Below are 70,214 nucleotides of genomic sequence, written 5' to 3' on the forward strand. Positions count from 1 at the left end.
TCGATGGGTTCAGACATTGTATAAGATGATTCCACTCTTCCACAAAAGTCTGTCCCTGCAATGAGCTTCCCATTCTCACTCCTTGTCTCTTTACCTGAAACATAAAATATATATCACTAATTATTTTTTGGTGTTCAGGGAAAGAAATCTGCAAATAGGAGGAGATACTTAAATAAAACCATATATATAAAAATTGTTATGTGTGTTTTATTTGCATGCATGTATATATACAACATGCATGTAGTGCCAAGGAGACCATAAGAGGGTATCCAGTTCCCTGAAACTGGAGTTACAGAATGTTGTGAGTTACAATTTGGATGCTGGGAACAGAAACCAGGTCCTCTGTAAAAGTTTTCTTAAGAGATGAGATAAAACATCTCTTCAATCCCCACACAGTAAAAAAACAAAACAATTTTGCTTGTGATTATTAAAAATATATGTATGGAGTGATTTACGAGAAATTGTGGTTTTGTTTTCTGAGATACAGTTTCACTATGCAGAATAACCTGGCCTAACCTAAACCATGCAGCAATCCTCTTCTCTCAGCCTCTCAAGTCCCACAATTACAGTCATGTGCCAGCACATCCAGCTTGACATCCAAGAATTGTTAACCATATTGGCTTTGGGGAAGGGTAGGGGTTGAGGTGAGAGGTCATTTATTTTAAATGTTCTAAACTTTATTATGTGACCTACATCACACATACAGAAGCTACTAAGCATGACTGCATATTCTTGATCATGATTTGTCACCTAGGAAACAAAAAGCACCATAAACTAGGTCATCTAAGGACCATCAAGTTAAACAGGGAAGGTACTTTGAGAAATGAAGATGTGTTAGTATAGTGCCAATTTTATCACTGAGTAGTATGCAATCTTGAAAAAATTGTTTAAGTCCTTATCAATAAATCAACAGTACCAGGATCATAAGACCTTGAGAATAATCATTCACAGAAACCTCATGTTGAGATATGAAGTGTTCCCCTCAGAGGAGAACAGCAGGTTTTCTACCCTTTTCAATTGTTGCAAGGTTTTCTAATATTGAACCGGGAAGCAGAGGGCAGCTTTAGAAGTAAGAACACCCAGTTAGTAGTAGGTACTGTTAACTCAAGGTAAGGACCTGGAACAGATTCAGGGCACAAAACCTGACTCTTTAACTATGGAAAGAGAGAAAGAAGCCAGAAACTGGAAGGTGACTTCCCATGAGAGCACAGGTGAGGACACTGACCCAAACAGTGAGTGAGTGGGGGGGCCAGGAAGGAGGAATGTGAATGAGGCAGGAGGGACCCAGAAGAAAGAAACTGGAGGGGAATGTGCCTGAGAGTGGGAGGCACAGCATTATTCAGTATTCCCTGGGGGGAGGGGCTGCTGTATCTCTCTATTCCTCTTCCCAAATTGGCCATAGACCTTCATGTGAAAAAACAGAATAGCATTACCCAGTTCGCTGGGATCTAAGTGAGGGGAGATATCAATACATTTGTATTTAAGTGACAGAGAAGAATACAAGGTAACTTAGTGAAAGTATCAAAGACACTGGAGAGTTCAAGGCCAGCTGATCTACACAGCAGTAGTTGAGACCAGCCAGAGCTACACAGGAAGATCCTGTGTCAAGAAAAGAAAGAGAGACACTAAAAGTAAGAAACAGAACAGTAATAAAGCAGAGCCAAGCAAACTGACATGACCCCACCCCCAGCACTGCAGGTCACAGAGACTGGAAGGAGACAGGAAATGAATAAGGGAACTCTGCTGAGATTCTTTGCCTCAGGGAAGAGCAACAAGTAGGTCCAGCTCTACTCCTCCTGGGTGTGCTGTTCATTAAAATTGTTTAGAGTTGTAGATTGTTTAAATCTTGACTGTGCTACTAAGTTTATTATATCTACAAACAAACCAACCAACAACAAAAAACCAAAACCAAACCTTCACTGACTAGAGCAGCTACAGTGCAGATTGTGTATACAAATTAAGCCACAACAGACCTGATAAAAACAGACACCAAAATACTAAGGGTGCCAAGGCAGAGATACTGCTTGGCTTACCATAACTCAAATGCAAAAAAATACCATTTTGTTCTGACCTCTGTCCTCAGGCTTCTGAACTGCATACTCAGGCTGCTCCTGTGCTTCTCTGTGAAGGGCTGGCACTCCAACCAACACAGTCGGTCTGGTTTTTTGGGCTGAGTCCTAGAGATAAGTACAGATAATTAGGAAACTGGTTTTTAAAAACACTTCAGTGTCAGAAAAGAGAACCTTTAAAGAGGCTAAGAGGCACAACGGAGAGCCTCCGAACACTTCAGCCTCACAGGGGATGGCAAGGGCAAGGCAAGGCTGACACTGACCAGCAGTGAGCAGTGCCCCACCCACAGCTGTGCTCATGTCCACCTATGTGACCTGGGGGCTCACTTCTTACTTTCCTGCAAATGGGCACCTGTACCCCTTACCTTCTGCTCTTCTGCTTTTCCACGGTCCAGCTGCAAATCTTCCAGTATTCCCACCAGTTCCTCCCCAGTCTCTGGGTGGTGCTCGAGCACCTGGACCTGCAGATCTCTTGGCAGGATGGTCAGGAACTGCTCCAGTACCAGCAGCTCCAGGATCTGCTCCTTGCTGTGGGTCTCAGGCCGCAGCCACTGTCTGCAGAGCTCCCTGAGGCGGCGTAAAACCTCTCGAGGTCCAGTGCTTTCCTCATAGCGCAGCTGCCTGAACTGTTTGCACAATGGCTCCTGCCCAACGCCTTTTCTGTCCCCTTGAACTTTGAATCCCTGTTCCCAAGCACAGTAGTTTTAACAGTGGCTTAAAGCACACACTTGGATCTACAACTATATCTCCTTGGCTACCTTAAACTTTGAGTCAGATTTCTACTCAACTCTGATGTATACCCTCATCATTTAAGAAATGTCTCTCTGACAACTGGCGAACAAAGCTTGATAGTCCATAATTTCTCTAGCCTTGCTAGTAGCCCCACTCCTCTTTTCTTTTTTCTTTTGTGATGCACTCTTACTATGTGGCTCTGACTGGCCTGGAATTTGGTATATAAACCAGGCTGGCCTCACAGAGATCTGTTACTGAGTGCTGGGATTAAAGTCCTATACCACCACACACAGCTTCTAGTCCCCCTTTTAAGGCTAATGTCACCAAGATAAGAATAAATTATTTTCAAGACACAAAGAACTCTGCAGACAGATCACCCATGATGGGATTTACTGACCAGCACTGGCTGCCTCAGACATAATGACTTTGCTGGAGGTATCAGGACTTTACAGAACCAGCATTAAATAATGACTGATCAGTTTGTCCAAAAACAGATTGACAAGGACTGCTATTTGCTCTCCTTCACCCCTTCATCTCAGCTTTTGTCCTTTCCCCATTTAATTCTGAGTCAGGGCAATGAAGACAAGGAGGGCTAAGCACACTGTCTTCCTGTTTCTTACCAATATGGACTTGCTAAGTAACTGATTCTTATCTTGTTTCACTACCAGGAATCTCTCTCACTGGACTGAGTGACAAGTCACTAAATTTAGTCTGTTAGGACCCCCCCAAGGCCAGACCTCTGATACCATGAACAATAGTGATTCTCTCATTACCTGAAGCTCCTCCTTCAGATTCAGGGGAGCCAAAGAGTATGCACGCTTGTTAGGGTGGATCTGGGAAGAGGTATGTGTGGGAACAGAATATGATCAGAACATGTTGAAAATTCTCAAAGAAGTTAAAAAAAAAAAAAAAAGAAAAGAAAAGAAAAGAAGAAAAACACACATGAACACACACTTACCAAGGCCAGTGCCATCCCTTGCTTGAGGCACTTTTTTGGGAGACTTTTCTCTAGACTGTATCCTGAGAGACACTCCTAAAAACACAAGTCACAGAAACAGCCTTGCTAGTAGTAACAACAGCAACAAGTGATCTTTCCTGAGGGTTGTTTCCTTCTAGCCATTTGTGTTCTCCAAAGCAGCTACTCCTAAGAATATATAAGCAAAGTGAGAAAACTTTTATAGGGTTGCTTTTGGGAGCCGACTTTTAGCAGAAAGCGGCTAGAAAGCAGCTAGAAAGCAGCTATCATCTTTGCAGCCATCTCGAGCCACATACCCTGACAAGAGACTTGTTTTTCAATAGCCTACAACAGCTGAGCACACTCTGATAAACATCTTGTTTATCCCACATAGCTTGTTTTGCTGTTTAGTGACCCCAGCTGCATGGTGCACGTGGTAAAGTATCTTCAGCTGTGTTCTCCTGCTACTGCTTATAAATACCCAGGATTTCCTTGCAAAGGAGACAATAAGGAGGAGACAATAAGATAGAGAATATAAGACAGTAAACAAGACTTGACTACAGACCCTCTGGCTTGTCTCTCTATTCTTCAAGTCTCTTCCTCTTCTTCCCTCCACTCTCTCTCTTGCTAGACCCTGACCCTAGGACTGGAGCAACAGAGCAGTCTGGGACATTTTGACCCCCAACATGGGGCAGAGTGGTCCTCAACAGGTTGCCACCCAAACTAGAAATTGAAATAGATAAAACTCTCAAATGATTCAGTTGAGAGCCACAAATGAATGCTAAAACCACTGGGTGACGAGGGAAGAACAGAATGTTCTCGTGTTAACTACTCTGTTGTGTATCAATAAAGAGAAAAATAAAAGTATCTGGCAGTTGCAAGTGTAACCAAATGACCAAGTGTAGCAGCATCAATAGTAAGGCACCAATGCCAAGTACCCTATTACCTATGGAACACTTTTAATAAATATTATTTATCATGAATTTACTGAGGAAACTTTCTGAGAAATCCAGAACTCAGTCCATCTATATAACAGACATGAATCTAATTCCCCCAAAGCAAAAAAAGCAAAAAAAGGTCTATTTGGAGGTTACTGTTTTAGATTAAGGAGACATAGCTAGATGAAACACTTGAAATCTGATGCTTGCATTAAAAACAAAACACCAGACATTTACAGCAGAGATGATACTTCAGGTCTATATCCCAACACTCCAGAAGCTGGGCTAGGAAGCTTACAGCCTAATAATTAAATTTAAAAGCCATTACTAGTATTTGTGATGTGGTCTGAGCTGAAACAACCCTCTCATTCCTACCTCTCAAGTAGTAAGGATGTGAGAGGCTCCGAGCAGCATGACCTATTGATAGAGGCTTGAGAAAGTTCAAGGAAGTGATATTTATTGGTCAGAAAATATCAGGTTGGTACTGTGGTGATTAGTTTATAAGTCACCGTGAGACACAGGTGAAAATATTTCATCAAAATTATTTTGGATTTAATATTTAAGTTAATAGACTGTCTTAGACAGAGTTAAAACAGGCTAGCCTTCATAACGGAGTAGGCCTTGCCGCCAGATCAATAGAAGATCTGAGAACAAAAGGACTCATCCGCTCACAAAGAAGAGTAAGACTTCCTCTCTAGTAGCTTTCAAGTCAGATACTAGTGTTTTACTTTTTCCTTCAGCTCTGAAATGAGAACTCAGTTCTTCTGGATCCTAAGTCTCTTGCCTTCAGACTTGAACTAAATAACCAGCTTTTGTGGGCCACAGGTCTGTTTGGCTTGCACTAAAATGAAATTATTTGCAGTTCTGTTTTTAGCTTGCTAATTCTCTCTGAAGATCTTAGGACTTGATAATCATGAGGTACTCCTTGTAATAAATCCTTGGTTTTTTTCCTACTCTTTTTAAAATTAGCATTTATTAACTATGTACAACAATGGATTTCATCACGACGCGCCACACACAATAATCCTCTTCCCAATCTTTCAACTGTCATGTTTTCATTTTAATAAATCTGTTTTTAGACATCTGTTGACCAAAGTCAATATAAAAATTGGTCCTAGTTCTTTAAATGTATCTCATAAAGGGGCTGAGGAGATGGCTCTGTGGTTTCTTTCAGAGACTACAGTGAGGCTCCCTGAACCCCTTCTGGGTGGCTCACAACACTAGTGACTACAACACCAGGAGAGCTGAGTACCTTTCTGGCTTCCAAGAACAACTGTACTGGAGTGCCCATACCTGGGCATAAATAAATAATTTAAAAACAAATCTCTTTTTAAAGGCAGTAAGAGCTCTGATACAGGCATAGCACAAAAATTAGTGGTGACTCAGTTCTACAAAGTGATTAAATATATATACATACACACGGTAGTTTAACTTGACTTTGTCAAGGAGCTCCAGCTACCTTGACATTTAAGCCAGAAGACTGACCATTTCTCCCTGCCTTCTTTCATATTGTGTGTGTGTGTGTATATATATATGTATGTATGTGTGTGTGTATGTATATTTTTTTAAAAAATGTGGTGTATGGATGTTTTGCCTACATGTATGTCTGTGCATCATCACATGTGTGCCAGAAGAGGGTGTAGATCTCTTGAATTTGGAGTTAATAGTGGTTGAGCTGCCCTGTGGGTGCTGGGATTTGAATCTGAGTCTTCTCGAAGATCCAATAGTGCTCTTAACTGCTGAGCCATCTCTCCAGCAGCCCTGAGTTCTTTTGGTTTTATAGCTTCATATCCCTCATACATACTCTTCTTATATTTTCTTGATGACATGCTTGCTTTCCCACTCAGAATACTTGAATTCAGTGGTTCTCAATCTATGGGTTGTGACTCCTTTGGCAAAGCTGTCTCCAAACATATTTACATTACAATTCACAACAGCTTCACCATTACAGGTATAAAGTAGCAATGAAAATAATTTTGTGGTTGGAGATCACAACACGAGGAACTGTATTAATGGGGTGCAGCATTAGGAAGGTTGAGAACCACTGCTCTAAAGCTGGTCTTCCTGACACCAAGTATTTCCAACATCTCAGATCTTCCTAAGGGGGAAATGAAGCCTGCCGCATACAGTGAGTTGCCATCACCATCAAGTTTAACACATGTAATATGGTCTAAATCTTTCTTATGCTTTAACGACCAAACTTGTGTTACATTTGTTGTTGTTTGTTCTTGGTTCCTTATATATGCCGCTCTTACAGCGAAAACCCCTTAAACTTTGTCTTCTTATTGATTAGTCACAGCTCATGTCACAACCAACAAGCCAACAGAGCTGCTCCCCCCACCCCTGTGTTCCCCTTGCTCACTCAATCTCCACAACACCCAAGAGCCACCTCCAATCTTACACTACAGACGAAACTTGGTGAGTTGAGGAATTTATGATTTTACACAGGTTTCAAAGCTAATCTTCAGGTTTTGTTTTCTTTTTTTGCTCCCCCCCCCCTCCCGTTTTCTCTGTGTAGCTCTGCTAGTCCTGCAATTTGCTCTATAGATCAGGCTGGCTTTGAACTCACAGAGATCTTACTGCCTCTGCCTCCCAAATGCTGGGATCAAAGGCGAGCGCCACCAACACTGGACTGAACTTACCTTTGATCCCCCCACTCCTTTTTTTAATTATACAGACCCAAAATTGTGAATTTATTTTTTTCCTTCTCTCTTGTGTGAGTGCATCTGATCCAGAGGCAAAAGCTATGGATCCACCTAGCCACAGCTATCACAGCAGTCAGTCTCCATTTCCTGCCAGATTTCCTGCCAGTTTTCCTTTTTCCCAAGGATCTCACTCCCTAGTCAACAATGGGCAATTCTCCTCCCAAGTGCTAAGATTATAAAAGTCAGTCCCTATGCTCACATGCAGGTTTTTAATTGCACCCAACTTTGATTTGCAACCCATTCTTGATTTCATTTCTGCCCATCCTTCAATCTATCCACATCATGGATGTCCAGTTACAAAACCTGTTACAGTATGTCCTTCTTTCTTTCACCCCAAGACCAAATTACTCACACAAACCAAATGCCCACTTTGTCCGCGTACTTATCCTTTGTGGAAATCTTATTCACTGCGCTGGAAATACTCTGGTGCTCTCTTTATTCCGTAAATAAGACAGACAAGCTCCAGCTTTAGGCCCTCTATATTCTCTGTTCTCTCACGTATGCCTTTTAAAGCGGCCTACGTCTACCCATCTACTTTGGATTATCTACTCAAATATTCTATTTACTTACAGTGATAATTACTTAACTACTTAAACATGCAGAAGCCACGTGTGGCAGCGCCACCTTATGAGCTCAGAGCTCGGAGGTGGGAAGATAAACAGGCGTTCAAATCAAGAGTATCCTCCGCCACATGAGGCCAACATGGGCTTCACGAAACCCTCTCAAAAAACACACACAAAAAAAAAAAAAAAAAAAGAAAGAAAGAAAAGAAAAAAATAAAGAAAAAGGGAAAAAAAAACCCCTCACAACAAAATAAAAGCAACAGAACCCAGGAGTGCTGGCAATAACAGCATTAGAATGCTGAAGCAGGAGATATTCTGGAGTTTGCGGTCAGCTTGAGCTACACGGTGTGTTCCAGAATAAGCCTGCGCAACAGCAGGAACTGCCAAACAACTACGTCCTGAGCCTCCTCCCTCTCCCATGCCCCGTAGCTTCTGTCACGCACCAGCTTCTGGTTCTCCCAGCTCCAAGGTGTGGTGAGTTTCTGCGTATCAGTCAGACCTGCCGCTCGACAGCCCCAAGTTTGCGTTCTCTCTCCGCTGGAACCCGATCGCTGTACGTGCTCCCGCCCTGGCCGCAGGGTCAGTCACACGTCTCTCAAAGTCGGTGTTCCAGCCCAGTAGCTTCCGGCTCCGCTCTAGGAAAATGGGAGGACCAGGACTCAACTCGGTGGTGTCCTGACTGGGTCCAAGTTGAAACATTTCGTTTACATAAAACAGATCATTTCATTTGACTGTTTTCACACACAGACGTCATTTCTATGACTAGAATAACAAAGCTCGGGCTGTAATCACAGCCACTAACAAACAGACACAGAAATTGAATCTTTAGGTTAGGCTTTAGCCAAAAGCTGGCATGATCATGTAAATTGGATCTAAAATGACCACTCCAAAGAAGTCACCTTAATACCTCATCTCAAACCATCAGTTTTCTAGAGAACCAAAGTTGATAATTAATGCTCAAGTTTATTCTTCATTTCCCCCACCCTTTCTCCACCAAGTTCCAAATCTCCTATCGGTGCCTTCTTTATCTTGTTTGGCCTGAGTGTGGAGTTTAGAATTTAAAATTCCATGATCTTTGAAGAGAAGATGGGTCAAGATGTGACAATTTTCTTTCTAAAGTGTGTGTGTGTGTGTGTGTGTGTGTGTGTGTGTGTGTGTTGGTGCTGCTGCTGCTGCAGAAGTTAACTTTGTTATCTTATGCTTATCTTGTTTTGACTTCGAACCTAGGCAGCTAACAGAGCTTAGTCTGGCTAATGTCTGGTGGTGTCAGTTATGTGCTCTACAGTCCTTTAAGCCAATGGTGTGTAAAGTTAACTCATAATAAACCTGGCATTAAGATGGTTTGTGTGCAGATTAACTCAGAACAAACAAATCATTTAAGTCCTTCCTATAGTGTCGAACACAAAGTCCCCTATCATCCTCCTCACCCCTATTAGCCATGTACTTTGATAAATAGTCCATAGTTTGAGGTTTATCTCCAATCATTTGAGTGAGAACACACAATAGAACTCCACCCTTTTCATGTAACTGAAAAGACTTTTGCAAGCCTAAAATCCCCACAGTAGGAGCAGATGTCAAATCCCCTTTCAAAAGTTCAAAACTCATAAATATTTCTGGGTCTATTCAAAACTTCATAAAGGGGCTTAGCCGTGAGATCAAAAATTGGGATAAAATTCTACAGTAGCCCAGGAATATGTTCATTGCCTGAGAATTGCAGATTTTTGTTCCCCATTTGTCTAATTGTCAGTTACTTCTTTTCAAGCAGGCTCCTTTTTCCAGGTTAGAGGAAGAAACCCAATAATTTCTCAGCCTGCTGACAGATTTGGGCCTTGCAGGCTAATAGTCCTGGTAAATAGTTTAAAGTCTCCTAGTTTCCAGTTACCTGAAAGTCATTGGCATCCTGCTGCAGCATGTCTCCTTTCAATATTAGGGCTTTTAAATCTTAACCCAGAGAGATGGTCCAGATGTGAGGAGCCTTGCTGCTCTTCTAGAGGACCCAGTTCACCACAGTTAGGCTCTCAGCTTATTATAGCCTACAACTCCAGCTCTAGGGCATCCAGTGGTTCTTCTGACCTTCTGCAGCGGCAGCACACACACACTTAGGAAGAAAGTTGGCACATCTTGATCCTTCTTCTCTTCAAATGTCATTGAATTCTAAATTCTAAACCACACCCTTAGGCCATTTAATCCTCCAAAATTCTAACATCTGTACAGTTTAGAATTGTAAACTGTTAAGTCTGGTTCCAGCCATTCAAAGATGAAAAGAATCCTCTAATTCTAGTAATAAAAAATTGAGGAGTTCCAGGGACTGTGGTTCATCAGACTGTACTGGCTGAAAATAGCAGAGTATATAACTAGCAAAATATTAAGAATTTCCTGCATGTCTTATATAAATGTACTCATGAGACAGGGGATTCTATATGAGTAATATTATTGCAATACATGAGTATATTACCAACAAGTCCTATTTCAGAAATTAACCTAAAAAAATCTTTTTTTTTGTTTTTTTTTTTTAAATTGGGTATTATATTTACATTTCAGATTTTATTCCCTTACCCCACTTCCCCCACCACCCAGAAACCTCCTATCCCATCCCCCCTTCTCATGCTTCTATGAGGCTGTGCCCCCACCTACCCCCCCACTCCCACCTCCCCACCCTTACATTCCCCCCCCCCCACTCTGTGTTTGTCCTTCATGGGACCAAGAATCTCCTCTCCCACCAATGCCTGACAAGGTCACCCTCCCCTACATATATAGTTGGAGTCATGGGTCCCTCCCTATGTGCTCCCAGGCTGGTGGTTTAGACCCTGGGGTGCTCTTAACCTAAAAATTCTTATTTCGTATATGCCTATATTTCAGATAGAACAAGCTGCCTTGCCTCAAGTTTTTAGACCTTGTGGGACAGAGAATCAAAAAGAGAAGTTATAATGTTTGTTTTATTTTTCTTAAAGGTGACCAGCTATTAGGACTCAATCATGTACTGGTCTAGAAATCAATCCAATATTGGAAATAACTGTCTACACTTGAAAGGCTGGATCTGGACATTTTCAGAGACATATTTGAAAGTTAGCTGTAGTTCACTATGATGTTATGATAGCAAGAGATAAAGTTAGAACAGGATCTGGATTTCAAACAAGGGTTAGTTCATGTTTTAAGGCTCTTGTAATTGTCAATCTAAAATTGGTTTTGTTTCTTCTACAGTATTTATTGTAAGTTGCATTGACTGTATAATTTTCAATTGTGTTAGTGTGTTGAAACCTGGCATATCTGTTATGGGGGTTTATCAACCAGCTTTTGTCTTACTGCCCTGAGTATTAGAAAACCTTGATTCTTTAAAAAAAGCTTGAAAGTGCTGGAAGAAGTGAGTTAAGCTTTACGCAGAAGCAAAAGAGTAGCGGGCTTGATTATTGCTGGTATAACAGCGTTAATTTCATTAATTGCTAGCACCACTGCTTTTGCAATAGCATTGACACAAGGAGTTAAGACAACTATTTTTGTTAACCATCTAACAAAAAAAATGTTACTAATGTATTGAGTATACAAAAGGATTTATATAGGTATCTGGAACAACGGATGATGCTCTATAACCTATTCAAATTATCTGAAGAAGGTTCAGGATTCAAGAGTTAGGAGCCATCCCAAGTGTCATGACAAATAGTGTTTACACTATTACTATTACAGTGTGTAGTACTATTACAGAGTAGTGTTACATCTAAAATTTACAATGAGTGCCATTATAATTAGAAAAAAGTTTAAAGACACCTGTAGGGTATTTGGCATAATCCCAACACCTCTCTGGATGTGCCAACTTTGCATAGTGAGATTATGAATTTAAAAAAATGCTGCTCTGTTGAGCTTTGATGCTTCAGATAATGCTGATAAAGTTACCCATGGCCTGAGGTCAATATTTCCGTTTTAGCCAAATCTCAGGAATGGCATATATAGCTTGGTCATGCTAGCTCTTCTTGTCCTGGGAATACTTTTATTCCTGCCCATCATGTTAAAGCTTGTCTCTAACTATACCAACAGGCTAGCAGCCAAAGTACATGACTTGAAACTGATAATGGACCCCCCAGACAGAGTTATTAATTTAACAGGCTGGCAAGCCAAGGATGGTAAGATTCTGCACAGAGCCTTACCAACCTAACACAGAAGTGCATTGCTTATGATAATGCATATTCTACAACGGGTAAGGAAGGCTTTCTTGTCAGAAATGGCCTAGAACAGTCTCAGTCTGGTTTATGCAATAAAAAGGGGAGACGTGGAAAGCTTTGTGGGCTGCCTGGCAGGAATCTGTCATTGGCCAAGGACAAGGAAATGGGCTGTTTTGGAAGGAATCTGACATAGGCCAAGGACAAGGAAATGGACTGCAGGCAAGAATCGGACATTGGGCTGGAACAACAAAGTAATTTCAGGCAGAAATCTAAATCTTAAGCTAGAACAAAGAAGTAGGCTTTAGGCATGAAAATGACTTTGGGCTAGGACAGGGAAGTAGGCTCAGATATTTTGATCATCCTGATAATCCCTTAGAAATAGTGATCACAGGAGTGATCACAGGACTCTGTTTATTGTCGTGCATGTTCTTTGATTATCTTCCTTGTTCCTAGACTATTTGCATCTATTGTATTGCTAGTTCCTCAACCTAGAACTGACCTTAATACTTGCATGTAATTTAAACAGTATAAAGGCAAAAAGGAGAAGGAGGGATGGGATAGGGGATCAATGGGTGGGGGAAATGGGGAAGGGGAATGGCATCTGAAATGTAAATAAATAAAATATTGAATAAAAAAAAAAGAAAAAAAGAAAATTTGAATTACCAGTCAGATTTTTTTTTTTTTTGTCTCCATTGGATCTTAGTTAGCTCCTCAGATTCCTAGACTTCAGGATTTATTTCAGTTGGGATCTCATCAGGCCATACCTAACAGAGCCTTCTTTCAAAGTGAATCACCAGGAGTGGTGTAAAGGACTGATTCTCAACCTGTGGGTCATGACCCCTTTGACAAACTTCTGTGTCCAAAAATATTTACATTATGGTTCACACCATTAGCAAAATTACAGTTATGAAGTAGCAATGAAAATAACTTTATGGTTGGGGGTCACCACAAGTGAGGAACTGGATTAAAGGGTCACAGCACTAGGAAGGTTGAGAACCACTGTTCTTGAGGAACCTGCAGATGCTGCTGGTCTTCTGGGAAAAAATTAATTAGCAGTACTTTGTGGTATCTGGGAATTTGTATTATAGAGGAATTTGTGAGTCAACTAGCTTCCTGGGCAACTAGGGATTTTAGTTTTCTTCTTTTCTGGCCTTGTTTCACATCCACCCACCTCTTCATGATTGACTTTACAATAGGCTTGCTGAAGATCTTTAAGTTTTTAAAAATGATTATTTATTGTATGTGTGTAGGTATTTTATCTGCATGCCTGTCTGTGTATCAGTTGCTGCTAGGTGCTCAGGGAGGTCAGGAGAAGGTATCAGATTCCCTGAGATACAGGCAGTTGTGAGCCACCATGTAGGTGCTATGAATCCAACTTGGGAGGAACAGCCAGTGCTCTTAACCACTAAGCCATCTCTCTGGCCCTGCAATGAAGAACTTCTAAAGCCTTACTGCTGTTTCCTTAGATTCCCAAAGTCCTTTCTTCTTGGAAGACAATGGAGGTCTGACTCTTACTGAGCTCCTGGTTGTTACACACTGTCTACCAACAAAGAGGGCTCATGCCCACACTCTTCCCTACTTTGGAATTTCTTCCTAATGTCAGAGATGCTTTGTGAAACAGATCATTCTCACCATCATGACAGTTTCCAGGGCTTCAGGATCCATATTGGCAATTTCTGATACAACTCATAAAATTGTTTTAGGAATTTGCATGGGCTTCATTGGATTTTTATTGTACTGTCAGAAATATGTGTAGTCCTAGATTTGGGACCCCCATTCAAAAGCCATTGAGAATGCATCTCCAATATCTTTCCAGATGTTGCTGCCCAATTCGAATTGAATTTCAGTTGTCTTAGTGTCTGATGGCTGGAGAAACAGTGCTGGTACCCAGTTTCCTCCTCTGGCCTTACCCAGTACCAGCCTTGAGAAGAGGATAGGCAGGGCCTGAGTGCCTCCCCAGTTAGGTAAAACAGCAAAAATGGAGCTCAGAGATCAGTCTCTCTTGTGGGATCATCCAAGTCAGATGGCCCTGTGTCTTTCCACTTTATTTAATGTGTGTTTTATACAAGTGTTTGTTTATGTGTGTGTGCACATGTGAACCACAACATGCATATGGAGGTCAGAGGCCAACTGCTAGAGTCTTTTATCTCTCTACTCTGTGAAGATTCAACTTGGAGTCAGTGTGGAGATGTTGCACCTTGATACTAAGGTTGTAGTCTACCATGTCCAGACTGCTTTCCTGAGCTTGGTGAGGAATGGAGGACTCCGTTTTCTTGAAGTGGGGCAGGCTTCCTCTTCTCTGCCTGATCTGGGGAGCCCAACCCCCAATCTTCTACCTGAGGAATGCCGTATAGTCCTTGGCAAAATTACAGGTTCAACTTCTTCCTTTCTGATAAGAACCTGCTCAGCAAAGACCTGGGATTCTTGGAATGCCTCTCTGTGCAAATGAGGTATTCCCAGAACTTTTAAGCCTCACTCTAAGAACCTCTTATCACTATCCAAGGTTAATGAATATAGCCCTTGATTCACACCAAATAAGATGTATGTGCACAAGCTGTTTCACTGAATCATTGAATATCATAAAAGAGAGCTGTTTCATTGAATATAATCTTTAACACTAAAATCCTTGAGAAGGCCTCTGCCCGCCAGCGCTCTCAGCTGGTTCAGGCTCCTGCAGACCCCACCTTTTTTTTTTTTTTTTTTTTTTTTTTCTTTTTCCAGCTCTGCAGTCCAACATGGTCTGAACACCCTGAGGGAGGAAGTAGAACTCAGAACCACAGAAATAATTCTCAAACAGCTAAAAATCTCCCAGGTACTACCCCACACTGCCAATCACACCACCACACTATAGTAATGTTTTCTGTTCTGTTCTCTCTCTGTGTTTCTCTCTCTGTGTTTCTCCCCCCCCCTTCCCCTCCCTCTGTGTGGGTGTGTGTACATACTGAGAGAAGAGGTCAGCCTCAGATGTTGTTCTTCAGGAGCCATTCACTTTGTTCTTAGAAACACATTCTGTAATTGTTTCTAAAGTCCCAAGGCTTGCCAATTAAGCCGGGCAGCCTCAGGGATGTGCCTCCTTAGTGTTGGGATTCACAAGTTCACCACCATGGCTGGCTTTATGCCACTGTTAGGGTTGCATTTAGGTCCTCATGCTCAGGCAGCAATTCGCTCAACTGAACTGGTTTCCCTGGCCCCCGTTTCTCTGAATTTTGAAAAACGATTTTAGTAAACCAGTATGCATTTCTGACCGAAAGAGGAAGTAATAAAATAAGAACTGGGGGACACTTCCTGTATATAAAAAATGAATTGTCAACCCAAGCTTCCCGTTAATGGTAAAGTATGAAACACCCCATAAAAATCTAGCTGAGATTGTTAGACTACGCAGGGGTTTGTATTTTGTTCTTCAAAGACTAACATTTTGAAGCCTTATATCCAGCCTGCATTGTTGTTGGGTTGTGTTAAAACTTTCATGAAGAGCCTAATGGAAGAAACCCAGGTCACCAAGGGCTTGCACGCTCTTGAGGGAATATGAGGACCTCAGCTCGTTTTTCTTTCCTGACTGCTATGAAGTGAACATAATGACTGAAGTGTTTATAAAAAGATAAAGAGACAAATAGAGTATGTTTCTGTGGGTGTGTGGAGAGGTATGGGGAAGGGGATGTCTCAGTGGGCCCATGTAGAGGCATCTCTTCCCGTGAGGGATCAGTCACACACCGGTATAATATAGAATAGAGTTTATTGAGGGCATGGGGAGGGGAGCCAGGAGGGTAGTAGAGGCAGAGAGAGAGAGAGAGAGAGAGAGAGAGAGAGAGAGAGAGAGAGAGAGAGAGAGAAGTAGAGGCCGGCCATGACCACGCGAAGAGAGAGGAAGGGGGGAGGGGACAGAGAGGCAAGAGAGTAAGAGAGAGAGAGAGGGTAAGAGAGTAAGAGATTAAGAGAGTGAGGAGGGGGCAAGCAGCCCCTTTTATAGTGGGTCAGGCCTACCTGGCAGTTGCCAGGTAACTGTGGAGGTGGAGTTTAGACCGAATACTAACAATGACACCTGTCCCCGGCCATGATGCCCTGCCTGTCACAGCCTAAAGTCTCTGAAAGTGAGCCTGAATGCAGCTTCCCTACTTTAAGTTGTCACAAGCATTGTGTCACAGTCATGCAAATCTAACTAGGACAGAAAATGAGGTGTAGATTGCTGTGCCTGTTCCTGAAGGAGGGGTGCAGAGCCTTTGGAACTGGTTTGTGGAAGGAAAGCAGCAGGGATAAATTTGGAAAAGCAGGCTTTCTTATAATGTCTGCCCACCACAGGCCAAAGACAAGAATTTTGCCAAATCTGGGCCAGCAAGATGGCTCAGGAGGCAAAGGCACTTGTTGCCTAGCCCGACATACCTGAACTTAATACCTGAAATCCACTTTTGGATGGAAAAACAAAATACAAACAAAATAAAACAAAAACTTATATGCACGTAGAAAATAAATGAATGTAAAAAAAAATAAAAAAGGAATTTTGCCAAATCTATTTTTTGGAGAACTTTGTGACACTTTGCTTTCTGAATGCTAGTATTGCACGTGTGTATTACCAGGTTCAATTCTTACCAAGCTGTTAATAGTTAAGGATCAGAAATATCTTTGTGTTACATATACTTAAAAAATATATCTTGTGTGTTTTCTTGCATGTATGTGTGCACTATGTTTGTGTCTGGTGTCTGCAGAGGACAGAAGATGGCACTGGATCTCCTTAACTGGGGGTATCGACAACTGTGAGCATCCATGTGGGTGTTGGGAACTGACTCCAGGTCCTCTGAAAGAACAGATGGTATCCTTAATCACAGAGCCATTTCTACAACACAGTGCTAGAGATGTAGAAAGGAGAGAGAGAGAAGAGAGAGAGAGAGAGAGAGAGAGAGAGAGAGAGAGAGAGAGAGAGAGAAGAGAGAGAGAGAGAGAGAAGAGAGAGAGGAGAGAGAGAGAGAGAGAGAGAGAGAGAGAGAGAGAGAGAGTCAGGTGGTGGCAGCACATGCCTTTAGTGCCAGCACTCAGGAGGCAGAGAGAGATGGATCTCTGAGTTCAGGATCAGCCTGGTCTATAGATTGAGTTCCAGGACAGCCAGGGATATACAGAGAAAGAGAAACCCCTGCCTTGAAAAATGCCCAAACCCAACCAAACAACATACACAAACACACACACACACACACACACACACACACACACAGAGCTATCACAAAAATACTTATTTTAGGACCTCTTTATGTGAGATTTTCATATTTTATGAAGTACTGTAATTTTGTGAACTTATACATAATGGTTGATGAGAAAATTATGCTTAAAAATGTACAATTATAAGTTAATCAGCAGCTGTGGCACTAATTAACTTTTTCCATACCAACTAAACTCTGTTTAATACTGGAGAATTGATAAACTTCCGGAATCAGTGGAGTTTGCTAATAACCTGATTCTAAAGTCAAGCATGTGATCCATGCCTATAACCCCAGGTGACCTCTGAGTTGGAGGGTAGCCTGGGCTACAGAGTAAGTTCAAGATTCAAGGTAAGCCTGGGCTATATAACAAAACCCTGCCTCAAAAAGGGGTGTCGGGGGTGGGGGAGTGTGTGTGTGTTAAAATGTACAATTATAAGTTAATGTGTGTGTAGGTGGGAGGCGACTCTAATGATTTCTTCAAATGTTAGAATTTGTCCTACTTTTATTCTACAACCCACAGTTCCATTATTCCATGAAAAATCACTTCAAAGAAAAAGCTGCTGTCTCTTTATATCATAGCCTCCTGAGGGAAATGGGATATACAATCAAATTACACATCTTTTTAAAGGCAGATGTACCCATCAGGTCACTCTTTGATGGCAGGTGAGCAGGCTGCACAAGAGAACCACTGTGCACACTGAGAAGCCGGATTGCTCAGATGGCCCCTTTTCTCAAGTGAGAAAGACAAAGATCAGAAAACCAAGTAAAAAGAAGAGAAATGTCTGCAAAACAGTTGATAAGAAGTTAGCTTTTTGTTACTTGAAGAGTTTTTATAACAGCATCCTCCATATAAAACAGCCAAACACCAGAGAGAACACTTCATATTAAATAACTGCAAAATCGGAAATAACGGAAAAGATGCCTTCCTCTTGAAAAAGGGAAAAAAAACCACTTTCAACCAGTAAAACAAAGATATAAAGCATGTTGGGAAATTAGAATGTTGTTGGTCTGTGACCCGATGAATCATGATAGAAAAGACCACAGCAGTACCTACTCAAACCAAAGCATGGACCTTACGTGTGACCTTTAGCTTGTCACTAGTTGTCCCAGAAAAGCCGATTTCTTAGACTTTATAGCCTTTTCCCCCATAGTGTGCTGCAACTTGTAATTATTTAACCTTTTTCAAGTTTGACCACAGTAGATCATAAGTTCTATGGTGTCAGTGGCTAAGGGCAATTACAGATTTATCCACTTATTTACAACATGCGAAACACTGCTTTCCTCTTTATCCAATAAATATTTATACAGAGAAAATCTATTTCAAGGCTGGTACTCACAGCTGATGAAAGGGAGTGACCACAACTTGCTTCCGAAAGCCTTCACAGTCCTTGCCCTTGCCCTTGCCCTTGCCTGGGCCACTAACCCGCTGTCTCTCCATCAGGGCTGCTCTTTATCCCCATGTCACGAGTCAACACATCTCTTTGGCTTGAGTTCATTTCTAATGACATTAAGTCATTATATCCAGTAATACTTAAATACAATGGAAACTATAATAACATGTCAAAATTAGGTTTACACTATACAGACAGAAACATTTCCAAGATGTACTGTTAACTGAAAAAAAAAAAGTGTCTACCATTCTATATAGTGAGGTATAGTTTCTAAAAATTGGAATATGCAGATGTACAAGCTCAGCTTCCACCAGTCTCCTTCAACCACCCTTGGGGAGACCTAAAGCAAGTTACAACAATGAAGGTGTCCTTTCATCTCAGCTCTTCCGTGCACCTCACTCTGAGGTCTTCCTTGGAAATGAGATTTCCATGCTCTGCAACCATCTCATCCCCTGTATCTCCACACGTGTTTTTATTTCTAGGTGGCTCTAATCTACCCTTCAGAAGACTTAAGCACCCTGGATCTTCTGCTTTTCTCTCTTGATTTATGGATAAACCCTATGTCCATTTCAAACAGGATTCATCCAATAAAGTCAAGGTTTTCTTTACAAACGTGTCATGAACACACACATTTTAAAATTCAAAACTGCAGCAAGTGTTTGTTGGTTGTCTATCTTCTCTGCCCAAGATATTTTCAGAGAACACACATGCTTATGTAACCTCCATACTGCCTCTACCTGCAGTGCCCCTGAGCCTACAAATAAGCCACTGTGGTGAGGAGCATGGTGTGCCCACTGGGTGCTGGCAGCTGAGGGCGGGTGCTTTTGAGAAACTGTAACTAGGAACCACTTTTCTCACTGTGGTGAAACAAATGGAAAACAGAAAATGGCATTGAAATGGTGAGAATAAGTAATTTTTCAGAGTGATCTTTGGGAGATGTTTATTATAGTCTGCTTGAAGTTGAGACAAGATTGGAAAAGATGGGCTTGGTGCTTCAGAAAATGGAAGGCTGCCAGAGAGCTATTCTCTCCTCTGTCAGGGGAGGTCACTATGGTTAATGAAGAACTTTCAGAAAATCCAGTGATTCTCAGACAATCTTGTTTTAAAAATTCTTCATTGATAAAGTGACATTTAATACTTCAATAGGACTCAGTAAAGAACCATGAAGAAATGCATAAAAATCTGGAAATGAATGACACCCTAAGTAAACTACTGTAAACCAACTTCAGTATGATTGTATTAAGTTACTGGTGGGTAAAACTTTCAGTAGCTTTCAGTAAATATAGGTGGTGAAGAAACTATTTTCAAGTACTGCTTCTGGGAGGGGATACCTCAACTTCATAATGATTGCAGATAAACACAGTACACATATATCTATTTTCAGACTAAACTAGGCTCTGATGATCAAAATGAACTAACCTCTTCAAGAAAGTGGTTATAAAAGTTATATCAGTAATTTCAAGAATGGTACATATAACAGATTACCACGATACTGTTAGCATTGGATTTATATGATTGGTATTTGCATATATGCATCCCATTTAGGTCAAACCCATGACTGCCCCATTGGCGATAAGTAGGAACAGAGGACAGTGTGGCACAGGGTCAGATACAGAGCAATACTATCTCAATTTTACAATGTACAGCACCTGGTGCTACTTTCATCTTATGAAGAAACAGCATTGGGTCAAAGTGACAAATGCCCAATCCCTTCAAAAAGAAACAATTTTTTCAAGAGATTTGGCAGCTCTTTTGTTCAAGGGGCACTACTTTAGAGAAAATGAGCTGCAGAAAAGAATGATGGGGAAAAGGTCCAAGTTATATTAACTTGCTAGAAACAGTTTCCCAGACTTTTCAGTTATAAAATTCAATCTCTTTAACCAAGCTTGTTAACTACAGTCCAAACAACACTGCTCACTGAATCCAAATAGTTTCAACTTCTTATGTCCTTTTTGTCCTTCTGGGACAAAAGACTCCAAAAAGTAAAATCCCCCTGGAGGGTAGGTTGGGGGGGGGGGGTTTCCACCGTAGCAGATGGGGACTAAGCACTCTTCAGTTTAGTAGCACTGACTTTTATTTTGCAAAATACAAACTTGCATATGCACAAAAACCACGGAAGGATACAGAAGACACTTTTTTTTTTTTAAAGGGAGGTAAATCAGTAACTGAAGTGACAGTCACTTTTTTAGTTATTCTTCTGCAGTGTTTGTAAAAATTTCTAATGACATCTCAAGAAGTGCTTTCTACTAACACAGTAGGCACAATAGCACTGATAAATGGTCAAACCATTTACTGTTACTTTGGTCATATAAAGCTTTTGTTGTTAAACGTCCTGCAGTGAAAGAAACAGGTGGTCACTTGTCATCTTTCCCTTTTGTCTTTCTGTATACCATTTCTCGAAAGCTGGCTAGGATCTTATTCTCTCTCTTCCGCCTCTCTTCTTGGTTAAAGGATGCAAGAGCTCGTTTCTCATCAGCACTGTAAATCTGGTTCTCCTTACGCAGTCTTACAGCCTCCATTCGGCGATGTCTGCTACCACTCATGACATAACCTGAGCATTCAAAAGAGGCAATCTCTTCACTTGTCAACCCAATTTCGCCTCTTCGCGGGATACGCTTTCCAGCTTTTACATATTCAGCCATTGCTGCACCTTCACCTGGAAGCAGAGCGTGGCCATAATTCAAAGGTTTCTCATCTTGAGAGGTATGTATTACAGGTGCTTCCGGGCCTATTAAATCCATGCTATCTGCACTCATCGACTGTTCCATCCATGCATCTTCTGGCAATTCCTTTTCTGAAGCTTTGCAGCTTATGTCATTGTATTCTTTTTTAGTCCTCTTCTTCTTGAGTTGTTTTGCCCGATGTTTCTTTTTCTTCTCTTTCTTCTTGGTTTTAACTTTCTTTTTATCACTATCAGAGCTAGAATGAATGTCAGAGTCTGAATTGCTCTCATCATAATATTTTCTATGCTTCCTTTTAGAAGGCTTTTTCTTTCTTTTTTTCTTTGTTGAATGACTGGTCTTTGTCCTTTTTTCTTCATTGGTGAAATCTGAACTGCTGCTCTTCTGATTCTTCACCTCCTCTTCAGCTGGTGTATGTTCATCAGAATCTGGCTCCGGAATCTTGGGTGACAGTCCCCATACCTCTGGCGCTCCCAGCTCTCCAATCCTCTCTCTTTCCTTCAGCCTCCTTTGCCTATAGCTCTCCTCCTTTTCCTTCTCCTGGTCCTCAGCCCACGAACGGTCTCCCGCATAGTTGTGGTGGTAACGGTACCCACCACAGATGGGAGAGGACGAGGAGGCAAGCGTACGGATCCCCAGCGGTAGCGGTCGTTCTCCAGACCTGGGGCGGCTGATGGGATGCAGTGGCCGGACGCCCTCGGCACCCCGCGGAGCCTGGAGGCCCGCAGGCCCGCTGACCTGGGAGCCGAAACCGCCTCCCCGAGGGGATCGGCTAGTCTGCAACGCCGACGGTGGACTCTCCGAGGCACGTCGTCGTTTTTTCTGAGAACTCAGAGTGTCCTCATTAGGGCGAGATCGTGGCACAGGCGACATGGGCCGCATTCAATGAATCAACGACGGTTAGTCCAGAAATCACAACAGAGAACACGCAGCTCCCGCCTACCCCTACCCCCACACCGCGCAGGCGCACTAGGAACTGGCCCCCGCTGCTGTTCCGTCAATTCCGGCGTGGCCCCGTGCAGCCCTATTTCGTACCCAGGCTCTGAGCCTGTGACCGAAGCGGCCCGGAGGCTGCGTAAGAGCCCTCTTCAGCCTCTGGATTATGGATAATATGGATACTCACTTCATTTTTCACGACTTACATTCCTTTCATTGAACCCCAGGGGAAACAAAAGGAATTATCATTATAATGAGTCCCTCTGCTGGTTGTGTGTGTGTGTGTGTGTGTGCGCGCGCGCGCGCGCGCGCGCATGCATGTATGTATGTATGTATGTATGTATGTATGTATGTATGTATTGTTGAGACAGGGTTTCTCTGTGTAGCCCTGGCAAGTCTGTCCTGGAACTCCTTCTCTCTGTAGACCTGGGCTGGCCCGGCGGAGCTCAGAGATCCAGAGGCCTCTGCCTCGGGAGTACTGGGATTAAAGCGTTGGCCACCACCTCAAGGCTATCTGCTTATTTTTAAATGGAGCATATGCAGTCCCAGCTGGCTTGGAACTTGCTAAGCAAGCAAAAGATGATTCCGAATTCCTAATCCTTTTGTCTTCACCACTCAAGTGCCAAGATTAAAGGTTTTCATAAGCAGAGCTGTGATGGCTAAGAAAACTTAACTCTGGACCAGGCGCCGCTTTAAATAGCTGTTGATCTTTGCCCTAAAATTTCCATGAGTTCCTAGCAGCCTGCATCCTCCACAGAATGATGTTACTGCTATGAGATAAGAATGAAAGAATGGGGCCTCTGATATGAGATAATTTGCTTTTGTAAACCCTCTTATCTCTGTGGGAAAGCGGATGAGCAGTTTTCTCTATCCTTGTGTAAGGGAATAAGAGATAGTTAAGGGAGCAAAGCAATTTTCCCACACAGCTGTGGATTTCATAGAGGGGAAATAACTGTAATGTCCACCTTTATGCTTACCGTTATGTTCCTGGATTTGTTCATAAGACTGTGTCCATCTTGCTATTAGTTAAGAATAAATTCGTTGATTTTAATCTAAATTTGGGTTGGGTCTTTCAGTCTTCCTCAGTGGCCCCGAACTCTGGAACACACCCATCTCTTCTCTTAGAGTTTTGTTAGCTCTTTTCTTAGATTCTTGGGTTTACCACCATGTGGCTCACCACTCTTTTTCATTCCTGCCTCCATCTTTTCTGCTTAGTGAAGGATTCCTATTACCTGTACTCCTCTGACTACCTGCCTCAATGGGACTTGTCAGCTATTTGGTGCTGTGGCAGATCTACAATCCCATAACTAAGAAAACTCAAGCAACCTTATGACATTCTGCATCAAAAAGTAGAAGAGTGTTGGGGATACTGGTTAGTATTGGTAGATGTCGGGAGCCGACTTTTGGCAGAAAGCGGCTAGAAAGCAGCTATCATCTTTGCAGCCATCTCGAGCCATATATCCTGACATGAGACTTCGTTTTCAACAGCCTACAACAGCTGAAGCACAGTCTGATAAACATTTTGTTTATCCCACATATCTTGATTTGCTGTTTAGTGCCCACAGCTGCAAGGCGCACGTGCTATCCACGCTATCCACACCTGTAAGGCTTACGTCATATCCACACCTGCAAGGCACGTGGCAAAGTGTATAAATACCCCGGACTTCCCCACAATGAGAGAGACAATGAAAGAGAGACATGAAGTGCGACAATAAGGAGAGACAATAAGGGGTACAATAAGGAGACAATAAACGACACACCAGACCAGAGCAACAGAGCAGTCCGCGACATTTTGGCCCCAAAGCGTGGGGCAGAACGGTCTGCAACACAGTGGCCGCCAAGCTGGGCAGTATGGGCCGCGACAGGTAGAGTATTCGTACCCAAAGGCTCAGTTGCTGGCGACTTAGCAAACAATCCTGTTTCTCCCTATTGGAAGCAAAACCCAAATCACTTCTAGAACCAAAGTTTGAGTTTAAATTTCTGAGCTAAGTGAATTCCAGAGCCTTATTTTACTTAGGGTCACAGACTTCTGCTAACATAGACGCATTAGTTTACAAGGTTTCTCTTTCAGGACATTTCTTCAGAAATCAGTTGTAGTGGGAGGTATTAGAAAAGACGACTGCTTGTTCCCAGCTCTGGCGGCCTGTTCCCACACTAAGCTCTTCACATGTAGGCGGTCTCTGTGGCACTGGCCGTGGCTCCTGAGATGTTGGCATGGCTGCTGCCTCCACCACTCTTGGCCTCCATAGCTCTTGGCCTCGTCCCTATGCCGCCAACCCCGTCACCTACACGGCACTAGGCTAGCCCCATGCAATAACCGCCATCCTTGAGGTTAGATATCACAATAGCTAATAACCGGACAGATCAAAACTCTAAATGCTTGTAGTTAACCAATCAGATTTGTATATCAGCAATTTCTCAAATCTCAAGATGCCCACACAATAATTTCAAGGCCAATTGATAATGGTAAGATGCCAACACAGATTAGACAAATTAACCCAAATATCTTAACCTTTTCATATCATCTGTGTCAAAGGTTGGTTAAAGCCACACTCATTAACATCAGCTTCAATCTTCCCCTCTCCTCTCCTTCCCTGCGTTTCTCTCTCTTCCCAACTCCTAGCTCTGCTTCTCTTTTCCCTGTTCAATCACAGGCCTCCCACTGCAAATAGATTGGACAGGGAAATTTCTGCCACAGTCAGTCACTTGCAATTACCTTCTGAAGGCACTTTACATCCATAATTTAAAACAGCAAACTTGAGTTCAAGGCCAGCCTGGTCTACAGAGTGAGTTCCAGGACAGCCAGGGCTACACAGAGAAACCCTGTCTCGAAAAACCAATAAATAAATAAATAAATAAATAAATAAATAAATAAATAAAACAGCAAACTTTCATGTAAGATAATAGTTCCGCAATCTGAAAATGGAAGCAGGCTCTACAATGTAGCAGGCAGGGCTCATCTGAAAAACTCTAAAATAAGGTAAGTAAAACGTTAGAAATAATATTTTGCTGACACTGTGCCCGTGTCTTTAAAAGGGGGTTTATTTATTTATATGTATCTGTGTGAGTATATACCATTTGTATATACAGAAGAGGGTGTTGGAGACCCAATAACAGCAGTTACAGGGAGTTGTAACTGATATGGGTGCTGGGAGCCAAACCCAGGTTTTTCAGAAGATCAGCAAGTACTCTTAACTGCTGAGCCATTTCTTCAGCCGTCTAGTTTTGCTGTGTTGTTGTTGTTGTTGAGACAGAGTCTCAGGTAACCCAGATTGACTTCAGATTCACTAGGTAGCCAAGGCTGACCTTGAACTCCTTACCCTCCTACCTCTACCTTTCAAGTGTTTGGATTATAAGCGTGCCACCTCTGATACTAGGACTTCTAAACAATAAAATGAAATCTCAACAGGAATGGGACAGGGCATACTGTTCTAATAATGTCTTTTGTCTGAAAAAAATCTGAAATGTAAGTAAAATATTCAATAAAAAATAAAAGAAAAAAGTAAAGAGCTAACTTCAAAAAAAAAAAAAAAAAAGATGGGAGCAAATTGCTGGGCAAGGGTACAGATTGGACTTCTGCGTCCTAGGAAGAAAGAGAGACTTGAGAAAAGAGAAGGAGCTTTTTTTTGGCCAGGCTTTGAAAGGAGAAGCATGATATAACCATGTGCTGTGGAAGCTAGAACCAGAGGCCTCCACCACTAGCTGATATAAGCTAGCTGATAAGGTTAGGACAAGAGATTCTGTGTCCAACAACTGTATTATCTGGCAAGCTTTAAAAAATAAAGCTGTCTAAGTGTTTTCATCTGTAGAGCAAAAGTAGGTAGAGAAAGAGAGAAGCCAGGGTGGTAGTTGGTGGCTTGGCGAAGCTAGCCAGGAGCTACAAAAGAGAAGGCAAGAGGGAATCTATGGAGCTGAGACAGCAGCTCCTGGCTTTCCTGTGTGGGGGGGATAATTGTGATCCGTCCTGGGCTAAGCTGAACTTTGCAAAGAGAACCGAGAGATGTCAGAGCCTGGACTGAGCTTCCGGGAAAGGCGGTAGTGTGATTTTTAAAATTACACGCAACCAATAAATTCTCATTGTAATAGATGATTTCCTCTAAGGGGTGGGTAAGAACACAGAATCTTCTTTAGAAATATTTTGTTTTTAAATTAATTACGTGTCTTTGTGTGTGTGTTTGTGTAGTTATGTGTAAATACTTCCATGCAGATGCCTGTGGAAGTCAGGGGCATTGGATTCCTTAAAGCTGGATTTATAGGTGGTTATGGCTGCCTGATGTGGGTACTGGTAATCTAAGTCAGGTCTCCAGGAGGAAGAGTACATGCTCACTGAGCAGGCTCTACCCTAGCTCCAGAGACAGCACATTCAGAAGAGGATCTTTGATGAACAGACTCACAGACTCAAGCCTCAAGGATGCCTTTTTTCTTGGTTTCCTTGGTTTAGGAAGAGCAAGAGAGTAAAGAATAAGGAAGGACTGAGAAATATGGATCCTAATCATTCCTGGATATGTTGGCTTCTGAAAGTCTTGTCTTTGGAAGACTCCTATTTCAGTGTGCTGTGTGCATATGTATGTGTGTGTCTGTCTATCCGTGTTGTATGTTGTATGTATCTGGTATCTTAGTTTACTTCCTTGGCTGTGGTAAAAAAAAAAAAATCTTAAAAAATAGACACTTGGACCCAGAATCAGAAACTAAAGCAGAGACCATGGAGGGACACTGCTGACTGGCTTGTTCCTCATGGCTCACTTGGCTTGCATTTTTGTACAACCCAGGGCCACCACCTTAGGATGATACTAGCTGTAGTGGTACAGGCTTTCCCACATCGATCATTAATCAAGAATGTGCCTTCCCAAACTAGCATACAAGGAATCTGATGGAGGCACCTGCTCCACTTGCTTTCCTACTTTCATTGTTATCCTAAGCAGCATGTCTGGATGCCTATTTCTGTAGGGAACTATAGATACTGAGACCTTGGTTTACACTGATATCTCAACCCTCAATCTAGTACTACAGGATGCATTTTGAATATTTTCAATATTTACCACTGCTAATAGAGTAAAATGTTTTAATATCTTTAGTGTATTTACTTATTTGATTAATTAATCCTACTTAGAATTAATTTCCACACATCTTCACGGTATCCACAGTTGGGGTCAGTTCTTAAATGATATTACTGGTGTGGTAATTAATTTGTTTGATTAAGGTATAGGTGTGAGTCTGTGTGTGTGTGTGTGTGTGTGTGTGTGTGTGTGTGTGTAGTGTAGTGTCAGCACAGCTCACTCAGCAACATGCTTGCTGTGAAAGATGAGGACTTGAGTTTGATCTCCAGAACTGGTGTGAGCTGGGCTGTAGGAAAATCCCGGGACACCACTCAGGGGTGGAAAAATGCAGTCTGAGACATGGGTTAGCTGGAGCTGGCTTGAGGGGGGGAGGGTCCCTTGGCCTGCAAAGAGGCTGGGGCCATAGATTTCCCAGACTCTTGGACACCCAGGCACCACTGGAAGTTGCAGAAGAGTTGCGAATGGAATCTGGGCCTGCAGGCTGGATCTACCCCAGAGCCAGGGGGAAAAAGGGAGAAACTCCAGCTGGTCCCATGGTGACTGTCCTTGGTGTGATGGCAGCAGACTTGGGTTTGGTGTCAGTTGTGGCTAGGAGTGCAGAGAGGCCTTTTACAGGAGATTAGACAATAGTTCAGTAGGCAAAGGCCATCTTCATGGCTCCCCACAGCATATCCCGATGAGAGACAGTTTGTGGTTCCAAATCATTTATTGCCATGGTGGAAAGTGGATGGGTAAAACCATACCCCAGTTCTCAGGGTGGGCCTGAGATTAAATACCTTTTGCAGGGAGGAATGCCTGGGAAGGAAAGCTTATTGGCTAAGCCCTCCAGGACTCTAGGCACCTCATTAGAATGGCGATCTTTGTCTTGAGTCTATGTGACCACAAGTCACATCCTTTTCCTCATCTGCATGTGGAGGGGCTTGGGGTGTTGCCCTTAAGTGACTGATGACCACAAATCTATGGGGCCTTCAGCGAGTGACAGGGGCTCGGTGCCCAGGAGGGGGAAGCATCTCCTGTCCCTTCAGGGTCTCCAGAGCTGCCAGCCTTAGCTCATTCGAGGACCAGGGTATCTTTCATGGTATACTTCCCCACAGACTGGTGTAAAAATTCTTGTAGTCCCAATGTTGGAGAGGTGGAGATAGGCTAATCCTTGAGGCTCACTGGCCAGTCAGTCTAGCCTACTTTGGTGAGCTTCAGAGCAATGGGGTCTTGTGGAGAGCCACACCGATACCGTGCGCCCTAAAGATGGCGCCTGCCGATGCGTGCCAGAGCTGTACAACTCCTGGCTGGGCGGAGAGATGGGAGGACTTAGCAATCGCCTGACCTGACATTTCTGGGCCTGAGCCTATGGCTTGCAGTGGCGTGATGTGGCGTGCTGGGACGTCATTTCAGGGATATAAGGCTCACCCTAGGAGGAGGAGGGAGCCATCAGATCGCCCCGGGGCTCACCCATTTCTTTCAAGGCCTGAGTAAATTGCTGTTGGAAGGAACTGTTGTGCGTGTCTTTCTTCCCGCTGGTCGGGAGCTCGGCGCGTCACAATTGGTGGCCCGTACGGGGAACCTGTCTCGTTAAAGAGCGGGTTCGAGGATAGAGTTCCAGAACCTTCAAGCAATCAGGGCAAGCACTTGGTAAGTGACCGGTAAGTGTGGTCCAATTCCTTTTTCAAGCTCTCGGAAGGAGACGATTAAGGTTCGCAGTGAAGCGGCAGCAGTAAGAGAAAGGGAAAGTGAAAGTATAAGTTCCCGGTTTTGGGACGAGTATGGAAACTTTGGTGTATGTGTATTTCTGCTCGGCAGCTCTGTGTATGTGTGTCTGTGTATGTGTGTGTGTCTTGGTGAGAGAGAGAGAAAGAGAGAGAGAGGGAGAGAGAGAATCTTGACACAGGCAGCATACCAAATATAGTATGATTTAAAGTCTAATTCAGACCAGGGATTATTTTAAGTCCAATTTACATAACACTGGGTTTTAATTGTGTCACAGGAAAAAAGAAGTGCATTTACAATAATGTCAACTTTCCTCCTTTTAAGATGGCACATATTTAAACACTTAGAAGAATTTATATCAGGAAGTTTGGGTTGAAAAAAGGGGCAGGGATTTCAGAAGACCTATAAAACAAGTCAACGTGAAAACATGTTGATTTGATCTACCATGTCCTCTGAAAGCCTAGTTGCATTGTTAATTTTTAGAAACAGTTTTTCTGAAAAGTTTGAGTAGAGAGTGAATACCCCTGAAGTATCTGTATAGTTTAGTTTTCAGCTCATTTAAAAAGGTAAATTTTTAAAGGTGCAGGGACATAGTTTTCTGAATAGATTTTGAAGAAATGTAACTATTCTTTGAGAATTACTGGAGTTACTAACATACTCTAGTACAGCTTATAATGTTCCTCTTATAAAAGCAAAGGAAATTGAAAATAACTTGATTCTGTATCAAGAATCATATTTTCCTATTAAAAGTGGCAATTTCATGATAGCTGCAGATGTCTCTACTTTGTTCTAAGTCATGAGGTGATTTGATTTCTTTTATAGCAGTTGGATTTTGAAGATGCAATGAGAAATTTTTAATAATGTAGTACAAGGAAAAAAAAAAAAAAGCACCAGCAACCTATGATAAGACTGCCTTTTTGTGCACTACTGAACTGGTTAAGCCAATGTGATCTTCTGTGGTGAGCTCTTCAGAAATAGGTGTCTTTGATGGAAACTTGGTAGGCCTTTAACAGCAGTGGTGCTAATGAGCACTGCTGTAATAAAGTCACCATTATTTTTTATGAAACATCTGAACATTTTCAAAAGGCTTATGAGGGCATTATTTTGAGCATCTATTTTGAGGTGATGTTTTAAACATTTTAATTTTCAATCCAACCTTTCTCTTTCACTTTTTTTAAAATTCCATTGTTGCTCATCTACTGTGGCTCAAGCTTTGGAATCAAAGAGTTGATTTAGTGCAGGAAACTGAGTGGTTTGTGTGTTACTTCAATCCCTTATGATAATATCTCTCGAGCAGCTAACTTGTCTAAAGCTCTGTCTCAACAGCCAGCATGCAATTGGTCCCAAGGGTTTGACTCCCTGATGCAAGACCATCATTAATTCTACCCGAGTTGATATGTCACTGGCATCCGGACTATCCTCGTGGATCCTTCAAGCAGTTTATCATTTGAAGGAATGGGCGAGAATAGGGGTGCTGGCTTTTGTCCTAATGGCAACCAGTGCGTTGTGTCTGCTCTGCATATGCCGTATGGTGAGAGCCAGACGCAGGGATATGGCCTTGGTAGTCCGAGCTCTCAATGCCCTTGATGAAGGAGTGTCACCACAGGTGTGGTTGGCCGGTGTTAAGCTTTAAACATTCCCAGTATTTGCCAGAACAGCCCTTGCACCCTTAGGACTTTTGAGGTCCATTGCACAGGGAAGGGTGTTCCGATACATTTGGTGCCACAGCTCTTGCACACTGGAGGGTTTAACCCATTGCACCCAGGAGAGTGTGGTACTTATTTTTTGCTTGCCAGTTCTTGATCGCTGGACTCCTAATGAAGAGTCTTGCTTGATCGTACTGTGTCTGCAACAAAATAAAAAAGGGGGAACTGTGGAGAGCCACACCGATACCGTGCGCCCTAAAGATGGCGCCTGCCGGATGCGTGCCAGAGCTGTACAACTCCTGGCTGGGCGGAGAGATGGGAGGACTTAGCAATCACCTGACCTGACGTTTCTGGGCCCGAGCCTATGGCTTGCAGTGGCGTGATGTGGCGTGCTGGGACGTCATTTCAGGGATATAAGGCTCACCCTAGGAGGAGGAGGGAGCCATCAGATCGCCCCGGGGCTCACCCATTTCTTTCAAGGCCTGAGTAAATTGCTGTTGGAAGGAACTGTTGTGCGTGTCTTTCTTCCCACTGGTCGGGAGCTCGGCGTGTCACAGGGTCTGAAATCCACAGTCAAGAACACACACTCAAGGGTGTGCATACACACCTACCTCCCAAATGAATAAATAACTCGTGGTACTAACCAGGACACCTTTGGATGTGTCTGTGCTAGCATCTCCAGAGAGGACTGGCTGAGGAGAGAAGCAGCACAGTGATTGGGGGTGGTGGCCCTGTCACACAGACTAAAGAAAAAGAGAGGCAGATAGACACCACAGTTCCTCTTTCCCTGCTTTCTGATATGCTAGGATGTAGACAGGACCTAGTAACTTCATGTTGCTTCTGCTGCCTTGTTCCTGCCATGATGGATGCTACCTTCAAACTGAGAGTCTAGATGTGTCTTTCTTAAGTTGCTTCTTGCCAGGTATTTATCATAGCTATGAGAAAGTAACTAATACCTCGTGTAGATTAGTGAATTGTGTGACACTGTGACAATATCCCTGATAGAAACAGCTTGGAAGGAAAGATTTATTTTGGCTCATGGTTTTAGGTGGATTTCAGTTCATTGTAGCAGGAAAGGAATGGTGGCTGGCAGAGGAGGCAGGCGCTCTATCTGAATTACTCACCAATGAAATAAGGTTTAGATTACTAGGAAGCAAAGAAAGAGAATACATGAAGGATACAGAGAAAGCCATAGACCCTAAGGGCAAAGCATCAAAGACCTACTTCCTCCAGTTAGGCTCTGCCTCTTCTTCTTCACCCTGGTTATATCATCCTATAATGAATCCATCAAGACAGTATTCAGTTTCTGGGGTTACAGCCTTTCTGACCACAGTATAGAGCATGTATATTTTATTAATCTCTTAAGTTTTTCTGAACCCATTCAAATTGACAAGATTAAAAACTATCATAAGAGCTTAAACCAGAATGGGGCTTTACTCCGGGCTGAACTGCCATTTTCTTTCCCATCTCTTTCTAGCCCTACTTAGTAGTTTTTAGACTGAATTACTCACCAATGAAATAAGGTAGGATTTTGCTTAAGTTAAAAGGAAATTGCTATGGAAATGTTTTTTTTTTTTTTTTTATGTAACTGCACAAAGAGCATTACAATGGATCCTCATGTGCCTCTCACCCAGCTTCAGCAATTACCATGTTTGCGTTGTTTTATTTGTTTCCTTCTTTTTTCCCTTAAGTTCGCTTTAGCAAATCTCAGACATTGTATGGGCTCATCCATCTGTACAAGAATTTCAATGTAAAGTTCTACTGAATAAGTTCAAAAACTGACAGGGAGACAGGAGAAGTGTCTCAGGAGTTAAGAGCATTTGCTGTTCTTATGGAGGACTTGTGTTTGTTAGTTTTTCTCTCTTTCTTTCTTTCTTTCTTTCTTTCTTTCTTTCTTTCTTTTTTTGACAACTTGACAAAACTAGAGTCATCTAAGAAGAGTAAAGCTCAGTTGAAAATATGCCCCCGTTAGATTGGCTTGTAGACGAGTCTGTGTGGTATTTTCTTGACTGATGATTGATGTGAAAGAACCCCCACTGTGGATGTCACCATCTCTGGACAGGCAGTTCTGGGACACACATGAAAGCCATCCAAATAAACTAGGAGAACAGCCAGTAAGCAACATTCCTCTAAGGATTCTGCTTCAGTTCCTGCCGTGACATCATAATGGTCTGTGACTGGATCTTGTAAGCCAAATAACCTCTATCCTTCCCAAGTTGCTTTTGGTCATGGTGTTTATCACAGTAATAGACACCCTAGTTATGACAGGACCCGAGTTCAAGTCACAACTGCCTGCAGCTCTGGGTCCAGGGGACCTGACATTCTTGTCTGGTTTCTGCAGCAGTAGCACACATATGGCATTTACACAAACACATTAATAAAAATAAATCTTATAGAAATGATAGTACCACTCTAACAATTAAGTTCCCAATAATTGCTTAGTATTACTGAGTTCTAGTTTTCCCCAATGTCTCAGGTGTATCTTTTTACAGTGTTATGGGAAGGTTACAAGAGTTGATCACTCAGACATAGTGTACATACAAAGTCTTTATTCCAGACAACTGGACCACACCCAAGTGTTGGGGTGCATCTAAGTGTGGCCCCCAGTATCCAGAACATGGGGTTTTTGAGTGCAGAGACTTCATCAAGGCATCTCCCTCAGTAGCTATAGTGGAGACTTCACAGAGCAAGCAGTTCAAAGCAAGCAAATTTTAAGAGAAATTAAGACAAGCAGTTAGCCAGCTGCAGAGAGATTCCACACAAACAGGCAGTTAAGATAAAGGCTTAGTTGGAGGACTTTCCTGCACAAATAAGCAATTTCAACAAAGCTTAGGTAACTTAACTAGGACATTCTGATCTTCAGTTCCTAGTATAGTTTTCCATGGGATACCACAAGATCAGATTCCAGTTAAACCTGGAAACAGCCTCAGCAAGAATATAAGATGGAGGAAGCTAGTACCACCTTACAGACCACAACAATTGTTTGGCTCTAGTCATGGTTGAAGTAAAGTTTGTCATGGTACCTGACAGATATGTCTATTGGGTTTCTTTTACTCGATGGCAATTCACCTTTCTCAGGTTTGGGAGTGCCTTCATCTAACCTCTGTCAGCCAGAGCTGTGGAGAAACAGGCAGAAATGAAGCTGGAATGAGTTGTCCCTGAGGCTGAGGACTAGAAAGTTTCTGGAGGTGCATAGAGGCAGCTTGGATGCTTGCAATGCATAAACTTTTTTGTGGAAGAGCTGGGAATCTCCAGTTATTTTGTTAGGTGCTGTAGTAGTGGCTATACTGGGTCTTTACTGCCTATAGAATCTTAAGAAGTGGTGAGAAGAAGGGTCTAGAGTCCGGGTCTGGAAGATTTTTCTTTCAAGTAGTTTGGCCTGGAGAGGGAGAAAGGGGAGCAGCAGGAAGAGAGCAGGACCAGGGACAGACAGGCTCCTGCAGACAAGTGAATGTCTTGCTTCTTTCATGGTTTCTAAGATGTATCAATTTTCTTACCTTTTCCTATCTGCATTTCCCATTCTGCAAAGTCTACTTGCCAAAAGAATTTTCGTGTCAGCATTGTGACAACTATGAAGGCAAGCTTTACATCAGAAAGAACCAAAGACCCCGGGTAACTTACTTCCTGTGCTTAAACATATACTCCTGTGTAGCTCAAGGTCTACTATCCTTTCCCCAGCAATAATGGGTTAATTTGGAAAGAACCACAGAGAAGAGCATCCTAGAGGGCACAGGAAGTGGCTTGGGTTACCACAATGCTTCCTGTGTTCCACCAGAGTCTGGACTTAGTTTATTTGCCCCGGAGCATCCCTTGAGAATATTTATTGTGGGTTTAGGGTGGAGTGCAGAAGAGAACTCCGGAAAGGCCAGGATTGTAGGTGACACCTCTCCAGCTGTGCCTTTGGGTGTCCCAGAACACGAGGGAAGGGAGGAGACAGATTCATTCTGAATTCCCGTCCTGCGAGAATCTTCTGCAGATCAAGCTTGCAGCTAAGCGTGAGCCTCCAGTTGGCACAGAATGGCTAGAGAACCCGGAGCGTGGGCAGCCCTAAACGCTCGATCTGCAGAAGAGGGGACTGGGCTTCTAGTGGTGAAAGTGGAACAGGAAGAGGCCTCCCCCTTAGCAGAGGAGGCCAGTTGGCTGGGCAGTCCTGGGCCTGACCGATCCCGCCAGCGCTTCCGTGCTTTCCGCTACCCAGAGGCAGCCGGGCCCCGCCAGGCGCTGAGCCGGCTCCGCGAGCTCTGCAGACAGTGGCTGCGGCCAGACATGCACAGCAAGGAGCAGATCCTGGAGCTGCTGGTGCTGGAGCAGTTCCTGACCATCCTGCCAGGGGAGCTGCAGGCCTGGGTGCGCGAGCAGCATCCCGACAGCGGGGAGGAAGTGGTGGCACTGCTGGAGTACTTGGACAGGCAGCTGGATGAGACACCTCCACAGGTAGAAGGAACAGGTTTAGACCCATGCCCTGTGCCTTTCAGAAACCTCAAGCAAGATCCAAGGGAGGCATTGCTCAGAACCCGCAAAGTCCCAGTCTGTGCTCGACCCCAAGGCAACCAGCAAATTGACTTGAGCCCCACAGAGTAGTTAATCGCATAAAGGAGAAGAAAAGGATTGTGGGAGAACTCAGACCCAGTGAAGCTGGGGTAGAATGTGTCGAGCAGAGTGAAGAAAGGTTATATATGTACTTCTTACTCGTGTGTTGAGTAAGACACTAGGATAGGTTTGAGCACAGTGGCAATAGGCACAAACGACTTTGTAGGTGTTTTCTTGGCTTGTCACATGTAACATCTTCAGTGGCTTGCTGGGAGTACTGTGGTGTTTATGCCCCCCCCCCCCCTTATAGTTCTCTCATTGACAGTGGAGAGGAATTCTAGGGTTTTGGTAGAGCCTAAAATCTAAGAGTTTTTTTTTTTTTTTTCTATCTAAATTCTTGTTTATGTTGTTTCAGAGTTTGGTACAAAGCAGAGTTGTTTTGACTTCCATCTTCTGACCTAAAACAAAGCAAAACAAAACCCTTTTTGAAATTTCATACATATCAACAATTCGTCTCCATCATATTCATCAACAACCCAGCTCCAATTTCTCCCGGCCACCACATGTCCCCTTCTCCCCTTCATACGCCCCGCCCCCTTTTAACCTATTAACCTATTAAGTTCCATGAGTGCCACTTGCTGAACCATTGAATAATCGTGTTGTCTCGATCTGTGCGGTAACGAGTGGCAGCGAGTTCGTCAGTCAGTAGCCATGTCTTTCCCAGAAGGCAGCTTTTTGCATTGCACATCTCTATCCCCCAGTTCTTATGGTTTCCTGCGCCGTCTTCCATGAGGCTCGCTGAGCCCTGGGAGCCAGGGGTTGGTGTAGATTTCTTATTTGAGGATGAACACCTGACAGTCACTTATTCTCAGCTCTTTGACCAGTTATGAATCTCTGAATTAACTGCCGTTTACTGCATAGAAAAACATCTCTGTCTATGGTTGAGGGCGACACGAACTGTCATCTGTAAACACATTTTGCCTGTTTTAGGGGATTTCTTTTTTGCAGTTCCCAATGTCCTTGTGTCAGAGGATACATGGCTAGAGCTTTCTAGCCAGTGACCAGGGCACCAAGGTTCCAGACTTGGAGTTTTTGTCCTGAGCTCTGTAACAGGAAACTCTGAGCATCGATTTACTATCAGTGTCTGCGAGGGAGCTAGACTTTAAGGCGGATACACTGTCATGTTCGCTGTTACTTGATTTCACATACTGCAGTTGGATTTGTTAGTTTTTAAAAATCCTGTTAGGTGGAAATTATTAAGCTTATGTTTTAGAGAAATGTTGACATTTTTATAGATTTTCCCATTAGCTTCATAATGATAGAGGGACAGAAAAAGGAAGCAAAGTCATGGTTAATCCCCAGGCTCCCCAGCTGATCTGCCCGAGCTCCCATTGTAGTATTATTTCTTATGAGCTACATGACAAGGACAAGCTGCTTAAACTGGGCCTCAGTTTCCAGTTACAAAATTCCAAACAGTTCCAAAGTTCACGGGGTTCTCTGAATTTCCATGGGTTAATATTTTCATGAAGCTCTTAGAATCAGTGCCTGATAATATAGAGTCCTCGGTCAAAGGGCGATGGGAATGTGTGATTGACTAAATAAAAGTAAATGAATGGCTTTTAGGTCCCAACTGGGGAATGGAGTCAAGAACTTCTCTGCTGTAAGGTGGCATTGGTGACACCATCCCAGGACTCACAAAGTAGCCACTCCCAGGCAATGAAGTCTCTCTTCAAGCATGAATCTCAGGAATTTTTGGAGTGTTCACCCTTACAAGCCAGAGGTGAGCATATGTTTGTGAGTGAGTATGTTTCTATGTGTGTGTGAGAGAGGGGGTGAGGGGCGAGGGAGGAATGGAGAGAGGGAGGGAGGGAGGAAAGGAGGGAAGGAGGGAAGAAGAGAGAGATGCGGTTCAGGTCCTTGCACATGCTAAGAGAGCAATAGAACAGCAATAGAGTGGTGGCTAACACAGTATTTTTCTCTACAGTTCTCTACCGTCTTTCTAATTTTACACCAGACTGAGAATTTCTCTTCATTTCCTAGCAGCAGCAATCTTCATTTGGGGTTCACTTAAGAGGCCCTTTCTGTTCTCTGGCTACCTTAGAGGATTCTCTGTGTTCTCAGACCCCTTCTAACCCATCGCTTTGCTCAGGCCCTTTGTTGATTTTTTTGTTTGTTTGTTTTGGTTTTTTGTTTTATAATAATGTTAGTTTAGGTGTTTTGTTTATTTGTTTGTTTTGGGCAACGTTAGGGTCCCGCTGATGGCTTTATCCATGTTAGGCAAGCACACTGCCACCAAGCCACCACTAAACCCTTATTTTGCCGTCTTAAATTATAATAAAGTATACTCTCAGTGAAAGACATAAGGCTTCTGCCCTCAAAGACTTACAGGTGAAGAAGAACGATATAGCTTGTTAATTTGGGGTATTAATGTGACGATTATATAACCTGAATTTTCATATTGATTCAGTCTTTCATTTCTTGCTTGAAGTCATCAGTGTTTGGTATGGTAATAATTTTCTTTATTTTTTTCTCCTGATTTGTTTCTCACCCAAGACCCAGGTTTTATTTTATTAAAAAAATTAATTCAATGAGCCCTCACTTTGAGTTTGACGATGCAGAGCATATATCTTTGGAAGTTCGGAAACTTATTTTTTAACTTTTCATGTCCTGGACTGTTTATATATCATGCGAAAGTACTTACTCTCATACATGTAGTTGTTTTTACAATTTGTATATTCATATGACAGCCCTTACATTAATGCCTGCCATATTTATTACCTTTGACTGCTTTTGAGACAACGTCTCTCAGTATAGCCCAGGCTGGACATGAACTGAGATCTTCATTGTTTAGACTCTCAGGTGCTTGGATTACAGGCATGCACCACTGTGCCAGGTTAGAGGGTTAGAGGTATGTCTTAAGACACTTTACCCCACCCCCCCCATTTAAAAGCTCCTTTAAACAGTTTGCATGTGCCTTTGCATGTACCTCAGTTTGAGAGTATGAGATGAGGTCCTAGTGGGATTATCTGTTTTAGGGGCTGCTGACCTTCTCACCTCGGTGGAAAGAGCAGATTCATCTCAGAAGACTCTCTGTAGAGATGAAAAGCAGGAGAGCTCTGGTATCCTAGGTTTTTTTTTTTTTTTTTTTTTTTTTTTTTTAGAAAAACCTGGCAACACTATCTGCTCCCGAAGTCTTTTCCTTTGTGTGTTAGAAGCTATTTGACTCATAGAAGCAGTTTTCTGTGTACCTGATTTCAGAATTACCATGTTGAAGTCCTGTTAGTGACCAGTTGTTTAACTCTTAAAACCCTCTGACCATCACTTTTTTTCCTACCTTGCCAGTGTTCTAGTCAGTTTAAATGAGATGAAGCAGATTCAATCTTTAGGAAGAGTCTTGTTCACATAAGTGCTCCCTTTCCCTTCTGTACCCTTGCAGGGAAGGGAGGCTGAGGGACACTTCAGGAAGCAGAATCTGGGAGTCTAGAAGTGAGCTTAGATGCTGACTATAGTCCCTGACCTTAGAGGCGAGTGACAAGTCAAAGAGGGTAGTGGGGCTTTTCAGAAGCCCCAGAATTCTTTGATGGCACCTCCAATGTAGAACCCCCTTGTCAGTGATTGCTGGGAACACCAGCTATGCCTGGAATAAGAAGAGCAGGGGCCAGTGTATAACACTGACTGGACATGAATTTCTGGGAGTCCTTACTTCCTTAGTTTCCTATAACATGTTTCAGAAATACTTTTACTTGCTGTTTGTGTTGCTTTTGTCCAACATGTCAGCCTTCCCATTCTTAGGGACCAAGCACCCATCACAGCGCCTCCTTTCTTTAGGCTTCTGCCTAAAGCCTCTCTAGAGAAAAGAGGCATACAGAAAATATTTTTATAGCCTACTATTCTAGAGAGTGAAAAGGACTTATAAAGTACAAAAAATTAAACTTCTCATGTTCTATTAAATGGTTTTAAGGAATTTTTGTGTTGACTAGTTGGCCACTGTGGATCATGGTCTTGGTCCTCACCTTTCCCCAACTTCTTGTTTTTCCATTTAATCCTGCTTCCCATCAGCTTTCTTTCCCCAGCAGCATCCCCATCCCTGTTGTTTTCCGTACTTATTCCCGCACTTAAGCCTGCATTTAAGTATTTGTCCTTGGGATACAGAGAGCTTTGTAACATTTGTCTCCTTGTAGGGTTTCTCAAAGCTTTCTCCCTTGCAAAACATAATTAACACTTGCTGACAATTGTGTTTCAGGTCTGGAAATGAAGCCTGAGACCAGGGACTTGCCTCCAACTGAGGAATACATGGAACAAAAGCCTGAGCAGACAGTGTGCTTCCTGGGTGAAGACACTGTCCAGATTCCTACAGGTGCAGAAGCCAGTGAGCAGGAAGGCAAGTTACAGACAGCACAGAAGAATGCCACGGGAAACAGGCGGTTCTATTGCCGTGAATGTGGGAAGAGCTTTGCTCAGAGTTCAGGCCTAAGTAAACACAAAAGAATCCACACTGGATTGAAACCCTATGAATGTGAAGATTGTGGGAAGACCTTTATTGGGAGCTCTGCCCTTGTCATTCATCAGAGAGTTCACACTGGTGAGAAGCCATATGAATGTGAAGATTGTGGCAAAGTCTTCAGTCACAGCTCAAACCTCATCAAGCACCAGAGAACTCACACTGGGGAAAAGCCCTACGAGTGTGATGACTGTGGAAAAACCTTCACTCAGAGCAGCAGCCTCCTTGAACATCACAAAATTCACACCAGTGAGAAGCCATTCCAGTGCAACTTGTGTGGCAAAGCCTTTAGGCGTAGCTCACATCTCCTGAGGCATCAGCGGATCCATGGTGATAGAACTGCCCCAAAGCCTCTTCATCGGAAGGCCTGGGAGGATCAGAGGAGGGTGGCAAGCCAGGGGGATGATGCTGAAGCTCCTGAGACTTATCAGTGCAGTGAGTGTGAGAGAAGTTTCACTCAGAGTAGAAGCCTTATTGAACATAAAAAAATCCACACCGGTGAGAAACCCTTCCAGTGTGATGCATGTGGGAAAGGCTTTACCCGAACTTCATACCTTGTTCAACATCAGAGAAGCCATGTGGGGAAAAGAATTGTCTCACAGTGATCTGTAGCACACCTGCTAGAGTTGGTGCATACTTTCCAGTGAGCTGAAGACACCTGGAGCCCTTACTAACTGCAGAAGAGAGGGTATTGCCAATACACACTGTCCAGTGTTAGATGTTAGAGTCTGGCTGAGGTGGATTGTCTTTTCTGTTTGAAAAGTAACTGGCGCCGGGCGGTGGTGGTGCACGCCTTTAATCACAGCACTTGGGAGGCAGAGGCAGGCGGATTTCTGAGTTCGAGGCCAGCCTGGTCTACAGAGTGAGTTCCAGGACAGCCGACAGCTAGGGCTACACAGAGAAACCCTGTCTCAAAAAGCCAAAAAAAAAAAAAAAAAAAAAAAAAAAAAAAAAAAAAGAAAGAAAAGTAACTGGCACAAGACTTACTAACAGAGGACAGGGGCTGTTCTCTGCATGAGATAATGCTGAAGTGGTCCCACTCTTTGAATTTACAGGGACTTCAGAACAGGCACCCTCGGCTAGCAAATTTTTCTCCTGAGGGGATGATTCCAGATTTTGGAGTGTACTTTCTTGACTATTTGTTCATCAACCTGAATCTTTTATGTTTAGTCAGATTTCTGAGGTTTTAGCTCCCCTGTTGTGCCTTGTGTATAGGTGCTAATAAACATTTATTTACCACAGGGGCTGATGAAATGTCTTTCAAAACTGAAAATCTGTGTCTAGATTTCTGAAGAAGTTCTAACTTGGACCATTTGTGTTTGCATCTAATTGGCTAAGGTTCTAGAGTCTGAGTCAGCCCTACAGTTTTTCATACTAAGTACACAATGTTACAGAGTTCAAGTAGGAGATTCCATATATATTTATGAGAATAGAGAGTATGGTAAAAATATCTCAAGCAACTTCTGAAGATGTAGGGAGACATTCCTGTCCCCCCCCCCCCCCCCAAAACAACCAAAACTAAAAAACAACTCCATTAGAGGTTTTTTTTTTTTTTTTTTTTTTTTTTTTTTTTTTTTTTTTTTTTTTTTTTCTTTTTAACTGCAAAAGTTTTCAGTTAGGTAAATGAAAAGAAATAGTATTTTCACAAGACAAAATATCTAGATAGGATTTCTATTGTGAAAAACACTATGGCAAAAAGCAACCTGGGGTGGGTGGGTGTTTATTTAAATTTACAACTCATTTGTTACACTCCATCACTGAGGGAAGCCTGGGCAGGAGCACAAGGCAGGAACCTGGAGGCAAAACTGAAGGAGAGGTTATGGAGGAGTGCTGCTTACTGGCTTGCTTCTAATGGCTGGAGCAGCCTGCTTTATTTATAACACTCAGGACCACCAGCCTGGGGTGGTGCCACCCACAGTGACTTGGGCCCTCACACATCAGTCATCAATCAAGAAAATGGCCCATAGACTTTCCCTGCAGGTGAATCGGGTGGTTGCATTTTATAAGTTGAGGTTCCCTCTTCCCAGATAACTCTGTTTTGTGTTGAGTTGACATAAAACTGGCCAGCACAACAAATGATACAGATGATGTTAATTCTATAACGCTCAACGTGTTGGTTACTTTCCTCATGGCTGTGGCTACAAACCCAAGAAAAGCAGCTTAAGGAGGGAATGGTTTGTTTGGGTTCATGGTTTGAGACAACACATTATGTTGGAGTGCAAAGGACTAGCCTTGGCTTGGTCGGGGTCCTGAGGAAGGGGTGTTTGGGAGTGGTGAAAGAAACTACTCAAGTCAATTGGGGGAGGGCAGTACAAGCTGACAGCCTTGTGTTCTGCTAGAGATGGCTCCCCAGACAGCTCTGTAGATAGCTCTTGACTCTGCACTCTGTTGGAAACAGCTCTCTGCTAGAGACAGTGCTTTAGTGCTAGAAAAATTCTTGGATTTTCCCAACCAAAATCAGAAAAGCTACTAGAAAAAAAAAATTGGGGGTTTTCTGACCAAAATCAGAAATCCTATTAGAAAAAATTCTTAAAGAGCTGTGTTCTCTTTCCAAGCAGTTCTCTCTGGGTAGCTCTCTCCTGCAGACCAAAGCCCAGTCTTATTTACATATCAATTCAGTCATTTACTCCAGGATCCCTTTTGATCATCCCAAGAAATCAGAATGTTATGACCTTAGCCACTTGATTCTTTAAAAAAGGACTGCAAGTAAATTAAAAAACAAAAACAAAAACAACAACAACAACAACAAAAAAAACCAAACCAACCAACCAACCAACCAACCAAACAAACAAAAAACCATGGCAAATGAGTTCAGAAATCTGCCTGCTTTTGTAAGCACAAACAATAAACTTAGCTGGGTGGGATCTTGACCTGCAAACACCACTCCCCAAATCTCTTTGTTTCTGACTAGTTGGCTCACAGTGAAGCTGGTCTGTGAAGCCCCTTATACAATTCATATTGCATTCTTATATTTTGTATAGTTGAGAAATTATGTATTTTTGAACTCATGGTTTCAGAGTACTTTCCCACAGCCTTAGGGATTGTTCTGGAGATATTCACCATTTTTGCTAAGGACATAGACACACTCTTGCCTCATGGAGTCATGCTGTCTCTGGTGTAGTCATTAACCTTGGCAGAGAGGACATTCCCTGATAATCTTGAAAGGGAGAATATTTCCCAAAGGAGGAACATAAAGTTAATGTATATATTATACAAGCAATACTCACGCCCAGTGAGAGACTAGATCTTTTGGGTTCAGATTCCATCTTAGAGAATGTGACCTAAGGTTGAACTCAAGTTAACTAACAGGCAGGCAACTAACACTAATTTCCAGGTTATTTTCCAACAAATCTGCACCTCCAGGTTACAAACCTGCCCCTGAAACTTCATTTTCTAACAACCAGCAATCAGGAGGAAAGCAGAAGTTAAGTTTATGGTTTGGCTCCTAGCACTAGCCAGTTATGTTAAAGGCCACAATGACTTCCCAATCAAATGTGTACCAGGCTAGAAACCCCCTTGTCTCTATAAATGCTTGCCTGAAACTAAGTTTAGAGCTGCCCCTCCCATTTTCCTGCATCAGAGATGGCCCAAGCTGGAGCTTGTAATAAAGAGACCCTAATGCAATCAGCTCCTTGGTGGTTTTTTGGGGTTCACAAATGCTTTCTGGCACAACACCAACAATTGTCAAGATTCATGGAGGACCAATGCCTCTGGCTCTACTCAAGGGTCGAGAAACTTTGTCAGGAATGTCCCTTGCCCAGGGCCATGCAGGATTTGGTAGTGGAGAAGGCATGCAGGCAGAAATGTGAGACAGCTGGTTGCACTGTGTGGTGTAGAAGCAAAGATCAATGTTGGTGTTCTAGCTGGCTTCCACTTTTTTCCTTTCAATTCATTCCTGGACCTTTGACTGTGGGATATTTTTCTAGGTTCAAAGACAAGTTGAGACATGCTATAAAAGTTAAGCAGATTTAAAGTAAATTATGTGACAATAAAATAATTTTAAAAATATTTGCTTATTATAGCCCTAAAACTTCAACACTCAAATTCTTATGGACTACTTAGCTCATGTTCTTTTTGTCTTTATTTTGCGTGGCTATTATACAAATGTTTGTGAAGACCTTTGGTAAATCATAAAACTTGGTGCAAGTGTAACTTAAATTAACAAAGAAGCCTGTGCTTCTTTTAGGCTTTTGAGCTTAAAGCTTCTCTGCAGAGGAGGGAAATACAGAAAAGTATTTTTAGAGCTTACTATTCTAGACACTGCAATGTGTAACTACAAAAAAAAGGGGCTCTTTTCATGTTTTACTAAATAATTTTAAGGAATTTTGTGTTGAGTAGTTGACCATTCTTTTTATTTTCTTCAACTAAAAGGAGATATAACCTATCTATTTTCTTTTCTTTTATTCCTTGTTTGGTTTTTTGTTGTTTATTTGTTATGTATTTAGTTGAGTCAGGCCCTGGCTAGCCTGAAACTCACTATATAGATCAGGCTGAACTCACATAGATCTCAGTACTTGGATCAAAGGCATGTGCCCCATTGCCTGTTGCAGTAAATATTTAAAAAATGGTCGCTGGTCAAACAGGACTATCTAAGCTGCGGCTATCTAAACTGCTGCGGCTCTGCCTAGCTCAGCCACCATGTTCCGTGGCCAGAGGCCACATGCACGCCACAGCTAGAAATGGTGTTTCAGCCAGAAACACCAGCCCTGCCACCCAGATGCCAGCATGGGAGATGGCTCTGCCAATCTTCCACGTTGTCTCTGCAAGGCTGGGCATTGCCCAGACCATCCCACCAACGACGAGGGCTCGGTAAAATGAGACTCTAATGCTTAGATTATCCAAAGGCTTATATATTTGGTAATGATCAATAACAAGATGCGCACTCAATCAGAGGTGTAACCAAATACCCAACCTAGATATACCAACTACCTTTGACTGCGGGAGACACATGAACATTTGCCTCCATGTTCCCCCCCCCCCTTCTTGTCTCTCTTGTCTCTCTTGTCTTCGTTCCTCTCCTAGCTCCTCCTCTTCCTCTCCTTATTCCTCCCACCTTAGCTCCTCCTACAAATGCCTGAATTAACTTACCCATTTTTCTGTCTACTATCCTGGTAAGAAATTAGTATGGTACCTGTTCTTTACTTGGGAAGAATAGTAAGACCTTTCAATAAGCCACCTAAATTTCTTTATTTATTTTCTCATTTAAAATTTTTTTTTCTGGTACTGGGCACTTAACCCAGGACCTTGACTATCTGAAGTGTTCTACCACTGAGCTATATTCTCCCAACTCTTTTTTGTTTCCTATTTTGAGAAAGAGTCTCACTAAATTGCCCAGCCAGGCCTTGAACTCACTCTACGGCCTAGGCTGGCCTTGAACTCACTTAATAGTGCAGATTGACCTTGAACTATTGAATCTCCTTCATTAACTTTCTACATAACTGGAATTGTAGATGGATACCACCAGGCCCAGCTAGAATTCTTCTTTATTTTGGCAAGGAATTTTTCTCTGTCTCTTCCTTTACTAGAAAAAAGAAATAGGAGTCATAATTTATCTTACAAGGTTGTGAACATGTGATTATACAAACAAAAAGTAATATGTGAATACTCTGAAAATGCACACTGGTAGAGAAATAGAGATAAACACTGTTATCTCAAACCTCTATTACAAGTACGTTTGTCTATGGTAAAGATTGTGTTAATAGGTTTCTTCTAGCTTTGTGATGGTGTTGCAACACCAATGAAAGATGCTAGAGATTGAATTCAGCAAGTTTCTGTCTTCTTTCTCGATTAAGAATTGAACACCGAAAAGCTGAGAGCAGGGAGGCAGGAATGGGAGGATGGTGGGAGCCCACCCTCATAGTAATTGGAGAAGGAGGATAAGGTTAGGGGTTAGGCATCAGTGGAAGTGGAGGGCCTTGGTGCCTGAAAGTTTGTATTCCCCAGTGTTGGGGAATTCGAGAGCAGGGAGGCGGGAATGAGAGGATGATGGGAGCACACCCTCATAGAAACTCCCAGAATCATATGGATTAGACATGACAGAGGCAGGCCGCCAGAAGACTAGGTTCCAGAATTCGAACAAACAATTATCTTGATAATAAAATTTGTTTTGAGAATTGTATATTGCAGAATACATAGCTTTGGTATATCTACTCATCAGGCAAGCTGAGCACACCTGCTCGAACCTCTGTTGTCTCGGAATTCCAGATGGATGCAGTGAAGACACATTGTCAGAGGCTTATCAATTTACTCTCCCCCCCCCCCGCCCCTCTTCTAATCTCTTTTTTAAAGGTTTATTTATTATATATACATTCTGGCTGCATGTACATCTGCATTACAGATGGTTGTGAGCCACCATGTGGTTGCTGGGAATTGAACTCAAGAGCTCTGGAAGAACAGCCAGTGCTCTTAACCTTTGAGCCATCTCTCCAGCCCCTCTTCTAATATCTCAAAGGTTCTGGGGATTCAACTCAGGACCTATACCATGGACCCAACTTCTTAGCGTTTTGTTTTGTTTTGTTTTGTTTTGTTTCATCCTGAGTCTGAGCCTCTGTGCTGGCCAGGTTGGTCAGCCTCCTCAGTTGCTCCTATGCTCACCCTGATTTCTGCTATCCATGCCCCAGGGATTTACATTTTTATTCATTTAGTTATTTTTCTTTTATTTATGTGCCAAATTTCCCTGCAAAAAGCCAAGATAAAAAACGTCTTCCATCTCAGTCATCCCTGAAGGAGTCTCCTTTGTTCTTATCATCTGTACTGAAAGGGGCAAATTTGTCAAAGCTTGCCAAGCACTGTTGTCAGAGGCTGTACATCTGATTCCTGGAGATGCTCAATGACAGAAAATGTGAAAATTCGTCTAGATTTTCCTACCAAAAAATAAATCTGCTCCTCTGACCAAAACAAAGCCTCAGAATCACAGAGCTAACGTGGCTGTGTCCAGCCTGTGGAAATCTGCTGGTATGCCAGCTGCAAGGTCAGCAGGAGGCAGAATATCTTGTCATGCTGCAGATGGAAATCCACATGGACCTCTTCTGCTGGTGACTGTGACATTGTGATCTCATCTCATAGGTGCCTGGCATTCCCAGAGCCCAACTATAGAATGACAATTGATGAAGCTAATTCCTGCTTTTAAGGTGGCTCTATTGTAGCAGACAAGAGGTTTCTCAGAATCTCTTAGAATGAACCCAACATTTACAAAAGACTTCTCTCTTTTCTCCTCTCCTCTCCCTCCTCTTCCCTCCCCTCCCCTCCTTTCCTCTCTTCCCTCCTCTTGTCTCCCCTCCTCTCTCCTCCTCTTCCCTCCCCTCCCCTCTTTCTCCCCTCATGATTATTCTGATTTACCCATCACCTGAATGACTTAGTAACTCAAATATTGTCAGGTTACTATTCTTTTCTAGTGTCTACCTTGCTCCCCCTGTTGCCTGAAGGAAATGGTTAGAGCAATTCCCCTCTTCAGAGTTGGATGTTGAAAGGTGGAAAAAACAGTTCTGAGGAAAAGAAGACTTTAGCACAGTGGATCTCAAACTGTGGGTCACAACCCCTTCACAGTAGTTACATATCAGAGATCCTGCATATCAGATATTTACGTTATGATTCATATAAATAACAATCTTACAGTTATGAAGTATCCATGAAAATATTTTTGTTTGGGGGTCACCACTACAGGAGCTGTATTAAATAGTAGGAAGGGTGAGAACCACTGACCTAGCAGCTGAATAGAAACCATGAATCAGGTTTTCAGAAGTGAGGAAAAGAAGACAAAACTTAAGCAATAGCATCACACCTTAGCAAAGTCAGCTGAAGCTAAAAGCCATCCTAGAATCCCTATTGCTGACCTTTCCAAGAGAGGATGGAGTGTCTGGGACAGGGCTCTGAGAACCACCAAACAGAGTGAAGATTTTGAATCTACCATCTTATTACCAGCATGTGCATTTGACTCTGGGTTTGCTTGACTTTGTTTATTTGATTGACATTACATAGCTCACAATAGCCTGCTGTGCACATGCACAGTAAGGTCTAGAATGGCACAAATTCAAGCAAAACGTCTTGCCTCGATATGGGGTTAACAAAACGAGCACGAGACTGGCTCTGATTCAGACATTTTTATTTTTCCTCACATAAGATGAGAGGTCTCCTCTCCACCCTCCGAATAGTCAACTTTACTGTGCTGCTTAGTTTTTTTTTGTCAACTTGAAATAACCTAAAGCCATCTGGGAAAAGTTAATCTCAACTGAGAAAATGCCTCCACCAGATTGCTGTAGGCAACTTTATAGGTTGTTGTTGTTGGTTTTTTTTTTTTTTTTTTTTTTTTTTTTTTTGATTAATGACTGATGGGGCCCAGCCTACTGTGGGTGGTACCACGCTGGGCAGGCTGGCCTGCATTGTATAAGAAAGCAAATTTAGCAAGCCATGGGAAGTAAGCAAGAAAGCAGCACCCCTCCATGGCTTCTGTATCAGCTCTTGCCTTCAGGTTCCTGCTTTGATTTCCTTCCTGCCTTGACTTTCCTGGGTGATGGGCTACAGCTGCAAGATAAAGTAAATCCTTTCTTACCCAATTTATTTTTGGTCTTCATGTTTCATCACAGCAAACAAAGCAAACTAGAACACTTATCATTAAATCCTGACTATTTAACTAGCCCAGTTTATATAGGGATTACCCAGTATGTCTAGATATAAGTTGGACCACCACTTTAATAAGAATTCAGAATTCCTCATCACTTCCATTGTGGTGGTTGTTTTGTTTTTATTAAGGTGATCTGTAGCAATATTAGATATAAATCCCCTTATAAAGACAAGTATAGTCTTCTCTCTGTTCTGCCTTGTTAACTGAGAGTATACATATACTAAACTCCTAAGGAGAAAATGTGACAACATTTTATAAAGAAATAGACCAAAGATGCCGTGCACACCCTTGTAGATATTATGTATACACAGCATGGTATATCCAAAATTATAGGTAGAAATAATAAAATAAAAATGTGAGGAAACATATTATTGATTTTCTTTTTTGAGGATCAGCCAAGAGTAGCTCAAAGTAGAAACTGTGCAATGCTTTTATTCTTTGATTTTTCAGGAAGAAATCTTCAGTATCAGCAAAGACTGTTATATAGAATAAGTTTTTCTGTTTTCGATATTTCTAAGAGAAGCACACCTGTTTTTGTCAAAGACAAGGTTTGTGTACAATGGCAGCCTTAAAAGTTAGCAAAGAAAGCCTAGACCCAGTCCTTCTGTAACATTTTTAACTGATTTGGGACGGTTAACCTATGAGTTAAGGGACTATAGCAAATTCATGGCTTTGAGTTTATTGTTAGGAGGTTTCCCATATTTTATTTAGAAATAGCTGAGAGGAGTGAACAGACAACAGTCCAGGTGACCTTACATGGATAGTTGGTTTTCAAAACGTCAGAAGTCCATAGAATTGACGCTACAAATATTTCTATATTAATGTTCATTCTGATTAGAGACCTGTCTGCTCCTGACAGCTTCCTGTTGTGGATTCTAAGAAGAAATTGAGCATCCTTGGTGTTATGCCAGTTGTGTGGTGACAGCCACTAGGCAAGAATTGCCTCTTTCCATCTACAGACAAATTACTGTCCAGAAGAGGACACACATGCAGAATAGTCGACTGATTATATCTGCCTAGACAGAGTAATCAGCCCTTAATAATCCTGCATCACTAAGGTCTGTCAGATGACTCTGGACCAGAAGGCTGAAGATTTGATGCTCGAACGTTCAGTAGTATAGGGGCTTTTCGGGTGTTCAGTGGTCTCTATAAATTGGCTAAGTTTTAGAAGCTACGTTTAGTGTTTCCCATAACTTCAGTTAACTCAGTCATTCTGGATTTCTGACGGGGTTGAAGACCCATAGTCTCATAGCCAATCCTGGCTATTTACTTTGAGAGAAAAGATCTGAGTATATAGTTTTCAGCTGACATTCACTCTAAAGCCAAAAAAAAAAAAAAAAAAAAAAAAAAAAAAAAAAACCCAGGATAAAAAATGAAGTGTTTTAGTTAGAAGAGATGACAGAGGTTCTGGTTAGTCAACAAAATGATGGACTAGGTATTAGGACTATCTTGTACCTCACTGGTACAATTAGGAATAAGTATGCTCTAACTGTATTTTGAGAGAAAAGTTTTACTTTAACAGGAAGAGTGATATGTAGGAGGAGCTAAGTGGGAAGGAGTATTGAGAGGAAGAGATGGAGTAAGGAGAGAAGATGAAGGAGAGGAGAAGCTAGGTGGTGAGAGACAGAAAGAGAGAGGGGGCATGGAGGCAGATGTTCACAGGTCTCCACCAGTCAAAGATAGTTTTTATATCTAGGTTGGGTATTGGGTTACGCTTCTGATTGAGCATTACCAAACTTATAAATCCTTTGATTAACATTTAAAAAAATTATATAAAATCAAAAAGGAAAGGGGGGGCATGGGACAGGGGTTTTCTAGGGAGGGGAAATGGGGAAAGGGGAAGGCATCTTAAATGTAAATAAAATATTAAATAAAAAAAGAATCCATCGTCAAATACTCTGTTAACATTGGAGAACATTACAGATACTGAAAATGTTGACAATTATAGATTCTAGGGGATCACAGTTACCAAAGACAGCTTAGGTTCTAAATTTAACATTGTTGGTATTGCAAAAACTGGGGGAGGATAATTCATCTAAATTCAATGGAATATTATAAACATCTTGTATAAACAGAAATGTCTATAGTTCCGTCACCTACTTCTAGACATTCTACCTTTCAGAAAGATGTCTGTGAATACCACAGCACAACATGAAGAACGCCAACATCCCTCAATGTCAACACTGAGGCTCAACAAGTAGAGACCTTCTCTATTGCGCGTAAATGTTGAGATGGTTTGAATTTGCTGAGTGACAAAAGCATAGCAAATTAAACTGGAGGTTTTAGGTTTTTGAGGAGTATTGTGCCTCCTCAGCTTGGCCTGTCCCTGTACAGGGGTACAATATGAAGGTGGACAGGGAGGAGTAGTGGATGCCTGGTCTAAATTTTGGGGAAAATAAAGTATCTGTAAATTATATTAAAAAAAAGAAAGAAAGAAAGAAAAAAAAAGTTAGCAAAGATCCAGGTATGATGACTTGTATTTCTTCCTAGATACTCAGGGTTAACAAAGATCCTCTAAGCCAGGAGTTCAAATCTAGCCTGTACAACATTGCGAGACCCTATGCAAAATATAACTGAGCACAAAATTATTGTAAAAGATAACTATCAAAAACTGTAGCAAGAATAAAATCAATCTTTTTATCTAATTGTACATGCAAACATAGTTTCTGTTCTTGTTTGTGTTTGAAACTGAGCCTCCCTGTTTCTTAGGTGGACCTGGAAATCACTACGTAGTCTCATACTGGCCTTGAACTTGTAGTAGTCTTCCTGGTCCTGGCTCCTTTGCATTAAAGATTTTTTTTTTTTTTTTTGTCATCACACACATCTGTATAACTCCTTAGATGATGTTCCCAGCTCCTTCAGGTTATTATGCAATGCTTTTCTATGATCTTCAATTCATTTGAGTCTTTTCTTAGTGGGAAATGAAAATTCGGTGAAGCAGTCAGGCACAAATTAAGTAAGTCACCTGACAGAATTGAGTTCACAGCAGAGATAAAGAGAGAGTGTGGAAACTGAGAATGGAAAGTTGGAGGGAATTACTCAACTCAGTGATGAAAAATAAATTAATTGATCAAAAGAGAACACCCATTGTCTAAGATTCCCTCTACAATTGCCCCACAAACAAAAACAAAACACTCAAACACTTGACAGAATTGATAATTATAAACCAAAAGAAACATTTGATAGTCGATGAGGATGGGATTCGAACCCACGCGTGCAAAGCACAATGGATTAGCAGTCCATCGCCTTAACCACTCGGCCACCTCATCCTATGAAAAATGGCTCTTTATAATTTCTCCTCTCCCGAAGGATTCCCAGAAACACTTTAGTGTTAATATTTTAATAGCCTTTCTCAAGTTGAATCTCCAAAACTGTCTGAGTCAGATATCATAAAAGATTTCACAACCACAACAAAAAGAGAAGTGAGCTTATTTGGCACATATTTGATGGGATGGGATGAACCAGTTCTTGGCACACAGGACTGGACAGGCAAGGCAGCAGTCTTGCCAACTTGGCTTGACTCAGTCCTGAATATGTCTCAGGGCCAGGGACAACAGAGACCCTTCATGCACCTTGTTCCTCGATAGCTGCAGTTTGCATTTAAGGGAAAGAATGTCTGTTTTTCATAAAGAACATCTTCTAATTGCTGGTTTCCAGGTTCCCACCAACTTGGCTCTTTGATTCCTTTGCTTCTGTTTCTCTCCTACCCATAACGTCCACACCCCTTACATTTCCTACTTGGCATTGATCTGTGGTGGTGTAGTTGGTTTGAAAAGATGTGGTAAATTGCCAAGCTGGCCTGGCTTTGGTGAAGGCAGAGAAAGGTGATGTTGCATCTGTGGCAAGGCTGGTCTGACTGGAAATTCTCCTGTTAACTAAAGAATCCCACTGAAGTTTGACAGAGACCATTCTCTTTCTAGCTGCAGGGTAGAGAATATATTTGTCTTCATCATCTTGGTCATTGGTTACTTTGATGTCCAACTAAGCAGGAAAACAAAACAAGACACTAAAACACCCCCCCCCCCAATTGTTGAATTACTTAAACAATCTAAAGTTAATCCAGAATCTAACCGTGAGAATTAAGGTGATAATATATTTTCAACTAGTTAAATCTTCTCAGTTAATAAGGAAAGGTTTCTAAAGTTAAAAAAAAAAAAAATTAAGCTGGGTGTGCTGGCTCATACTATAATCACAATACTTGGGTAGCTGAGGCAGGAGGATTGCCATGAGTGTGAGGCCAGCCTGAACTATGCGTGAAATCTTGTCTTAAAAAAGTTATAATTGTAATAAATGTTAAATGTGTTATTATCAGCAAAAGTGCTTAAAAATTATATAACACATAGTTACCATTGTGTAGGTCATTTGGTATTAGGGCTGTTGTTTTTTATCACCAAAACAAACAGAACAAATGCAAAATACTTATCTATTACTTACAGTTACATTTACTAAAAAAAGAAAACCTAGTAGAGAAGAAGATACTCTCCAAATACTCCATATTTATTCATGAGGAAGAACAAGTGGTAAATTAATGTATTTGAAGCTACTTGCCTAACTTAAGTGAAAGGCTATTTAAAAAGTTACTATGTCTTCTCTGGCCTTGGGCATGATGGGCTAGAGCTATTCCACTTAGCTACATTCCCGGACCTAAAAAAGCAACTGCATCTGCCTTTCTCTAGTCTCATTTAGATTTTGAAACCACTGCCCATGAAAACTTAGATAGTTATGGTTAACCGAGAATTGCATAACACCTATTAAAATTAAAAGTTTTAGGAACCAAGGATGTGGCTTAGTGGTAGAGCACTGGTCTCACATGAATAAGGGTCTGAGTTCAAATCCCATTACTGAAAAAAAGAAGAGTACAACATTTGTGTCTTTCTTTAATTTAAGACCAAGAATTCATCCCTGGGCACAGCATTATGACTTTTAAAGCCTGATCATTTAAAAACTATCTCGAAGCAGCATATGGTCATACCAGTACTCTCAGCCTTCTGGAGGCAGAGCTAGGTGGATCTGGATCAGACCAGGCCAGCCCATAATCAGGGGTACGTAGTGAGACCCTGTCTTAAAAACAACAGCAAACAAGCAAACAAATTTATTTTCCTGCACAAATATACCAGATTTTGTGGTCTGACCAGGGGAGAATAAATAATAAAGAAGACAAAAGATGAACAGATACATACATATACATTTCCTGAAAGTGGAGTTTGAAGTAGAAGATCACTATCATTATTTTTGAAAATTCCTCAACTCCAACATCAAATAACCAGAAAGAACTACAAAACTGAAACCTGATCGATGGGGTTGTGGAAGCAGGGAAAGCTGTCCTAGGAGAGCAGGATCAGCAGCCACCCTATACTTTGCCTAAACCTAGAATGTAAATATCTCTAAACCTATCGATACCAGCCTTGGTGCCAAGGTGGGTGCAGGAGCAGGGTCCTTCCGTCAGGCTGTCATAATCCCACATCTGAAGTTTAAGGCCCTATTTTCTACCTGCCCAGGATCACAGGAGCTGCAGCTTAACAAGATCAGCCTTTGGCTGCTCAGTCCTCATTCTTACTGAATCTCGAGTATCCAGCGAACACTGAAATATCGGGGACTAGAATTTGAAATGCACCCCGTTCTCAAGGGGACATAATCAAGTTAGAATGGTTTAAGGTTTGGTGAAACCCTTAAGGGTCGATGAAATCCACGGTTTTCCTAACTGTAGGAGAAACTGCTTGAAATATCTCACGCATTTTCGCCAGCGCTAGAGAGGTGGAGGCAGGAGGACTGTCTCCAAATTGGAATAGAACCTACTGACTCTAATACATAATGGGGTGGTTTTCTCAGGGTGTCACCTGGGGCTTGAGTTCTCAAACAGTGGGAAGTATGTGCAAGCTGTGTCCCTGTGTGTCTCCTGGGTCTCATCCAGGTCCATGCCCCTACAAGACAATTACCAGAGGCATTTCTTTCCAAGGTGGGTGCTTCAAGTGTGGAGGTAGATACTTGTCTGGTCTAATCTCATCAGGAAGCTAATGAACCACTGGGAATCTAGGCACGGGTGGCTGTGTGGTGCCATTCCCGGCTGCTCTAACGCATGATATATGCAGGCTTTTCTCTAGTTACTAGCTTATATGAGATCCCAGGAGAGTGCCCAGATAATCTCGGATTGTTCTTCAAGGTGAAGTTAAAGGAACTGAGAATTATGGTGAGAACCAAGTTTTTGGGTCTTCTGGAGGCCACAGATGTTTATTAAATTGCTTTTGTCTGTTTTCCATAACACAAATATGGATTAAGGTGAGGAATCTCAGCTATGGCCTGATAGAGCTCCACTGAGATTCTTATGCGTAATAAATGTTTTCCACATTTGGCTCATTAACTTTCACCTTTCACATCTGACCTCTCCTAGTTGATGCTCGGTATGGTATAACAGTTACATAAATAAATCTGTGAAAGTTATCCTAAAACCAATGCTGATCCCAATCTAACAAGCATTCCCCAAATCTGCTCCACTCTGCCTTTGCATACCTTGAGGAACACAAATTGTGAGGGGAAAGAAAGCAGACTCCTCCTGAGAAACTGTTTAGAACAAAGTTTTCAGTTTGTCTTGGCTCAGGAATCTCAGGCAAGTTAGGAGTTGGTCAGGAGGCCACAAGGAAGTACAGCTAATTACTCTGGAAAGCAGTGGTTATCAAAAGAAACAGAATCAACAGATAGGACTTCTTAGGTTTAGTGGGGATAGTCTTTCTTGAATCAACCATATTACAATTCAAACTTTAATGCATCATCAGTTAGAATGGTAACAACAAAACAAGAAGCTTGCACGTAATAACATTTAAACTATTTTTATTTTGTATATGGATATGCATATGTGCTGCTGTGTGCATGGAGGTCAAGGTAACTTGTAGGAGTCAGTTCTCTCCTCCTACCACATGGGTTCCAGAATCAGACCCAGGTCATCAGGTTTGGTAGCAAGCTCCTTTACTTGCTACTTATCTCCCTAGCCCAAAGCAATGCTTATCCTGTTTCCTCTTATTAAACTGACAATTATGGAGTAGGACTTCTGAGTATGATGTATGAGTGTGTGCATGGCAAGCCAGACTTCTGAGTATGATGTCTGAGTGTGCATGTAGATGTCTGATGATAACTTTTGGGAGGTGACTCATCTTTCACCTTGGGTGAAGAGGGGTTTCTTCTTTTTGTAGCTGTGCTCATACTATAGGTGCTGGACTGGAAGTTTCTGAATGGGACACTTTTCCTGCCTTTGCCTTCATTTTCAGGAAAACTGATTACAAATGCCTGCTACACCTGACATCTGGGTTTCTTATGTGGGCTCTGAAGACCTGAACTTAGGTGCTTGTACTGAGTTATCTCCCTAGCCCCCAGAAAACAATTTATATTAAAAAAAAAAACACCTTTGAGTTGTAAAGCTGAATTCTAAAGAGGACAGGTGACTTCAGAGGCTTGTGTGGAATGATGGAGCTGTTTCCAGTGACTTTTCTTCAGTATTTCAAGGGAGGGCATGTTGATTTGTTGTTGTTGTTGTTATATTCTTTTGATGCAAGCAAATGCATCTAGAATACCTTCCCCAGGTATATCACTGTTGACATTTTCTTTTGGCATGTCCTCTCTGATGTTGGGCAAGATTAGAACATCTTCAGAAAGCTTCCCTACACTCATCACATTCGTAGGGTTTTCCTCCAGTATGGATTCTCTGGTGATGTCTCAGTTTGAATCTGACTGAATACTTTCCCACATTCTCCACACTCATATGGCTTTTCTCTAGAGTGAACCCTCTGGTGACTAATAAGCATGCTGAGTTCACATAGAAGGCTTTGCCACATTGCTGACACTTACATGGCCTTTCTCCTGTGTGTGTACTCTGCTGTTTGATAAGGACTCAGCTCCCACGGAAGGCTTTCCTACACTCACTGCAGTCTTCTCTCCATTGTGGACTCTTTGCTGTATAATCAGGTTTCTTCTCACACTAAAGGTTTTCTTACACATGTTATAGGTATTGGGTTTCTCCCCAGTGTGGACTCTTTCATGCACAGTGAGGGTTGAGTGCACATGGACGACTGTTGCTCTCTAGGATGCTGGGAGGTTTTCTTGTCTGTGGTTAGTGGGCTCAGCCTAGCTGGGAGTGAAGGAAGGACGCTATGATTACTCAGAACGTTTAAATAACATTTTATTTCCTTAATCACGCAAAGAAGACAATAAAATACCCTTTTAAAGTATAAGAAAACTAAGTTTCTGAGGTCAGACATAATTTTGAACCCGAGTTTTGCCTCCCAGGTGGGTCATCTCCTGGGTTTAGCTCTTAGTGATCCACCTCGGAATTAATTGTAGTGGCTGTGGATGTAGACCAGTAGTTTTGCCTAGCAAATCCAGGCCTTGAATTTCATTCTTGGCATAAAACAACAATAATTTATAAATTTAAACAGTATTCCCCTAAAACTACCAACTCTTCAGAAGTAGATTTTCACATTCAAAATAGAAAATAAAACTAGGAAAACAAACCAAAAAAAGAAGGGGCCTGCCTTAAGGGCTATAAAGCATATTATAAAGCCATGACACATTAATAACACAATACTGGGCAAGGCAAACAAACGGTACAGATGTCCAGAGATGGGTGTAATGAAAATAGCAAGAAAAAGAGCCATCTTCAATAAATGTACATGAAAAAATAGATAATCATCTGGAAAGACATCAAACTGGATCCCTACTCTACACAACCGGAAGTATTCCCAATAAGTCAAGGTCATAAATGTTAAAAATAAAACCATAAAATTGTCAGGATAATGTGAGAGTCATCTTTTATAACATCAGAGTAGAAAAGCTACTGAACATTGTGAACACAATCCAGAGGTCGTAAGCAAACAGATTGAAAAGATGACGTTCCTGAACATCCAAGGTTATGGATGTGCCACAATCAGGGTGGATTCTTTTCATTCTAGCTTCACTCTGAGCAGACTCGACCAAGCTGTCAGGCCACATGTTCTCACCAGAGGACGTGATTGGGATTTGTATTTTTAAGTCTCAGACTGGGATCTCATTTAGTTTCACAATAATTGCTAGAGTTTAAGGGTTTAATCCTCAGCATGGAGAGAAACACCTTCAAAATCAAAACCCCTCTGAAAATGATTCCAGGACTTCCAGAAGACCACAGATTGTCAAAGACTAGCACTTACAACTCCCATGTAAGGGAGGGACTATTGTAACTGACATTTCAGGGATATGTTACTCAAATGAACTGGAAAGATAGTGTATTTGTAACTTTTCATTACTGTAATAAAACACCATGGCCAAGTGTCCTGGTTGGTGAGGTTTGTGGTTGCTTTTATTTTTCAACTTAGCACAAGCTAGAGTTGAGAGGAAGGAACCCCAACTGAGAATATGCCTCCATAAAACTGTCATGCAATCAAGCCTGTGGGGGTTCTTAATTAGTGATAGATGTGGGAGGGCCCATGGGTGGTGCCCATGGTGAAGTGGTCTTGGGTTATATAAGAAGGCAGGCTGAGCAAGCCGTCGAGAAAGGCAGTAAAGAGCACTGCTTTGTGATTTCTGCATCAGCTCCTGCCTCCAAGTTCCTGTCTTGAGTTCCTGCCATGTCTTCCTTCAGTGATGGAGTATGACTTAGACTTGTAAGCTGAAACAAACTCTTTCATCCACAGGATGCTTTTGGTCATGGTGTTTTATTGCAGCAATAGAAATTTAACACACCAAGGCAACTTAGAAGGGTTTATTTGGGTTTACAGTCCCCGAGGGATAAGAGTCTGTCATGGCAGGGATGCATGGCAACAAGCAGTGGCTAAAGCAGAGATAATATCGTGAACCACAATCAGCAAACAGGGCAACTAGCAATAGTTTAATCTTTACACTCAAAGTTTGCTTCTAGTGATATACTTCCTTCAGTAAGACCATACCTCTTACACTGACCTAAATGGTGCTACCAACTATTTAAATGCCCAAGACTATGGGTAATATCTCGCTCAAATAATTCTTAAAATAGTTATTCTCTCTCAGCTTCAAGAGCTGACATTTCTTGCCCAATTATCTTTTAAGAGTGTGCAGGATCAGGAACTTAGAAAAAGTAAGTACGGTTCATGAAGGGATATCTGTCAATCACAAGGAATGTATGGATATATTTCTAAATCAAGTATGTTCACATAATCCCCTAAAAGCCCTGAGAAGTTGCTTTATCACCTTCATTTATAGTTGAGGAAATAGAGACACAGAGAGATTAATTCAGTCAAAATCATAGGCAAATTGGAGTTACATTTCTAAAAATTAGGAGGTGTGTGATGAGATGTGTGTGTGGGGGGGGGAGTGAGTGGGGTTTTGAAAAATTCCTTTGACACCATAGTTGCTTCACTTTTTTTTAAATAGGATCTCACTATGTAGCCCTGGCTGGAACTCAGACTTCTTCCTGCCTCTCCCTCTACAGTGCTGGTATTAACACACGTGTGCACCACAATGCCCAGAAGTGACACAAGTTTAAGATAGTAAGTACCTGTCCTCTTCCTATCTACTGTCTAGTTTCATCCAACTCCTCAAAGTTCATCCAGTAAACTGGTTCCCCAAAAGTGACCAGACACACCCCCAGCCCCACCCTAGCAGTTCTGCTTCCTTTCCTGTCACTGGTACTCTTCGGGTTGTCAAAGCTAGTTCAGAGTGTTGGTCTCAAGTTATCTTATTAATAGAATCACTGGGACCACTGAAACCAGCTTTTCTGTAAATGTGCTGCCACATAGTGTCTATCATTGCAGAGCTTTCTTTTCAGGGATCATCAAGACTTCTGAAAAACAAAAAGCATTACCTTTAATTATTTTAAATTATTTTAATAAAAGGCATAATGTCAAATACAGGGCATATTTGCCAAGGGCCATTAGTAACATTCTGGGGGAGCAGGTGGGAACTGGTACCTCCCTACTATGGCTTTGCCTCCAATGCTGCTACGGGGGGGGGGGGGGGAAGAACCACTAAGAGATATTCATTAGTTGCTGGAAAATGGATCTAGTGTGGATGGATGTAACTGTTACAGTAAATGGTGACCTATTACCTGTCCTGACCCATGAGGCAGTGAACTAGGATCCAGGGGACCTGGAAGAGAGAAGTGGAGAATAGGGAATGTAAAGAACCACGGCTTGTCGATAGTCTGATCAAACTGTAATTTTACTTTTTTCACACAGGGGTTATATACACAAAAAGGCAGGATGTGGGGAAGGGGATGACACAGGAGCATAGGTGTCCAGGGGGAGTACAGATATCTTCCAGAACAGAGTGTCAGCTGGGTGAAGGTTCAGGGGACAGAACACTATGACTCTGCCTATGATTCACTTGTCCTTATCTAAGTTGGTACTATCCACCAAGGCTACCCAAGGTCTATGACTATTCAGGCTGGCAATTTTCCACCAAAGCTGCTTGTTTACAATAGCTGTTTCAGTGTTTTTCCACAGAGACCCAAGACTTTGTGTTAGCAGGCTGACTTAGGCCTATGGCTGATTTTAGGCCTTCAGTGTATAAGCAAAGCTGCCCCTGACAATTACTGGCAAGGCAAAATAAGATAATAAAAATAAAATAAGTCTGTTCTGCATTCACAAGGAAATAGCCTGGGCATCGTCAGTATAGGTAGAAGAGGAAGGGGGCATCTCCTGAATTTAGAAGAATAATATCTCCTGATATTATTTTCCAGTTATTTGCACTCCCCTCACCTGTGCACGTATGCTTGGAAAAGCAAACCGATAACTGACGGATAGTGTGATACCAACTGTGACAGGAGCAGACGTGCAGTTATGACCCATTAATGATGGCAAGAAAAATTAGAATTGTGGTCCGAAGAGGGTAGCAACTCCAAATCAGTGAAGCAATGAATATTGAGAAAGTCCTTTTCCTAGGTGGAAGCATCTGGGTACAGTTTGGGGATCCTGCTTGCAACCTATTCATCTGATGTGGCATATAGGAAACTTCCTCCCAATTTGCACAGAAGCATCTGACAGCTCCCAGGTCTTCTGTAGAGGCCGAAATTCTTCAATTCCTACCGGGAGGGGCCAGGTAATTCCAAAGCCCTAGGCAAGGATTGACTTTGCTCTGGATTAGCTCAGACTGTGGGTTTTTTCCCCAACTTGCTCGGTGCTTATTGTCTAAATTTGATTTTGCTACAGAACCTTTTGCTCCTGGCCACCAAGACGAATTTCCTGTTTTACAGTCCATGAAAGTGGGTTTTGCTTCCTTTTACGAAGGTAGGAAACCATCAAATATTGGGATTTATACATCATTTACAGCTGTGAAACATCTTTTGTGGGACCTCATTATAGCCACCGGAACTCTGGTCTTAGTGCTATTTTAAAGACTAGAGACCAGACACAAAGTGATTTCAACACACTTGGCATACTGCAAAGTTTCTCAGGGCACTTATTTAAGAAATTAGCCATTATGCTGGTTTGGATATACAAGCTGGTTAAAAGAATAATCCTTAAAATGATATACTTAGATGGAGTTATAAATTTATCCTGTGGTAGAGTATGGATTAAAACACACAGTGGATCTTTTCCCCTAATCCATTCACAACTCCCTGTGACCCAGTGCTTTCTGAATGTCCAGGAGTTTGGGAGCCCCCGACCCTTCCTTCCCAACTCTCTGGTTTCCAGTGGTGACTGGGTATCCAGGAGTTTGGGAACCACAGCTTTGGCCTCTCACATCCTAGGCTGCATTTTCCCATTTCCTGAGCAGTGTATCAGGGTATATCAGCTCTTCTCTTGAGCTCTGCACCCAGCAGCGGTTCATCTGCCCAGAACCCCAGTGGTGGGGCGAGACACAGACCCACACTCAAGTAGCAAGGGTAGATCCTGAACTCTTGATCTTCCTATCTATATCCCAAGTTGGATCCTAGTCTTGTGGCACGACATATGGCTCATTCCCCGCCCCCCTCTAACTCATCAATAAGTTGGCCAAGAAAATAGTTTATAACTTTAAAAATTTTACATAGACCTTCCTAGATTTTTTTCTTAACTCCATGATACAGGCAAATCTTGATGTACTATAGTATTTTATGGTGACAGTTATGTAGTTTTTGAGTGCACCAAATTGGTCATATCACTGAAAGCCCTTAAAACAATCTAAATATTACAAAAAAAACCACACAATAATTTAACAAGCATTTATTAATGTGTGCTCAGCACGGTACTAGGCACTAAAGAGAGTGCAGTGATACAAATGTTACAGTTATCATCCCTGCCCTCAAGGAGCTTACAGTTCAATCTTGGAAATAATACAGATGTGAAACTACTATACAGACTGCTAGAAAATAATTGCAGAGCAAGGTATTAGTGAGTGCATGGATCACAGTACAAACTTGAAAGTTATGTGCTCAGGTAGAAGAGAGTAAGGGAAGATGCTGGTGTGAGGTGAACTCAATCAGGAGATGATGTCTCAAAAGACATGAAGGAAGCAAATTTGAACAGAAGGTACAGCCAAAGAGTAATCTAAGCAAATAACAACAACAACAACAACAATGAGAAAGGCACAGAGGCAAAGGCTTGTAAGGTAACACTAGAAAGCTGTAGTGTGAATGGGACACAGCAAGGTAAACATGCTAGACAGAGAGTAATGAAAGCTGAGGCTTGAATGGAGAACAAGGTTATGGAACACTGGTGAGAATTATCTGCTGGGGCTGAGTAAAAATGAGATACCATGAAAATGGAGACTGAAGATCATTTTCAAATTGTTATATAAGTTGGATATTCTGGAAGGAAACTTAAGAAAATCATAGTAACCTGAGCTTACATGATGTAGACCTATGTGGAGGCTATATGTTATGGTAGAAATATAAAACAAAAACTATGCGACAACAAAGACAAACCTCAAGAAGAATATGAGCAAGATCAACAAGGTTCTAGACCAGGAGAGTGGAAGACAGAAAAGGAAGACATGATAACTTCAAGGTTGAGATGAGAATACAAAAGACAATGATTCTATCTTAGGGTACAACAATTAGGCAATGATGTTTATTTCAAAAGAAAATACAAATTGAGGGAGAAGAATGGTGAGTTTTGGTTTCAAATATCAGGTTATGTAAGTACCCGAGGAAAATTCCCCAAGAAGTGAGATGACTTACAAAGTGGAAAATACAAAGTTATTCAAATACATGAAGTAACAAAACAGATAAATAGGGACACAGGAAAGTGAGTAAAAACAGGGCACAGCAATTACTTTTAGTATAGAGGACAAAACAGACTAATAAACAAGAGCCAGCTATAGAGAAAAAAATGACCTAAAACACCATAAGACAAAGAAAGGAGAATTCTTGAATTATGGTGCATTAGTCAAGGTTCTCTAGAGAACAGACCTAATAGAATGAATCTACACATATGCAGAGAAAGGGAATTTATTAGAGTAGTTTCCAGGCTGTGGTCCAGTGCAAACAATGTCTGTCTACCAATGGAAAGCCCTAGACTCAGGCAGTTGTTTTATTCCATCTGGATGGATGTCTCAGCTGCTCTTCATAACATCCCAGAATCCTGAAGTCAGCTCTAATCCTAGTGAAGGCATGAACTTACTAGCAATAGGATGGAAACAATAGCAAAAGCTTCCTTCTTCCATGGCCTTATATTGAATGCCATCAGAAGGTGTGGCCCTGACTAAATGTGGATCTTCTCACCTCAAAAGATCCAGATTAAAAGAAAATAAGTTTTTACGTTTGAAATGATTTAATTAAGAAAAAAAATCCTCACAGGTGTACCCAGCAGTTTGGCTTCAGTTAATTCCAAATGTAGTCAAGCAGTCAACCAAGAAGAGCCATCTGAAGTCCACCCCTTGTCAACTTGACACACAATCATATCTTATGCTATGCTTAGTTTCCAAATGAAAATAATAACCAGGTCATAATTACACCTAACATGATATAACTATCCCATGTACAATTGCAAATGCATTACAGAATTAATCAGATCATAATTACACCTAACATGATAAAACTGTATCTCGTACATCTCAAATGCATGATTAATTTTAGAATAAATGGCAATGTCCCTCAAGGAACATTCTTTTGGTATCTCAAAACTTAAATATGGCAACTACAGATATTCTCTTAATTGATGTTACATTATATGATAAAGAAATTGAGGAAAGAAAACACAAATATCTGTACAAACACATTCTTAACAAAATATGACAGAAATAGTAATCCTCATTTCTGTAACTGGTCACATGGCCATAGTTGTTATGTAAAACTACCTTCTTTAAATACCCATTATGCATTTCCTCAAAGGCAAAAAAGGCAATATTTGAAGGGTGAGAGTACATTTTCTGCTGAGGGTAGAGAGACTATTCTCTCAGGTGAAGTAAACCCATGAGAATCTGAGGGTTCAAAGTTCTGGGCCTCAACAGGGTCCTACCACAGGTCTCCATGCCAAGTTACAGATCTTTACTAATGAATGCACTCTTACTTTAACCACTGACACTCTCTGAGGCTGGGACTCCAATTTTCTTTGTAATTTGGCCAACCTTAAATGAGGGCTTTGGTTTGACTGTCCACAATTTGAACTGTGACTGCTGGAGGGAAGATTCTCTTGCAGGGTGCACTTAGAGACCTTTAGACTGTTTATGCATATCTGGAGCTGGCCAACTTTATCACTGAGTACACTGTTGCTTTTCTCTGTACTCTGAGATGCTAGAAGTTGGTTAATTTTATCAAGCAGTGCATTCTTTTCCTTTGTCAACTTATTCAGAAATGTTTGCAGGAACCAACCAGCATCATTACCTTCCTTATTTTTCTACAAACTTTCTAAAGTTTTATATACAGACTCACCAAATCTCTTGCCTCTCACAACTGGTTAATCAGGATAATCAAATGCATTTGTCCCTGTAAGTTTGTAAAACAGTTCACAGCATGGGCTTCCAATATTCCCCGAGTTTCTGAGAGACTTCAGTAACTGTAGGTGTTTGCAAATTGGAAAACCTAGCCCAAATATTTAAAAAAAAATCCACCTTAATACGTCTATTGTTCTAGAACCACATCTGATATGAAAATCTGTATTACTTGGCATTCTGTAGAAAAACAGAACTTATAGAACAAAAAATACATATAAAGGTGATGAATTAGAATGGCTCACAAAATTCTGGTCCAGTTAGTTCAACAATGGCTGTCTACCAATAGACCCTAATAACCCAGTAGTACTCAAGATGCCAACCAAAAATAGTCATCACATATTAGAAAAGTCAACACTATGAAGTATAAACGAGATAAGGACAACAATAAAAAGTCTTAATTTATACATTGGCAATTTCACGTACATTTTAGTGGAATGTTGACTATGAAAAACCAGTAAAAGCTAAGGCAAAGATGGGTTAAAATGAATAATACACTTGAAAAAAATCAAGAAAAACGCAAAACACACAGAATGGTTATTGGAAATAGGCAAGGAGCTTAAATGGTCCCTCACTGTGAGCTGTGGATGAGCTTACTACTGCTACCTATCCACCTGCCCAACCTGGAAGCTACTCACTTCTCTTTCCTTAAGGTAGTCTACAGAGAAATGAAGCACTATGCTGGAACTGCTTTACCCTCCTTTAAGCATGTTTTATTGAGAAAATAACTTTTTTGTAGTAAGAATCAAGAATACCAAGTCTAAAGATGGTCTCACCCCAAACAGTATTTTAAACCAATTTTCCAGTAATTGCAATGGATCTACACTATACTACTGCACATTATTTCACCTAGTATCTCTGATGGTTTCATTTGGCTGGCTGGATTTAGTCAGTTGGTAGCAAAGCACAGTGGTCATCACAGGCTCTAGCATCAGGCTGTATAGGTTAGAATCTTGTCTATTGCTGGATATGCTATGTTGGTTAGTTCCCTAAACGTCTGTTTTATCTTCTACAAATGGGGCATGTAATGGTGATATTGGCTCTTAAGTAGGATAGTTAACTTAGGGTTTGGCTCATGGCAATTACTGAAAAACAAAACAACAAAAATGTCAGCTATCATTCTGGAGGTGTACAAACAAGAGTGAAGTTATACTGGTCCATGTCAGAACCAAGCACCACATTCTTGAATACTTATCTGGCTTCATGGAGAAATTCTTTGAAACCTCAGAGGTTTCTTCTAGTGGTATGTTGACAGCAAGTAAGTTAGGGAAAAACCACTTTACTCTGCTACATCTTAAAATGAGCAGCTGAGGATGGGAGAAGATAGTACTGGTGAACACTCATTTTAGAAGGATAGAAACATTGGACACTATAGGATAAAGGCTTGATAAATGCCACTGAACTAAATTAAATATAGATTAATTAATGCTTGGTGAATTCAAGATTAACAATGACTTCTATGTATTTCTTCAAAGATTCCACAGCCTTTTCTATCATCATATGCTATAAAACTTGGCCTGTTCTATACATGTGCTAAATCATCTTTGATAACTCACTTAAATTTTTTATTATTGGCAATTATGTTTATGTGTATATATTTATGTGTATCTGTGTGCAGGCCAGAGATGTTGGATGCTCCTGGAGCTGGAGTTACAGGAAGTTTTGAGCCACTCAACGTGGGTGCTGGTCCCATCCAAGAACAGTCACACTCTTAACCTCTAGGTCATTTCTCCAGCCTCACTTGCTCACGCTTTCTTTCTTTCTTTCTTTCTTTCTTTCTTTCTTTCTTTCTTTCTTTCTTTCTTTCTTTCTTTCTTTCTTTCGAGACTGGTCTCACCACATTCAAGGCTGGCTTGCTATGCAGTCCAGGGTGGCTCATCTGCCTCTGCTTTCTGACTGCTATAATTAAAGGTGTGCCTCACTATAATGGTGCCAATAACTAGTTTTTAAATGACCACCCTTTTTTACATTCACCACAGTATAACATTAATCTTCCCAAGTATACTTGCTTTTCTCTGGACTTCCGCCAGATGCTTAGTAATTCTGAGACTGAAGTATCCGGTACATATTACTCTGAGTACAAATACAAAAAGGGCAATTTTATTAGAAATCAAGGTAGGTACTTCACAAAAGTACATGAAAGGGGTGGGCATGCATATATGTACACATGCAGACATCTAGCTGCCCTGAAAATGTACTTATCCTACGTAACATAGAACTGACCTATGCAGAAACCCTGACTTATAGAGGGTAAGGCACAACTCAAGCAGGAAGCAAGGATCTTGACATAGGCAGATTTACCTGCTTCTGGTTTCTTAAACATTTGCAACCTTGTCTTAAAAAAAGTAATTGGGGCTGGAGAGATGGCTCAGTGGTGAGGAGTGCTAGTGAGGAGTTAGGAATGGTGATCTGTATGAAACAGGAATGAAACAAACAGACTAGAGGATGAGAAAATAACAAATAACGGAGACATCTGTTCTGAGAAAGTTAACCAAAGAAACTAAGATGATCCTTTTCAAGACAGTCATGGTGTAAAATTATTTCTTTTTCAGAGATTTCATCAGAAACTCCTTTTGAGTAAGATTAATGGAATAATTTTAAGTGTGAGGATTAATGTTGCAAAGCAAAAGTTGTTCAACTCCAAGCCCACTGTCTAGTCAAATGGTCAAACATGAAATATAATTGACAGTAACAGATGGTTTTCTTGCTCCTCATTACATGAGAATTCTAAGATTGTTCCCAGTATTTGGAGGACTAGTAGCACTACTAGAATCATAGTACTTTAGACTATGCATTTTAACAAGTATTTATTAAGTAGTAAGTATAATTACTCAGTTGAAAAGACACTACATTTTAGATGCACAAGATCTGATGTGTTCCTTTAAAACCAGTCTCATTACTTTACACATACTATATTCTATGTTATGCTAAAAGCCTCAGAGGTGAAATACAATGCCTGATGACAATGAGTGTAATAGTGTATCTTTGCTGTTAGATGACTGATGGAGTGTACCAGAATGTACAAGGATGAGGAGTCAGAGTGAGGTATTTGACAGATTACCATGGTGGATACTGGAGATATGCAAATGGAAGGAAACAGATGGAAGATAATGATGGATCTGCTGTGGCCATCTGAGGAGGTCGGTCCAGGCTGACCATGTAGTCAGTGAGTTTATATAGACTGATAGGAACCTGAGAACTGTAATGGCCAAGAGGGATGATGTACATTCTTTGTAAGGATTTTTAATGTCTTTTTCAAGCACCTCTGTCTTTCATGTGGTGCCAAAGCTTTGCTAGTGCAAATATTTTTCAAACCACAGTGTAGAGTGGAGAGGCAGAAGGAGAGTCAGAAGACAACTTGAGAAACAACTGTCCATGCTCAAGAATAGCCAGGCTGAGTCTCCACTCACCTCTTTCTTTCCATCACGCCCACCATCATTACTAATGCGTCCACTTCTTTTGTTGACACAGGTACTGAGACTGGGGGTGGTGAAGGATATATACAGATGCTCAGGGACTCAATGGACTCAGTAAAGGTTCTAAATGAAGAAAAATGCTACAGTGCTGTAAAAAATATAGCATTGAGTTTGTGGAGGAATATGGATATCTATCATCTAGGAGTATTAGAATAATAATTTAAATGTCTTACAATTTCTCTCTAACTAGGATATTTAAAAGCCAAACACAAATCTTCATCTTATTGAGGTTGCCTTGAACTCAAGCATCTTCTTAGATTAGGATTTACAAGGGCACCTTCAGAGGGTTGACAAAAAAGAGACCACAGGAAATAGGAAGAAACAGAAAAGCTTGGAGGAGTAGCCTCTCTCAAACTTAGAGGTACTCATAGGAAAGACAAAACATAGTGTTTCAACTCACAATAAGCAATTTGCTGTTATTCCGAAGAATACACTGAGTTGCTAAGGCTCTGCTTCATCAGATGCCCCTAAGAGCAGTCAAGCTAATCAACTCATATCAGGGATTGGGCCCAAACTAGCCAAGTGCTATTCTTAGCTTTGTTACAGCTACAGATTCTGCCCTTTTTCATTAGCCTTTTCCACTAATACATGGTTTCTCTAATGTCAAATAATGCTCAAACTACAACCAAAGCTTCTCCTAAACTCCTGTGGTTTCAGGCTTTTCTGCACTGTGGATTCTCTGATGCCGAATGAGACTGGATCTCTGAATAAAGGCTTTCCCACATTCGTTGCACTGATAGGGCTTCTCCCCTGTATGTATTCTCAGATGCTGAATGAGACCAGTGTTCCCATTAAAAGCTTTCCCACATTCTTTACACTTATAGGGTCTTTCTCCAGTATGTATTCTCTGATGTTCAATAAGGCCGGACTTCTGACTGAAGGCCCTCCCACACTCATTGCATTTGTAGGGTTTCTCCCCAGTGTGGCTTCTTTGATGGCCAATAAGATGTGAGCTCCGTCTGAAGGTTTTCCCACACTCATCACACTCATACGGTTTCTCCCCAGTGTGAATTCTCTGATGTCCAATGAGGTGTGAACTATGACTGAACGCTTTTCCACATTCATTACATTCATATGGTCTCTCCCCACTGTGAATTCTCTGGTGCAAAATAAGGCCTGCACTCTGACTAAAGGCCTTCCCGCACTGATTACATTGATAGGGCTTCTCCCCAGTGTGGATTCTCTGGTGCAGGATCAAGCCTGTGTTCTGACTGAAGGCCTTACCACATTCCTTGCAGTGATAGCGCTTCACTTTATTGTGGATATCCTGATGGGAAAGGAGGGCTGACCTGTAACTGAAGGCTTTACTGCACACATTACACTGATAGGGTTTCTCTCCAGTGTGTATTCTCCAGTGGCGAACAAGGCCTGAGTTCTGAGCAAAGCTTTTCCCACATTCATCACATTTATGTCGTCTTTCTTGTGTGGGATTTCCCTGCTGCCTCTCTAATTTGCCCAGAAGGTCTTGGGTTTCTCCATGCGCAAGACCCACGATAACATCCCCGTTGCACTTGGTAGTTGCCTCTCCATGTGGCTGGATTCTGGGAGATATTACCTGTTTTGAAAATAATTCCTTGTTCTCACTCCTGGTCTCACCATCTGAAATAAACATGTAGTAAACAATCATTCTCAAAGTCACTTTCTATTTTTTTATATTAGAAGAAAGGGAGAAATGAAGTTCTCATTGAAGTTACAAGGAAATACAAACTTCTTTATTCAAAATAGGGAGAGATATATGTGGGTTGATCAAACAGAGGTACTACGCCAACTAGAAAAGAGGTGCCAGGACAAAGGGGTTTCCTGATAGGTGAGTAAAGCTGGAAGGGATCAACTGAGGAGTATAACTTGGGGAATAGAAAGAGATAAAGAACTTCTACAAGAGATACTGATGGGCAAGAATATATCAAACAATCCTGAAAGGGCTGAAGTGCCACTGGCTCATGTGCCAGAAACATTCCAATATCATGGTCCAATGAAAACTGGAAGAAAGGTGGAAGTGGGAACTGGAAGAACTCAGTGAGTACCTCAGAGGTATTAATTTCTTAACTGGCAAAATGAACAATACTCACTATACAGGTATAAACTGTAAGAAATTCTGGGTTGGAGAACAAAATGTTTTATTTGAGACTCCAAGAAGTCTCAACCTAATATCCATCTGTTGATTTCTAGGTTTCTTTTCCTTAAGATTTATTAGAAAAAATTTAAAGCAAATTTATGGCTATGTGTGTCACATGTGTTGGGTGTCTGCAGAGGCCAGAAGGCACTGTATCCCTATAGTTGGAGTTACTGGTGGTTATGGGGCACTTGATGTGGATGCTGGGAATAGAACTCCAGTCCTCTGGAAGAGCAGAAAGCACTCTTAACCATCGAGCCATCTCTACATACCCAAATTCTGTGTTTAAGTTCCATTAAGTCCTCAAGAAATCTTTTAAAGCTACTAGAAACACAACAAACAGAGAAAATTCTTACATTATAATAACTACAGCTCTCCTTACCCAGGGAGAACATTGTTTCTGTATTTCTC

The 70,214-nt window shown here is 41.7% G+C and overlaps 4 protein-coding genes and 2 non-coding genes across 6 annotated transcripts; 1 reads left to right on the forward strand and 5 right to left on the reverse strand.

Annotated features, from left to right (window-relative positions):
- Nucleotides 1–136: 136 nt before the first annotated feature.
- LOC117702170 (zinc finger and SCAN domain-containing protein 26-like) lies at nt 137–8,565 on the reverse strand. The gene is made up of 6 exons (XM_076706394.1): nt 8,406–8,565; nt 3,760–3,834; nt 3,575–3,634; nt 2,435–2,752; nt 2,072–2,177; nt 137–1,599 (listed from the first exon to the last, which is right to left on the reverse strand). Exons 2-6 carry the CDS (start codon nt 3,772–3,774, stop codon nt 1,481–1,483), a joined length of 618 nt encoding a protein of 205 aa, XP_076562509.1. The 5' UTR covers nt 3,775–3,834; nt 8,406–8,565; the 3' UTR covers nt 137–1,480.
- Nucleotides 8,566–20,749: 12,184 nt separating this feature from the next.
- Nucleotides 20,750–22,318, reverse strand: LOC117702169 (NKAP-like protein). Its single transcript, XM_034493457.2, has one exon. It carries the CDS (start codon nt 22,254–22,256, stop codon nt 21,048–21,050), a length of 1,209 nt encoding a protein of 402 aa, XP_034349348.1. The 5' UTR covers nt 22,257–22,318; the 3' UTR covers nt 20,750–21,047.
- Nucleotides 22,319–34,475: 12,157 nt separating this feature from the next.
- On the forward strand, nt 34,476–40,989 carry LOC117702168 (zinc finger protein with KRAB and SCAN domains 3-like). Its single transcript, XM_034493456.2, has 3 exons — nt 34,476–35,151; nt 36,871–37,027; nt 39,491–40,989. The coding sequence occupies exons 1-3, from the start codon at nt 34,735–34,737 to the stop codon at nt 40,351–40,353; spliced, it is 1,437 nt and encodes a 478-aa protein (XP_034349347.1). The 5' UTR covers nt 34,476–34,734; the 3' UTR covers nt 40,354–40,989.
- A 1,244-nt stretch (nt 40,990–42,233) lies between these two features.
- On the reverse strand, nt 42,234–42,297 carry LOC117702172 (U7 small nuclear RNA). The gene has a single exon (XR_004605980.1). It is a non-coding gene; the product is annotated as a U7 small nuclear RNA (small nuclear RNA).
- A 9,258-nt stretch (nt 42,298–51,555) lies between these two features.
- Nucleotides 51,556–51,637, reverse strand: Trnas-gcu (transfer RNA serine (anticodon GCU)). The gene has a single exon. It is a non-coding gene; the product is annotated as a tRNA-Ser (tRNA).
- Nucleotides 51,638–61,492: 9,855 nt separating this feature from the next.
- On the reverse strand, nt 61,493–69,933 carry LOC117702167 (uncharacterized). Its single transcript, XM_034493455.2, has one exon. It carries the CDS (start codon nt 69,315–69,317, stop codon nt 68,328–68,330), a length of 990 nt encoding a protein of 329 aa, XP_034349346.1. The 5' UTR covers nt 69,318–69,933; the 3' UTR covers nt 61,493–68,327.
- Between the last annotated feature and the right edge of the window lie 281 nt (nt 69,934–70,214).

Source organism: Arvicanthis niloticus, unplaced genomic scaffold, assembly GCF_011762505.2.
Source record: "Arvicanthis niloticus isolate mArvNil1 unplaced genomic scaffold, mArvNil1.pat.X pat_scaffold_530_arrow_ctg1, whole genome shotgun sequence".
NCBI classification, from domain to species: domain Eukaryota; kingdom Metazoa; phylum Chordata; class Mammalia; order Rodentia; family Muridae; genus Arvicanthis; species Arvicanthis niloticus.

Bases quoted from the DNA above. Each gene is read 5' to 3' on its own strand.
- LOC117702170 (XM_076706394.1), bottom strand. The intron at 2,753-3,574 runs GTAATGAGAGAA...GCTTGGGAACAG, and splicing joins ATCTGAAGGAGGAGCTTCAG to GGATTCAAAGTTCAAGGGGA. The intron at 2,178-2,434 runs GTAAGGGGTACA...ACTTATCTCTAG, and splicing joins GAAAAGCAGAAGAGCAGAAG to GACTCAGCCCAAAAAACCAG.
- LOC117702169 (XM_034493457.2), bottom strand. From the start codon at position 22,256: ATGCGGCCCATGTCGCCTGTGCCACGATCTCGCCCTAATGAGGACACT.
- LOC117702168 (XM_034493456.2), top strand. From the start codon at position 34,735: ATGGCTAGAGAACCCGGAGCGTGGGCAGCCCTAAACGCTCGATCTGCA. The intron at 35,152-36,870 runs GTAGAAGGAACA...AATGGCTTTTAG, and splicing joins TGGATGAGACACCTCCACAG to GTCCCAACTGGGGAATGGAG. The intron at 37,028-39,490 runs GTGAGCATATGT...ATTGTGTTTCAG, and splicing joins TTCACCCTTACAAGCCAGAG to GTCTGGAAATGAAGCCTGAG.
- LOC117702167 (XM_034493455.2), bottom strand. From the start codon at position 69,317: ATGATTGTTTACTACATGTTTATTTCAGATGGTGAGACCAGGAGTGAG.